Source organism: Nicotiana tabacum, chromosome 24 (genome assembly GCF_000715075.1).
Source record: "Nicotiana tabacum cultivar K326 chromosome 24, ASM71507v2, whole genome shotgun sequence".
Taxonomy (NCBI): domain Eukaryota; kingdom Viridiplantae; phylum Streptophyta; class Magnoliopsida; order Solanales; family Solanaceae; genus Nicotiana; species Nicotiana tabacum.
The window spans coordinates 105,948,271-106,020,359 of NC_134103.1; the positions used below are offsets into that span (position 1 = coordinate 105,948,271).

Genomic DNA, 72,089 nt, shown 5'->3' on the forward strand with positions numbered 1-72,089 from the left:
TCGAAATAGCTCCACAATATCTACATAATTCGGAATCACTTCTACAAGGCATAAAACACACAATAAGTGCAAAAACACTACCAATTAAAGCTCAACACAAGTAAAGTGCATTGAATTAGAGTGTAATAAGTGACTAAAACACATGATTATAGCCTACCATCAACCTTGTATTTTCCATGTGACCCCTTTGTTCATGTACGAGTTGTGCACCTTACTGCCATTGGCAACCGAGACAAAGAATGTGGGAATTGTCTTTGATTTACGTCTCAACTTCCTAGTCATATTGATGTCCATGAAGTTATTTTTTAACCGGAATCAATCAAAACATGTATCATTTTCCCTTGACCCCTCCTCTGACTCTCATGGTTCTATAGTCAACTGTACCATCTAATGTATGAACTGACATTTGAGGACTCTATGCAGATTCATCAACATTCTCCTCTACCTCTAATTCATCATCCACCTCCCATTCCTCCACTTCTGCCTCTACTTCTAAAATGTACCATCTAATGCATGAACTAACATTTGAGGACTCTATGCAGATTCATCAACATTCTCCTCTACCTCCAATTCATCATCCACCTCCCATTCCTCCACTTCTGCCTCTACTTCTAAAATGAATATTTGTTTCTTCTTTTTACAATTGTGGCCAGGGTTGTAGTTTTCATCACACCAATAGCACAATTCCTGGGCTCTTTTTTCATCGATTTCAGCAGGTGTGAGTCTTTTTGAAGAACTCACTAAAGGTCTATTTTCTGTCCCCTTGCTATTCTCAAGAGTTTGAGCCTAAGAATAGTTCCTTGCATATGAATTCCAGGAAGTTTTTGGACTGGGAAGTAGTGGTTTGGAACTCCTCACAACAGCTAATTTTGACATCTTTGTAACTTCAATGAGTGTTCAGCTAGTTTAGCCAAACTATAAGCCTTCATCAGAGTTCTTGGGGCCAGCATCCTTACTTGCACTTCATTTCCTGGTTTCGACCCTTTCAAGAAACAACTAATGGAGTATTCTTCAGACAATTCCCCCTGGTTTAACAGTCCATCAAACTGATCCAGAAACTCTTGAACACCCCATGTTTGTTTCAAGCTAATTAACTCGGCCATGGGGTCTTCATGTAATGTGTTCCCAAATCGATGGTATAAACTTCTAAGGTAGTCACCCTACATGGGTAATCCTCTTCCCACTCGAGCTTTCACCATCGCCCGATGCCATTGCAAAGCCCTACCCTCCAAATTGATTGCAGTAATTTTAACCTTCTTTTCCTCTATTGTCCCCTCAAAATAAAAATACTGCTCGCACCAGTAGACCCACCCTTATAGATCGTCCCCATTAAACCTTGAAAATTCTAATCTAGAGTATTTGTGATGAGGGTTACCTCGCTTGTTCAATTACCCATCATCCGTGTGTGTCGCAACTGGTGGAATTGGGGCTTGATTTTGAGCGGTCACAAGTGTCATGAGTTGTCAAATCTCCGAAATCGCGTTATCATGCCGCTCACCTAAGATTCAAACTTGTTCCCTGATTTCTTCCACCTCCCGACGGAGTTCCCCATATCTTGTCGTGTCCGGCATGGTTTCCGGCCAAGGTACAGTGGCTTTGATACCAAATTGGTATGTTCTAAATCAATTGAGCACAATATTATAGCCCTAAGGAATTAAAATGAGAAGAATAATTCCTAAACGATGCTACAAATATGGAAAATAGAGTATAATATTTGAAGAGAGAAGAGAGAGAAGAGTTTATTAATCAAAAAAGTATATTCCCCTTTACAATTGATTTCCCTTTTAATCTTCAACTAATCCTCAGCTACTAACCGACTAACAGCTTCTCTAACGACTCCTAACAGTATAACTAACTTTACTCTGTAATGATTGAACTGCCTTTACTATCCCTATACAATTGACTATTGTATCCCCCTTATCATATTGGTACATAACATGCTTCCTTCCGAATGGGGCCCTACGCGGCGCGAATTTGGATATAGCCGGACTTTAATGCGGGTACCGGATACCGAACATCGGTTGGGAAACAAAAAATATGTATGTGAAGACATATGTCATAACACTGTGTACGAGGTAAGTTTTACCGGATAAAATAACATCGGCATCCAACAAGAACAACTTGCTTCTCAGTAATGACAATTCAATCCCTTCGCCGGAAATTACACTATCTAGATAGGTAATATTTTATGTATATATATACTATATATTGATATCCTTTGGCTTCTTTGTGAGTTTATTTTTTATATTCTGATCCAATTAGTGAAAATTCTGGCTCGTCACTGACAATATCCTTCTATAAAGTCAAACTATTAGTTTTATTTAAAATAAATGCTTATTCAATCCTTTCACATATAAAAATTATCAACTCGGAACCATAAAAATTAAAGTGCAATCAGCAAGATATGAATTCTCCCTTCGATGCTTGCAATTCCTTGCTTGATGGTCAGTATAAAAGCATTGTTTTCCTCCAACAACACTGAGAACTTTTCTTTCTTTTCCCCCTCTCTCTGTCTTCAAATTTGCAGAGTTTTCTCTTTCTGCCTTCTGTTAGAATTTATTGATTCAATATTCAAGAGAAATGGTCTCAGGCTCAAAGCCACTTTTATCATGGAGTTAACTGTATTTTAGAATGTGTATTTTGTTCTTGGATTTTCCATCTATGTTTCTCTTCTTAAAGCTATCAAATACAAGTCTATTAAAACTTTTATACATGCATATGATATTTATGTACGCATAGAAAATAGCGTTGGTTCATGCTCTTTGTTATAACAGGCTAGGCTCTCATGGTGGCCTTCAATTCGTGGTGAATTTCGACCTTTTCTTAATTTCTTTAGTATTTTTGGGCTTATTATGTCAATATTGTTTTGCCAGATTTGAATTTCTCTTCAAGATGTGGAATGGGGGACTCGATATCTCATTATGCTACTTATCTCATTCCAAATATGAGGAAGATATCAATGGAATTGAAGGCAACAACTCAATAAAAAATTTAGCACTTCATAGCTAATTACTTTGAGTATTGCAAGATTTCTTTCCATTTGGTTTATATGTATATTCTTCTATATCATCAAGCTAACATTTATGACAAGCAAGAATATGTTATTTGTACTCAGTCCAGCACTAAATCATATACTTCTTCATCTCTACTTAATTTTTGGTTGATTTCTCGAGCGTTATGAAAGTTTGCTATTAACTGATCATGAAAGTAGATATTAGTTAATATCTCAAATTTATGGTCAAGTAGATATTAATTAGTTAACATCTCAAATTGATATCATGGTTGATGTCAAGTTTGCTATTGTCATCTCAAGTTTATTGGTGAAAAGAAATGATACATTAAATAGGAAGAAACAAGTACAAAAGAAAACGGTAAAAATGTTTAAGGAAAAATAATACTATGAAACTTTGTTTTCTAAAATACCAAATTTCAAAACTTTGTTTTCGAACCGATGGAGTGGTTTTAAAATTATAAAAGGAGGATCAAAATACCTAATGCAAACATTTTTTGATTCGACGTACATACCAAAAAGTGTATTGGGATTCAAGTACTACAGTTAACACATTAAATTTCATTTGAGTTTTTTTCTTTCTTGGAATATGTTAGTATATTTAGAAGATATATGAAATATAAAAAAATCCACGTTCTTTATTAACTTTAATAACTAAACAAAGCAATCACTTTCTAAATTTATTAAACCTTTTATTGATCGCGCGAAGCACGACTAATTCACTAGTTAAATATGAATCGGGTTGGATAGTTTATCCGTTTTTGCATTATCCATTTTCGACCCACCCATATTCGACCCGACCGTTTGCCCTTTTTTATTTAATAATTGAGTTTAAGTAACAATAAAGAATTTTATATTACCAGTCTGATAATAGAAAAATAAATTATATATAACTTAAACTGATTGTTAATATTACATCAATGAAGTAGTGCACAGTTTTTCCGTTTTTGGTAAAGGGAGATATTAAGAGTCCGTTTGGCCACGAAATCTTTTTCACTTTTTTTTTTTTTAGAAATATTCACTTTTTTAGAAATCAGTGTTTGGTCATAAATTTTTAATTTTCACTTAAAAATAAATTTTAAAATTTTTCAATATGAGGCAATGGATACATGTTCTTCACTGTGACTTTGTTCAACTGGTGGTAATCAATACACATTCGCATAGAACCATCCTACTTCTTCACAAATAAGACAGGAGCACCCTAAGGTGACACACTGGGCCGAATGAAACCCTTATCAAGCAATTCCTGTAACTGCTCCTTCAACTCCTTCAATTTAGGAAGAGCCATACGATATGGAGGAATAGAGATGGGCTGAGTGCCCGACAACAAATCAATGCCAAAATCAATATCTCTGTCGGGCGGCATGCCCGGAAGATCAGCAGGAAACACATCTGGAAAGTCCCTCACTACTGGAACTGACTCAACTGTAGGGGTATCAATACTGACATCTCTTACATAAGCTAGATATGCGTCACACCCCTTCTCAACCATTCGTTGAGCTTTAAGAAATGAAATAACTATGCTGGGAGTATACTCTAAGGTACCTCTCCACTCTAACCGCCGTAATCCTGGCATAGCCAGCGTCACAGTTTTGGCGTGACAATCAAGAATAGCATAATGGGGCGACAATCAGTCCATGCCCAAAATAATATCAAAGTCCACCATGCTGAGCAACAATAAATCAGCTCTGGTCTTAAAACCACTAAGAGCAATCAAACACGACCGATACACGCGGTCCACAACAAGAGAATCTCCCACAGGAGTAGACACAAAAACAGGGGAACTCAAAGAATCCCGAGACACGCCCAAATATGAGGCAAAATAAGAGGATACATAAGAATATGTAGAGCCTGGGTCAAATAATACCGATGCATCTCTATGACAGACCGGGACAATACCTGTAATGATAGAATCAGAAGCGACTGCCTCTGTACGAGCAAGAAGGGCATAATATCTGTCCTGGCCTCTCCCTCTAGGGCGACCTCTACCTCCCCGACCTCCACCTCGAGCTGGCCGAGCAGGTGGGGCACGTTGTGGCTGAGAAGTCTGTGGAGGTGCATGTAACGACCCGACTTGTCATTTTAAGAATTTACACCCCGTTCATTGACTTAAGGTCTCGAGCAGCTTCGTAATATGTATTATGACCCGCGAGTGTGGTCGAGTTTGATTTTCGGAAGATTCAAAATTTAATTAAAAGAACAATTCTCATTTTTGAAGCTTAAATGAAAAACAAATTGACTGGAGATATGACTTATGTGTAAACGACCTCAAATTCGAATTTTGATGATGTCAATAGCTCCGTATAGTGATTTTGGACTTAGGAGCGTGTCCGGAAAATTATTTGGAGGTCCGTAGTGAAATTAAGCTTGAAATGTCGAAAGTTGAATTTTTGGGAAGTTTGACCGGGGGGTGACTTTTTGATATCGAGGTCGGAATTCGATTCTGAAAATTAGAATAGCTTCGTTATGTCATTTATGACTTGTGTGCAAAATTTGAAGTCATTCCGGATTGATTTGATGTGTTTCGGCACAAGATATAGAATTTGAAAGTTTAAAGTTCATAGATTTTGATTTGAGGTATGATTCATAGTTTTGATATTGTTTGATGTGATTTGAGGCCTCGAGCGGGTTCGTGTTATGTATTGGGACTGGTTGGTATGCTCAGACGGGGTACCGAGTGGCTCGGGTGAGTTTCGAGGTGATTTCGGACCATTTCTAGGCCATTTTTAGTTGCTAATTTTTGGCCACAGAGGTATGCATCGCGATCGTGGACAAACGGTTGCGATCGCGAAGCGTAATTTTTCTGTTTGGAGACTGTGAATCGCGATCGCAGAAGCCTTTTCGCGATCGCGTAGAAGAAACTCCTGCCGCACTGACCCGACTTTGAAAGCTCATATCTCGCAATCTATAAGGAATTTGGAGATTATCCAGAAATGAAAGTTGTAGCTCTTTGTGTCTAGTTTTCCGAAAGGTAAACCATTTTTTATTTGGAGTTGTATAAAAAAGGTTATGGTAGATATACTACAGGCTGTTCGAGAAGAGTTTGAAAATCTTTGTTGCATAGGGCTGACTTTGGAAGCTTATATCTCAAAATATATAAGGAATTGGGAGATGATTGACAAATAAAAATTATAGCTCTTGGAATATAGTTTTTAAAAAGTTAAATCATTCATCATTTAGAGTTTTGTACAAAAGGTTATGACCATTATACTAGAGGTTGTCTGAAAGAGTTGGGGAGTTTGTTCTTCGCGATTGCGATTGGTTTTCCGCGATCGTGAAGAGAAATTTTGGGGCTGAAAATTTTTGTGCTTCGCGATCGCGAAGAGTAAATACCTGGGCAGTAGCTATATTTCGAGGTTTCAGCTATTTTTGACATATTTGGAGCTATGGAGCTCGGATTGAAGTGATTTTTGAGGCGATTTTTACCATATGGATTAGGGTAAGTGTTCTGTATCCTAAAGTGTTTATATTTCATGAATTTATGATTATATTCATCGTTTAATTTGGATTTTTAATGGAAGAAATCAAGATATTTATGGGATTGGGCTGCACGCCGCATCATGTTTGATATAGGCCGAGGGCTTGAGTGCTTTATGCCATGATTTGGCTTGATATAGCGCTTGGGCTGAAGGAGCCCCTTCGGAGTCTGTACACACCCCCAGTGAGCGCAAGTACCTATTGAGTGTGAGTTCCGAGTGCTAAGTGATGAGTGACTAGGAGGCATGAGTGATTGTGAGGTATGCCCGAGTGGCATAAGTGATTGTGAGGTATGCCCGAGAGGTATGAGTGATTGTGAGGTTTGCCCGAGAAGCTGTATGTGAGTGATGTTTTGCCCGTGGGGTTGTTTATGATTTCATCATTTTTGCTCACCTTTGCATTGCGCCTCTGTTTGAAACTATTGAAAAATATCTTTAAATGATGTTTACTGGAATTGGGTTTTAAAAGAGATTATTTGATTCAAATGCTGATTTGTTTTTAAGCATGTTGTATTTTTACCGAGATTTCATTATATGAACATTATATGCCCTATTGCTCGTCACTACTGCTCAATCTTTATTTACTGTTGTTACTTACTGAGTTGGCGTACTCACGTTACTCCCTGCACCTTGTGTGTAGATCTAGGTGTAGTTGGACACGGTAGCTGTTGTTGACTATCCCGGTTGCATATTTTATCGGGGATAGTAAGGTAGTTGCTTGGCAATCGCAGCCCTGCTCTTCTCCTTCTTATTTTCCTTTAGTTGTATTTAGCTATTTTCTAGACTATGTTATTCTCGATATTGTCAGACAAATTGTATTAGATGCTCATGACTAATGACACCCCGATGTCGGGCTTTTCTTTTCCACAGTTTTGTTTTGATTTGAACTCCTTTACAAAGGTTTTTATGTTAAATAGCCTTGAGATTATCTTTGAAATAAAAATATCGGTTTGTTTTGGAAAATGAGTCGGCTTGCCTAGTTCCACGATAGGCGCCATGATGACAGAGTTAGTTTGGGTCGTGACACTTACCGGGTTAGTTGGTTCGGGTCCGGAAGAATTTCAGAATGAATTGAAACACTTAGTCTCATAATTGAAAGCTTGAGTTGAAACGTTGACCGGATATTGACTTATGTGAAAAGGACCCCGGAATTGAATTTTGGTTGGTGTCGTTAGGTCCGTTGGGTGATTTTGGACTTAAGAGCGTGTCCGGATTATGATTTGAAGGTCCGTAGTGGAATTAGGCTTGAAATGGCAAAAGTTGAGTTTTTGAGAAGTTTGACCAGGAGTGGAATTTCTGATATCGGGGTCGGATTGAGATTTTGGATGTTGGAGTAGGTTCGTGGGGTCATTTGTAACTTGTGTGCAAAATTTGAGGTCAATCAGACGTGATTTGATAGGTTTCGGCGCGGTTTGTAGAATTTGGAAAATTTAAAGTTCATTAGGCTTGAATATAGGTGTGTTCATGTTTTTGAGGTTGTTTGAGGTGATTTAAGGGTTCAGCTAAGTTCGTATGCTGTTTTAGGAGTTGTTGGTATGTTTGGTTGAGGTTCCGGGGGCCTCGGATTGATTTCGGGTATTTAACGGATCAAGGTTTGAAGTTGGAGAGCTGCTGAAGTTTGAGGACTGCTGGTGTAATCGCACCTGCAGAGTGGGCACCACAGGTGTGAGCCCGCAGAAACGGGAAGGTAGCCGCAGAAGCGGTCCAGGAAGGCAATGGCAGAGTTCGCAGGTGCGAGGTTCTTTCCGCACCTACGAGGCCGCAGATGCGGACGTGTTGCGCAGAAGTGAATATGTATGTGCAGGTGCAGTAGATGGGGAATTAACGGACTTCCGCAGAAGCCTTGTTTTCACCGCAAAAGAGGGACCACAGAAGCGAATTGTTGGACCGCAGATGCGGTTTGACTAGCCAAAACATATAAATGCTAGGGTTCGCGATTTTGGCTTCATTTTAACATTTTGAACTCAGAATTGGGCGATTTGTGAGAGCGAATTCGAAGGGATTCTTGAGGTAGTCACTTGTGGTTAAATTTCTTCAATAACTATATTTTCACATTGATTTCCCCATCTAGTTGGTGTGTTTTTGAGGTGTAAATTGGGGATTTGAGGCTAGGGATTTGGAGAGTTGATTTTGGGGATTTAAGTGTCGAATTGGTGTCGAATGTTGATGAGTTTTATATGGTTAGACTAGTAGTTGAATGGGCTTTTGGGTTTTGTGACTTTTGTTGGATTTCGAGACTTGGGCCCGGGGGCCGACTTGAAGCAGATTTTGGATTTTGATTCATAATTTCGTATTTTTGTGTGGAATTGATTCCTTTAGCTCGTATTGATTGTATTTTGTTGCTTGAGTCTAGATTCGGGACATTTGGAGGCTGATTTGCGAGGCAAAGGCATATTGGAGTAGAGTTTTTGCTCGGATTGAGGTAAATAACACTTCTAAATCTGGGAAACCCCGAATTATGTGTAATGTGATTGGTTTGGAGGTGACGCACATGCTAGGTGATGGGCGTGTGGGCGTGCACCGAAGAAATTGTGACTTGGTGCATTGCGTGAAACTGTAAAGTTGAATGATTTGTTGTTAGCTATATGCTCTCCATGTTTTATAGCAATTTGACTGTAAATCATATTAGAAATCATGTTTAAGCTATGCGCCGATATTGTTGGGACCCACAGAGGTCGTGTTACATGTTAAATTACCTGCTAAATGCTATTTGTACTCAGTCTCAATTTTTAATCGCATATAATATCTCTGTCTCTATTATATCCTTGTTGATACATCATATCATTGCAGTTTGGGATGATTTTCATGATTTATGAGAGCTCGAGAGATCGGAGAGATTGATGACTGAGTGAGGCCGAAGGCCTGATTGTGAGGATATTTATGGGATCGGGCTGCACGCCGCAACATGTTTTATCAATTTATGCTATGATTGGCTTAATATAGCGCTTGGGCTGAAGGAGCCCCTCTGGAGTCTGTACACACCCCCAGTGAGTGCAGGTACCTACTAAGTACGAGTGTCGAGTGCCAAGCGATTGAGAGAAATGAGTGACTGTGAGGATTGATTGAGTGACTGTGAGGAATGAGCGATTGTGAGGTTGGAGTAAATGGGAGGACTGAGTGACTGTTGCTCTGAGAGGCTGAATTTGATATCATTGTTGTTACACATAGCTGCCATATATCACTGTTGTGAAACTTCTGAGAGATATTATATCTGATTTTTACTTGAACTTGGCATGTATAAAATGATTTAACCTAAATTGTCGGATGTGAAAGCATGCCTACTTTTCCTTGTTGAGACTACTGAAAATGAATTATAACTGTGTAGCTCGCCACATTCTTCAATTCTTTATTTAGTCTTGTTATTTACAGAGTTGATTGTATTCACTCTACACCATGTACTTCATGTGCAGATCCAAGTATTTCTGGACACGGTGGGTGTTGATATATCGCACAATTGATCGTTGGAGACTTCGAGGTAGTTGTCCGGCGTTCACAGTCCTTGTTTCTCCTTCTTTATCTGTTCTTTTATTGTATTTAGTTCTAGACTTTCATATACATTTCTTTTCTAGACTGGTGATGTATAGATGCTCATGGGCTCAGTAACACAATGATTTGGGAGTTTTTTTTTGCATTTGTGTTTTGGGTTTTACCCCGTTATGAAAACTTTTTGTTATTCAAAACTTCTTTGAATCATTTTTTATTAAGTTTTTGGAATATTATGAAAATGTCGGCTTGTCTAGTACCACGATAGGCGCCATCACGACAGGTTAGGATTTGGGTCGTGACACATATTGACATATAGGTATAGAGATGTATTTTCCTCATGCCATTTGAAAATGAAACATTTTCCTCTTGAAAGCTTTTGGGAAAAATTACAGTTTTCAAACTTACTCACATTTTTGGCGATTTCGGTAAAAGATTTGGTTTTCACATATATACTTGAAAAGCAGGACTATTTTCTGGAATTGTGAACGATCTGAACATTTTATCTTAGAGTTACTTCTTTTATTACTTTCATTATGTTGTTATAAATTGTTGTTGGCCATTGGTGTTGAACTCCGACCTATGTTCCAGCTCGTCACTACTTTCAACCTAAGGTTAGGTTTGTTACTTATTGAGTACATGGGGTTGGTTGTACTCATACTACACTTCTGCACCTTACGTGCAGATGTTGGCTGCTGACAATGATATGATCGACGGGAGCTGAATTTGAAGATGTACCTGCGTTCCGGTTATAGTTGCCTCTTGTTCATGATAGCCTTAATATTATAGAAATTTGTTTATGTACATTTCGAACAGATGATGTAATTATTTCATACTAGCTTTGTAAATTCTAATTTTAGAAGTTCATGATTTGTACTACCAGTCCTTGGGAAGTGTATGAGATTCAGATATTTGATTTTACTTATTTGTCTTTATAAACTTCATTGGAATTGGATAATTGTTAATTGGCTTACCTAGCGGGTTAAGTTAGGTGTCATCACGACTAGTTGGATTTTGGGTCATGACATGTACATTGACATGTAGATATATAGATATCATATTCCTCATATTATTGAGACTTGGTCTATTTTTCCTGTTTGAGCATTAATTGTTGAACTTGAAAGCATGTCTACATTTCTATACTGTTATTTCTATATTTGGACTGTACTTGTTGAGCTACTCACTACTTTTAGCCCAAAGATTAGACTTGTTACTTATTGAGTTGGTTGTACTCATACTACACTCTGCATTTCGGGTGCAGATCCAGGTACTTCCGGACACATCAGTTACTTATTTTGGAGCTTTATCAGTTCGGAGATTCTCGAGGTAGCTGCTTTGGGTTCCGCAGACCTTGACTCTCCTCCTTTATCTTATAGTTTTTATTATATTGTTCTATCTTCCTAGACAGTGTGTCAGACCATATTATTATATAGATGCTCATGTACTCAGTGACACCCGGATTTTGGGAAATGTTGTACCGAGATTTCACTATTTTGTGTGTCAGTATTTATGATATTTTTCTCTTAAACTTATTTGTTATGTTTTCAAGCTTAAAGATTGGCGTGGTTTATTGTGGTTGTCGGCTTTCCTAATATTGCGATAGGCGCCATCACGATAGGTGAGATTTGGGTCGTGACAGATTTCTCCTCACATTTTGCTTTATTACACTAACCTCCCCTGTATTTTACGATATTTCGATTACCTCTCTCACTTTGATTTTTCTATATTTTTAACCCATTTATCATTAATATAAATAATTATAGCTTGACTAACTTTCCCTTACTAATATTCTCTTTTGTTTAATTAAATTTATAAACATCTTTTACTACTCTTTTTCTTTTTTACTTATTCTAATAATTAGTAATGCTTAAATAAAGAAACAGTGCGTGGGTGAGTTCCAGAAGTCTACACGCATATAAAATTTTAGTTTTTTATTTTCTTAACTTTTCACTTAGATTAAGTTATATCGAAGTCAAAAACTAAAAGAAAAGAAAAACAGTTGAAATAATAAGTAACAAAAAATAAAAAAAAAAAACAAAAAGAAACAAAAAAATGCAATTCCGAAATTAAAAAAAATTAATTTACTAAAAATAAGTAGTGATTAGAGAAAATAGAAAGTTTGTAGTGCCTCAAGAAGAGTAACACGGAGGACAAACAGAGCCTGCTGGACCAGAGCTATCGTTACCCAAAAGTAATAAGGATGAATTTATTTTTGGGTTATATTACTTACTTTTAAAGGATAGCATAAAGTGAAGGACACCATATATGACTTCATTTATTTTTATTTTTTTGAGTGTGTGAGAGAGCGACCTCATTTATAGAAGTTTGATCAAGAAGTGGAATTTGATGATCCATTTGGGTAATCTCAATATGATGTGCCATTCTTCTTGAAATTGCAATTCCTACAACAGAGAGAGACATGGAGATGGGTTAAGACTTTATTGTATCAACCCAAAGTGATTAAATCTGCAGTTGTATTAACTTCAACTCTTTTGCCAGAAAATAAAAAAAGAAAATACAATACATTTTAAGAAATGGAAACACAAAGGATTGACATATCATAATAGATAGTGACGATTTATATAGCTGATTCTAGTTATCTTGGGATTTTAATATACGTAATTGCAGTTGAACTAACATCATGTATTCTTCTTTGTACTAGAAGTCATATGAAATCGCAACCCCTTTCCCAATTTTGTCTGAGTCGATAAGATATTCCATGAAAATGAAAAAATCACTGGAATATCTAGGATATACATCAAATGATTGTTGCTCATATGCTATAAGATTTAATTTCTCGGGATGGTCTTCGTACAGTCAAAGGCTTCAAAACACGGAATTGTCATCACCCCATTCTCAAATTTAATGTCAAATAAACTTGTTTTATCTCCAAGGTTGTGATCTTCCTCCAATCTTCTATAACTTTTTCCAACTTTTGAAAATGTAACTCCAGCTTCGCGATGCATTTGGCATGTTAGCATCCCATGTTTGGTGGTCCTTATCATTTGGCATATTTTTCAACCTAACCATTTTTAAAGGATTCCAATATAAGTTTTTCCTAAAATGTTCCATTTCCAAACTAGGATTCTCATGAGTAAGGCTAGTTTTCTTCTCCAAAGGGTGACATGACATGTGTACTAGTTGAAGTAAATGTTTGATGTTTTTGGCATCACTTACAGTATCAAGAAAGGATGCAGGACTTAGTTGTAGTAGATGAGTGACACCTCGATGTCGGGCTTTTCTTTTCCGCACTTTTGTTTTGATTTGAACTCCTTTACGAAGGTTTTTATGTTAAATAGCCTTGAATATTTTTTTGAAATAAAAATATTGGTTTGTTATGGAAATGAGTCAGCTTTCCTAGTTCCACGATAGGCGCCATCACGACAGGGTTAGTTTGGGTCGTGACAAAGTATCCCGCCTAATCTCGAAGAAGTAGTGACGAGGGGTCGATTCCGACACTTACTAAGGGCTAACAATAAAATACTGGTATTATAATTAAGCGTGGATTGTATAGAACATATGTAAACTCAATAACATGAAGTAAGTAAACAATTCTTTTGTTAATAGGAACTTTCCTAATTTATTTTCGTCATTTAACATTTTTGTATCTCGGGCCAATTAAAGCAATATCAATTATTATCAATTCCAAAGATATATCATGCGCAAATCATGCCGAGGTCATACGGACCGATCCAACATAAATATTTAAACTGTGCACTGCCAAGTGTCGAACGACAACCATACTACCGAGGCGTTCAACCCACTCCACAAAAGAGAAAATACATTAAACAACCAATTCAAGATTTATTAAGGGGAAAATATTCCAAGAAATTTCAAATTCTTATTTAACGGTCAAGTAAATGAAGTTTAACCTTTTTACAATTCCTTTATCGGGTTTCTAAATATTTTAAATAATTAAATTAACAAGTAGGGCACAAACATCGCAAGTACAATATGATATGGGACCTAGACTACTCGAACATAAGCATAATAGTAGCTATGCACGGACTCTCGTCACCTCGTGCGTACGTAGCCCCCACAAGTAGAAACACATAATGATTTGATTCACCTATGGAGTTAATTCCCTCTTGCAAGGTTAGAAAGAAGACTTACCTTGCTCCGAAATTCCACAACCGACTTCAAAGCCTTTCCAACAACTCAAATCAATGTCCATCGCTCCAAAACTAGTCAATAAAGGTGCAAATCCATAAATATATACTCTAATACTCATAATAATTCAATTTACGACAATTTCCAACTCTACTCAAAAAGTCGATAAAAACCACCCTCGGGCCCACGTGCCCGGATTCCAAAACTTTTTTATTATAAACTTTACCCATAATACCACGAACTCAAATATATAATTTACTCCAAATTCCATTTCCAATTTCGTGGTCAAAATCCAAAAATACCAATTTTTAGGTTTTTCTTCCAAATCCCAAATTTCTACTAATTTTTATTTTTAAATCCATATATAAACCATGTATTTAACTCACAATATGTGGAAATTACTTGCCTCATGAAGGATGATAAAATAGCACTTCAGAATAGCACCCAAGGCCAACTCCAATGAGAGAAAAGAGGTGAAATGAGCCAAAACTCAATTTGGCAAACTTATACATTCTGCCCAGGCGACTTTTGCACCTGCGAAGCCAAGGGACGCTTATGCGGAACCAAGACCGCTTCTACGGAAAATACTGGAGGCCGTCCCTTCACACCTGCAGACAATGTCCCGCTCCTGCGACATCGCAGGTGCGCAGGTGCGCCTCGCTCCTGCTCTCCACTCCGCTCCTGCGCTCCAAGAGGCCGCATCTGCGCCATCGCAAATGTGGAAGATGTCTCGCACCTACGGGCACTGCCTAGATCACCCAAAACCACTTTTGCGACCCTCCTGGCTGCTTTTACGGCTCCGCACCTGCGGCCAAAACCTCGCAGGCGCAGTTAAACCAGATACCAGCTGCCTTAGCATTTTTCTTAGTCCAAAAATCGACCTGTTAAGCATCTGAAACTCACCCGAGGCTCCCGGGACCCTATCCAATCACACCAACCAGTCCAATAACATAACACGGACCTGTTCGGGGCCTCAAATCACATCAAACAACATCAAAATTATGAATCGCGCCCCAATTCAAGCTTAATAAACTTTAGAACTTCAAACTTCTATATTTGATGCCGAAACCTATCAAATCACGTCCGATTAACCTCAAATTTTGCACACAAGTCACATTTGACATTACGGACCTACTCCAACTTCCAGAATCGGAATCCGGTTTCGATATCAAAAATTCCACTCCCGGTCAAACTTCTTAAAATTATTCAAATTTCCAACTTTCGCCCAAATGACCCCAAAATGACCTACGGACCTCCAAATCCACTTCTGGATGCGCTCCTAAGACCGGAATCATCATACGGAGCTATTTCCATAATATGAATCCCAATCGGACATCGATAACATTGAAATGCATTTCAACCCAAATTTATGAAATCCTTCCAAAATGCTAACTTTCCATAATAGGCGTTGAAACGCTCATGGATCATCCAAAACCCGATCTGGACATGCGCCCAAGTCCAAAATCATCATACGAACCTGTAGGAACCTTCAAATCCTGATTTTGAGGTCGTTTACTCAAAATAACACCTTAGTAAATTCTTCCAACTTAAAGCTTCCGAAATGAGAATTTTGTTTCTAAATCAACTCTGGATTTCCCGAAATTCTACACGTACAAGTCATAATACCTGAAGTGAAACTACTCAAGGCCTCAAACCGCAAAACAATGCACTAGAGTTCAAAACGACCGGTTGGGTCATTACATGTGGACTCGTGGTTGAATGGGTGTTCGTATTTTGTGACGTTTACCCGATTCTGGGACGTGGGCCCGTATCGACCTTTTGGGGCAAATTTCTTTTTTTTTTGGTTAAAGTCTTGGTTTCATTAATTATATTAGTTTCTTATAGTTATATTTATGGTATGTAATTGCTTTTGGCTAGATTTGGTCCATTCGGAGTCGGAAAGTCGAGGAAAAGGCATTCTTATTGACTGAGTGAACTTGGTTCGAGGTAAGTGGCTTGCCTAACCTTGTGGGGGGAAATTTTCCTTAGGATTTGGTACTATTGTGACACTTATTTGATATATGAGTGTCGTGTATGCGAGGTGATGAGTGCGTACACTGGCTAATTGTTGAAAAATCCGATTTTTACTGAATAGTAACCTCTTATATCTTAAATGAGTTATCCCCAGGATGTGTAGTTATCCTATTTAGCCTAATCTCGTATGTCTATTTGTCTTAAATGCTTATCTGTACAACATGCTTAGTTGGATTCCTATTTTTCCTTAATTTGTACTTAGTCTTAAATTGCAGGATTTCTTGTTGTTAGTTGTTATTTCCATCGATTTCGAGCTGTGTGTTTACTTTTGGGACTACGAGAAGGTACCTCGAGAGATCCCCGCTGCATATTTACTTTTGTTACTACGAGGCGGTACATCGGGAGATCCCCGCTACATATTTACTTTTGGGACTACGAGGAGGTACCTCGGGATATTCTCACTGCATATTTACTTTTAGAACTATGAGACGGTACCTCGGGAGATTCCCGTTGCATATTTACTTTTGGGACTACAAGATGGTATCTCGGGAGCGCCCCATTTTGTTTATCCCTATGTGCTGTGTTGTTACCTTTCTGTGATTTCTTCTTTTTATATTTTCAGTCTTTCATTATAACTGCTATACCTTCTGCCTTAAATTATTATATTCCAGTAGGGCCTTGACCTGATCTCGTCACTACTCTACCCATGTTAGGTTTAGCACTTACTGGGTACCGTTGTGGTGTACTCATGCTACTCTTCTGCACATATTTTGTGTGTAGACCTAGGCACCTCCTACCAGCCCCGCTATTAGTTAAGAGTGCTTGTTGCTGCTACAGAGACTTCAAGGTATATCTTCCAGCGTCCGCAGACCTCGGAGTCCTCCTTTATCCTTTTATGTCGTTTCTCCTTTATTTTTCCTAGTTATTGAAGTATAGAGACAGTTAGAACAATTTCTTAGAGCTTGTGACTTGTAACTACCGGATCTTTGGGAGTTGTTTCTACTCGTAGATATTGGTTTTACTTGTACATGTCGAGTAACAGTTTTCCATCTTATATATATATATATATATATATATATATATATATATATATATATATATATATATATATATATATATATATATATATATATATATATATATATATATATGTTGTTAAAGTTTAGCCGTTATTTCTCTTATTATTTCAGTTATTCTGTAACTATTAGGCTTACCTAGTCTTAGAGGTTAGGTGCTGTCACGATATTTTACGGAGGGAGATTTGGGCCGTGATAACTTCAAGCCTCTTTGGCCTTAAGTGCATGAAAACGTTTGTTGCACTTCAGACCTATTTGGCCTTAAGTGCATCTGAAGTGCAATTTTTTCACTTCACACTTATTGATCTTTAAGTGTATGAAACTATTGGTTGCACTTCTGACCTATTTGGCCTTAAGTTTGAAGTGCAAGTTTTTCACTTTACACTTTTTCACTACTAGAAATCCGAAAAAAAACGACCAAACGATACCGACCAATGTTAGTCGGTCAATAAAAACGACCATAAAACCGTCCAAAACGCATAGAAACGGGTCGGTATATTGGTCAAACATTTGACCGCAGTGGTCAGACTTGCTTAGTCAAATCACCTTTTTGATTATTGGATCCAATTTTTAAAATTTTAATAATTATATTATTATTTAAAATATTTTATAAAATTTATAGTTAAATTTACCGACCAAAGTTGGTCGGTTATTGCAGGGGAAGATTTTACCGGCCAACTTTGGTCGGTTGATGTAATTTCTGGAAAATAACCGACCAACTTCGGTCAGTTCATAGGTCAAACATGGTCAAACTTTTGTGTAACAATTCGGTCGGTCGTTTTGAGTGTATTAGCCCCAATCCCCTATTTACTTCTTTCCCCGTATCTGTTTCTACTTATGTGACTTGCCGGGAGGTCTTGTTTTTGGTTTCAGAGTATTTTGGGATACTTAGTCCCTAAAATAGAAGCTTAAGTCTTAGGATTTTTAATCGTAGTCAGAATTATGTGAAGACAACTCCAGAATGGAGTTTTCTCATTTCCATTAGCTCCGTTGGGTAATTTTGAACTTACGAGCGTGTCCAGACTATGAATTTGAGGTTTGTAGCTAATTTAGGCTTGAAATAGCGAAAGTCAAAATTTTAAAAATTTTGACTGGGGAGTTGACCTTTTGATATCGGGGTCGAATTCTGATTCCGGAAGTTTTAGTAGCTCCGTAATGTTGAAGGTGACTTGTGTGCAAAATTTGAGATCAATCGGACGTGGTTTGGTATGGTTTGACATCGTTTGTAGAATTTGGACGTTTAGAAGTTCTTTAGGCTTGAATCCAGGTGTAATATGTATTTTGATGTTGTTTTAGGAATTTAAAGTTTCGACTAAGTTCGCATTAGGTTATATGACTAGTTGGTATGTTTGGTTGATGTCCCGGGGGCCTCGGGTTAATTTCGGGTGGTTAACAGACTTGATTTTGAGTTGATAAAGCAGCTGAAGTGTTGCTGCTACTGGTGTGACTGCACTTGTGGGGTGGGCACCGCAGGTGCGAGCCCGCAAAAGCGGCCAAAGATGAGTAGAGCAGAGGTCACAGGTGCCAAGATTTTCCGCACATGCGATGGCTGCAGAAGCGGGCAGGTGGGCGCAGGAGCGAGATCGAGCCGCAGGTGCGATGGGTTACCCTCACCTGCGATAGGCGCATATGCGGTCCTTTGATCGCAGAAGTGGAGGTAGCGGATAAATGACTTCCGTAGGAGTGGGAATGTTTCCTCAAAAGTGGCCCCGCAAGTGCGGATATATGGCCGCAGGTACGAAAAGTTTGGGCAGGAGGTTTAAAAGCAAGGGTTCATGATTTGAGTCTTATTTCAACATTTTGGACACGGGCTTAGGCGATTTTGGAGAATCCTTTTGAGGTGATTATTGAGGTAAGCTTCTTGTACTCGTTTTGGATCATAAAACTTATTTCCTCACTGATTTCCCCACCTAATTAGTGAGATTTTGAAGTGAAATGTGGGGGTTTAGGGCTTGAGAATTAGATAGTGGATTTTGGGGATTTGGATGACCAAATGGTGTCGGATTTTGATAAATTTGGTATGGTTAGACTCGTGAGTAAATGAAATTTTAGGTTTTCTGACTTTTGTCGGATTTCAATGCGTGGGCCCGGGGACCGGGTTGAGTCGATTTCGGATTTTGGGCTATAATTTAGCAGTTTTCTTGTGGAATTGATCCCTTTAGCCTATATTAATTATCTCGTACTGCTTGTGGCTAGATTTGGGCCATTTGAAGACTGATTCGAGCGGCAAAGGCATTTCAGAGTAGGATTTTGCACAGTTGAGGTAAGTAACGCTTTCAAACTTGGTTCTGAGGGTTCGAAACCCCTAACTATGTGCTTTACGATTGGTATTGAGGTGACGCGCATGCCAAGTGATGGGCGTGTGAGCGTGCACCATGAGAATTGTGGCCTGGTTGATTCCATGGCATTGTATAGTGACTCTATTTTATTGATATCTTTGTTTTCATCTTGTGATAAAGAAATTTAGCTGTCAATCATGTTAGATATCATGTTTAGGCTTTATGTCGTTATTGTTGGGACCCCTAGTGGTCGTTTCTTGCTGTCATCTCACTGATTTCTTTGATATTATGTACTCAGTCATGTTCATGCATTTCATATCATATCTCAGTCTCAGCTGTTATTTATTGATACATCATATCATTATTTCGGGGTCAGTTTTCATGATATTGTGAGCCCGTGAGTGAGACTGGGGAGATTGATGACTGAATGAGGCTAAGAGCCTGATTATGAGTGACAGTTATGGGATCGGGCTGCACGCCGCATCTGTTATACTAATTTTTATGATAGCGCTTGGGTTGTAGGAGCCCCTCCGGAGTCTGTAACACACCCCTAGTGAGCGCGGTTGATATTATTGAGGGATGGATCTTCCCTGGATATGGATCTTGCTCGAAGTACTTGATGCCTGGAGATGGATATTCTCCACAGGGTTGGGTTGGCCTTTCCTCGGTACTGGGTGACCTATGGTTAGTGTTGTATATGTTCTGGGATAGATCTTCCCAGGGCCGTGTGGGCCATATACAGTACTGAGATATTGAGAGTGTGAGCACTTGAGGATGTCAGCATGGTGCATCACTTACAGTATGAGCATTGGCATGTACAGATAATAGAGTTATATTCATTACACTGTTCGTATCTATTTTACTTTATTGTTCGAGTTGCCTATGTGATTTGAGAGCATGCCTAGGTTTTTGCACAGTTATTTCCATTTTATATGTACCAGCTGAGTTTGTCACTACTTTTCAGTCCAAAGTTTGGACTTATTACTTACTGAGTTGGATGTACTCACGGTAGTGCATTCACCTTGTGTGCAGATCCAGGCGTTCCTGGTCACGACGGCGACTGCTGATTGTGGCATCAGAGTTCGGGGACTATTGAGGTAGCTGCATGGCGTTTGCGGGCCTTGATTTCCCTTCCTTATTCTATCTGCACTTTCCGTTTTATTCTCTAGATATTGTTGTGGACTGTATTCAGGTTTTAGACTCTCATGTACTTAGTGACACCCCTGTTTTGGGATGGATTGTACCGTATTTTGGTTAAATTCTATTTTAAAATGACTTTTCTTTAATATAAATTATTCCGCTGTTATTTCTAAAAGAGTGTTTTACTGTGTTAAAGTTGTTGAGTTGTAGCTTGCCTTGTTCCACGATAGGAGCCATCACGACGGTCGTTTTTGGGTCGTGACATTTTGAATCACATTAATATTTACTATCTATATAATATAAATGTAATCCGTTAACACTTTATTTTATAATACAAATAATGAATACACTAACATATACTATAACAAGCTATATATAGTTAAAGTAGTACAACGAAGTGTGTGTATGTATATATACAAACTGAAACATTGAATTTACACAGGATCGGATTCTTTTGGGGATAGACTCGTGAAGAAGCAATAATTTAATTAGTATATATAATTAATCATCATCAAATATATCTATTTTTAAATTGATTCATCGACTTATAACTTACTTAGATGCATCGATGAATATTAAAAACAAAACGTTTCGACCTATATCGATGAATATTAAAAATGAAACGTCTCTACCTATATCGATGAATCTATGTCATGCATTATTAGTGATGAATGAATGAAATATAGAAGAATTAATACTAAACATCTTTGACATGTATATATGGATCACAAATTAAAGATTATGCTTATAGTTTATTAAAAGTAATTAGTTAATATAATTGTTTATAAAGATTATGCTTATAGTTTATAATTATTTATAGTAAATATATATGTGAATAAAATAAATGCTTATAGTTATTTTTTATAGTTTATAATATTTTAAGAAATAAAAACACAAAAAAAATATTTTTGTTTTTTTAAAATAACAAACCAAAGTTGGTCGGTTAATGGTCAAACACAGTCAACGCCCGGTCACTTAGTGTACCGACCAACTTTACCGACCAACGTTGGTCGGTGATTCTAATTCCAGACCCCAAATACGGGATTTCCCCCTTATTTCTTTTACTCTCTTCTCAAAAATTTCTAACTCACCACTCTCTTCTCCCTCACACACACAACACCCTTTCCCCTCTCCTTCTCTATTTCCCTCACACAATTCCCATTCCCCACCCCATGTCACCATAGCCTGTCGTCGCTGCCAGTTGCTATGACCTCCACTGCCGCCACTGCCGCTTCCCCTCCACCTCCTAAAAATTTCAGATTTCGATTTGAACTTACATTGTTTGTATAATTTTAATATTTTGTTATTTTATTATGAATTAGTTAATTATTGTTTAGAGTTTTATTGAAATCTAGGGTTTAGGTCATGTTAAAATTGAATTGAATTAAATTGATTATCGAGGGTGTAAATTCAATATTTCAGTTTGTATTGACCTGAGTAGTTTTGTTAGGAATTGAGTGTTTAACTTTGAATTGAATTGTATTTTTAGAATTTGTTCTTGTCAATTGAACTTTTAGGGTATAAATTGAATTTTCAGGGGTAAGTGTTGATCTTTTCGGATAGAGCTTATGTTGTGTGAGGTTAATTAAATTGTTTAGGGTATTAATTGAATTGTTTAGGGTATGAGTTGAACTTTTAGGATATGAATTGAACTTTTACAACTAGAATATACAGGTTGGACAAATAAGAAATTGATACTCTTTAGATGCAAGTGGTTTGACCCAAATCCAACAAGAGGTACAAGAGTGCACAACCAATACAACATAATTGAGGTTAATCATAAGATGAAGTATAATCGCTATGATCCTTTCATAATTGCACATAACGTTAGGCAACTGTATTATGCTCCTTATCCATTGTGACGGAATAAGTCCGTTTGGTGGTTTGTAATCAAAACTAAGTCTGTAGGTAGGGTGAAAGTCGAGAATGTGTTAGATGTTGCATATCAAAACGATATTTTCAGTGTTCACCAAAATAGTGGACGATAAGTTAGAAAATGATTTGGAACATCCTAAACGCATATTGGAAGAAGTTGATATAAATGATGTAACAATTATAGAAAATGAGGACGAAGAGTCAACTGATAAAATTCAAACAAGTGAGGACGAGGAATTCTCGAACGAGGAACAATACGTCGACGAGGATTAAAAAGTTAGTTTTTTAAAAGCACTCTCATTTTATAACTAGTTTTTTATATGTTTCAATCTAAATATATATTATATTCTGCAGATGGCAGGCAAGGGTCAAGGTAACAATTACCCTACTAGTTCTCTTGGTTGAGAAAAGGCTAGGAATGGAAAGAGGAGGGTAGAATCTGGGGATAATAATACTCCCTCTTTTTCACCCTCTTCAGAGATGCCTATGTCTTATCTTCCACCACTAGCTATGATGAGCTGCCACAGCATCACGAGGCCTATACCTTCATCCAGACACCAGGTCTTCCATCACAGACATACAACCCAGCTGCCTCACAGCCACGTGGATCGCAACCATCTGCATCACAGCCACGTGGATCGCAATCATCTGCATCACAACCATATGGATCGCATCCCTACATATCACAGCCACATGGATCGCATCTATCCATATCACAGTCACTCGGGTCACAGCCATCAGTATCACAGCCACGTGGATCGCATCCAGCTATGTCACAGTCACAGGGATCGCAGTTATCTTCATCATTGACTCTATCCATTTCAGGACTTCTCCTGTGAGACCGTAGGTCTGAACCCCCTAAACCGCCTACACATGCCTCTGATACACATGTTGATAATGATGATCCAGAGGTAGTGCATTATGATCGCTATGGCAGGATCATCATAGTCCTTGAGGGTGACGGGTAAAGAGTTATTCGTTATTTTTGCGTTTATTGTTTTATAATATTTTTACTAATATATTCATGTATTTTTATTGTTAAATTGCCAGTTCATGTCGGGTAAGCATACTATGAAGATAATCACCAATGCAATCAAAAATATTTATGATGGCACTTATGCAACTTGGACTGATTTTCCATACACGCTGAAGGAGAAAATTTTTAATCAGTTCATGGTATAAATGTTCTTATAAGCAGTTTAATAATTTATATTTATGATGTTTCCATATAATATTTAACTTTTGAAATTCAGAGCAAGTGTGTATGGAAAGACCGCTATAGCGAGGAAGTGGCTGCAAATTTTCATCATAAAGCCCACAAGAGATTGTCAGATCATTTCTTGGATGGTAGAAAGAAGAACAAGAGGCCTGACTGGTGTCTGCAACATTTATGAGATGATTTGTTAAGGCAATGGCAGACCGAGGATTTCTTACAGAGGAGCAAAAAGGGAAAGAAAGCTCGCTCATCCGAGAAGGGAGGTTCCTTGCACACTTGGGGTGCTATCAGCATTGGGACAATAAGAAGAAGATTGGTAATTGCTTAAATTATTTTACTTTTCTAAGTATATCAATTCTATTTAGTAATTAATTAATTTGTTTTCAAGAAAAGAAGTATGGGCGTCGAATGAGCCATGATGAGCAATTCAAGGAGACACATATTTTAAAGAAGAAGAAAGAGGGGGATGGAGATAGGTGGGTCGAGGACCGGTCAGAGACTGCATATGTAAGCTTTTAATTTTCTTTAAGTGTTATAATTTACTTTTATAAGAATTTTTAAATACTAATTTAATTTAAAATAATATAGGATCGCTACCAAAGTGACGTGGAGGAATTCATTCGTAGTCAGCCAACTGGTGAATCGGGCGAACCAACCCAACCTTCGGGCGAGGATACTTAAAGAATATTGTTGGAGGTTGTTGGGGGTCCAAAAAGAGGGAAGGTATATAGGCTTCCTGCGAAAAACTTCCATCGCTATAAGTGTGGAATGCAAGGAATAAGGACTTCCTCACAGGGCGAGGAACTTAATAGGGAGAGCTTCTCGGCTATGCGGGAGACAGTGACAAAGCTTACATCCGAGCTAGAAGCGGCCAAGAAAAGAGAAAGGTTTAGAGATGCTCAATTCCTTGGTAGGCAGGCTCAGATCAGAACTCTCCTTTCTACTGGAGCTTTTTTGTTGCCCCGGTCTCGTGAGTCATTGCCTGAAGCTCGACCTCCACATGATCGTTCCTCCCGTTCTCTCCGTGATGGTTCTTCCCATCCTCCACAAGACCATTCTCTATACTGTCATGTAAATGAAAGTTCATCAGATGGTGATAATGTTGTAGAAAATACCCCTTGACCAATACTTTGATATACTTTGAACTAGACTAATAGAACTAGTTTTGAATTAGATTGAACAATTTTGAACTTGTTGTAATTACTTATTTTTTCTTTGTTTTGGATTGTGATGTTTAATTGAACTTTAATTTTTTAGTTTTAAAGTATTAATTGGATGTTTGATTGGATTTGTGGTGAATTAAGAGTTGTATGTGGTGAATTGGTGGTTATTAGATGTGAATTGGGGGTATTGATATGCTGTTTTTATTTGGCAGGTGGTGTAGCTACCAAAACAGGCATTTTCTACCAAACATAATCCCAGAAAACCGACCAATCTTGGTTGGTAACTAATAAAAATAAATTAAATTATAAATTACCGACTAATGTTGGTCAGTTAATGTACATTGGATTTTCAGAAATTCAACATTACCGCCCAAAGTTGGTCGATAAGTTGTCTGCCATGTCCAGTTTACCGACCAACGTTGGTCAGTATTTTTAAATTTTAATTATTTATAAAAAAAATATTTTTCATTTTGGTCGGTAAGCAAAATTAATAAATTTTAAACACCGACTAAGTTTGGTCAATAAAATTAAATTATTAAAATAACATTCCGACCAATATTGGTCGGCAAGTTAATTAAATTGTCAGATGGTCGTGTAAAGCATACCCACCAATGTTGGTCGGTAATTTCCGACAAACTTTGGTCGGTATACTCTTCCGACCTTCAAAATACCGATCACACGTTAATGGTCGCATTTTGGACGGTTATTGGCCATTACCGACCTACTTTGGTCAGTTTTTGTGGACGGTTTTTCCCGGATTTCTAATAGTGTTTGGCCTTAAGTACATAAAACCATTGGTTGCACCTCAGACCTATTTGGCCTTAAGTATATTTGAAGTGCAATTTTTTCACTTCAGACCTCTCTTACCTTGAGTGCATGAAAATATTTATTGCACTTCAGACTTATTTGGCAAGTGTATCTTAAGTGTAATTTTTATACTTTAAACTTAATTGGCCTTAAGTGCATTACACTTCACACTAATTTTTTTTGTAACTTCAGACCCGATAAATCTGAAGTTAATCGTAAAGTGGGTAGGTTTATAATTTTTTTGCAAAGTACGTTTAGGTTCAATAGTGACCCAAAAACTGTGTATAGATGCAAAAGCTCCAATTCCTACATATGACAAATCGGGTTAAAATGGTCTGGTATCAAATTCTTTTAATATCTAGTCATAGATGGCTATTATTGTTAAATCCAATTCATTGCAGAATTCGATTTGGAAAGCCCAAAAGAAAAAGGAAAAAAAAACCATCAACTCTCGTCCTACATGTCTTGCCATAGGGATACAGGTTGTCAACTAGTTAAGGAAGCACATCATAATGTCATTTGGAACAAGAATGGAGCTGTGGGTCATACAATTACAACTTAAAGGGCGAGCAATTCATGGAAATATGGGAAACAAGGACAAGGACATAAAACAACAAGTGTGACTAAATTTGCAAAAATATGTCAACCAATTGTGCAAAGATCGGACAATTTTATATCTTATTTTCTCTTCATTAGATTACATTTTGTACTATCACTTCCGGATATTACTCTCAACTGTGATAATAGGGATTATGTGTTTTTTGCAAAAATTTATTTCGTACACTTTAAGACTTTTTGACATTGTGTCTTTTATTTTAGTTATATACAAAAACTAGCCTTAGGCACATTGCCTAGTGAATTTGCTAAAAAAAACATGTCTAGCCATAACATGTTAGAAATTTTAATTTTTGGATTGAAAGAACTACGTGGGCATTTGGACATAAGAATTGTAAAATTTCGGAAAAAAGTAAAATTATTTTTCAAAATAGTATTTGAAAATTAGAATTGTGTTTGGACATGAATACAATTTGGAGTTATTTTTGAAATTTTATGAGTGATTTGAAGTGAAAATTTTGAAAAATAATTTTGGAATTTTTTAAATTTTCGAAAAATTCCGAAATTCAACTTCAAATGAAATGTGAAATTTTTATGGCCAAACACTAACTAATTCTGAGAAAAGTAAAAAAAAAATCGAAAAAATAAAAATTTTCTTATGGACAAGCGGCCCTTAATTGTTCTAAGAAATAAAAAACATCATGAAGTCTCAAATCGAACGATGAATAAGAGTCTCGAATCCAAAATAAAATGATCAGACGAAATATATCCATCAGTGGCTTGTTTGGCTAAGCCAATCGACTTATTTTGAAAAATATTTTTATTCAAAATTGCTTGTCAAAAAAGTGATTTGAGAGTAGTAGCTTGTATTTGAATAAATTATTTTAGAAATACTTTTATTAGTAGTATGTGTTTGGCCAATATTTTCAAAAAATAATTTTAATCGTCAAATTATGAAAAGGAAAAGGGCATGCAGCCCGAAATTATGAAAAAGGAAGTTACTACTACTAATTAATTTAGTAATGTTAAATTTTTCATATGGGTAATCTTGTTCACAAAATAAACCAAAAACACTTATTTTGGAGAAGCTATTTTCGCTTCTGCTTCAAAACTAAAAACAATTTGTTGCTACTTAAAAATACTTATTTATTCGCCATAAACTTGGCCAAACGCTTTCAATCTCTAAAGTAAATGCTTTTTTTAAATTAATAAACAATTGCTTTTGGCCTTTAGAAAATTTGACCAAACAATATATCTATCTATGTTTAGCATATAATGAGAAAATTGCAAAAAAAAAAAAGAAAAAAAAAAAACCTTTTTGGTTTAGCTGATTATTCTTTCGTTGGTTCTCTTGCTTCTCCTGAATGATGAGAGCTGGCCTGCAAATTTATAAGAGGAATCAAATCAAATATTCATATTATATAATACAGATAATTGAAAATATCAGATATATATGTGACCTTGTTTTGGCCTTTCAACACAAAATATTGTTGGCCAATGAGAGAAGATAATGAGAAATATCTCAATTATTTTCGATTTGTGTTGTCCAATGAAAGAAGCTGATAGAGAGTGAGCACTTATTAGGTAGGAGTATTTAATAATTGAGAAATTTTCTTTGTCGTTTTCTTTGTTTTGCTTTTTATTAGGTAGGAGTATTTAATATCCGCATTGGAACTGACAAAATTTGAATTCGCAAAAGTGTCGCATTGAAAGTATAGCGCTCTCTAATCTTTTCCTAGTACCATATTACTTATAACATAATTACATATTATTATGGGGTGTTATCATTTTTAACTCACGTTAAAAATTATTTATATTTGGTAATCGAAAAAGTGTATAAAATTTGTATAATTTTTATATATAACATACAGAATGTATGTTTTATATATATATATATATATATATATATATATATACACACACACACACACACACACACATACACACATTACATACACAGCGTGATCCCACAAATCGACTCTAGGAAGGATATGATATACGCAGCCTTATTCCTACCTTGTGTGAGGTAGAGATGTTTCTGATAGAACCTCTGCTCAAGAAAAACGTTTTTATAACAAATTTTAAAAAATATAAAAGAAAAAAAAAACCTAAGATGAAAATACTAAAGAAAAGAAAAATATTAATAGCAGAAATAGAACAAGAAGTTACACTCATAGTATACAAAAAAAAGTGGGGAAAAATTTATTTTGTTATCATCCGAGTAAAGGTTTATCACATGTTGAGTCCCACATCGACAATGAAGGGGTTGGGTGGTCTCCTTATATGGACTTGCAATCCTCACCTCTTGAGCTAGTTTTTGAGGTTGAGTTAGGCTCAAGATCCATTTATCATGGTATCAGAGCAGGACACATCCCGATTTTCCGATGTTGGGCCCCCATAATTGTCGACGCTCCAGATGTCTAGTCCTTTGTGTGAGAGAGGGTGTTGAGTCCCACGTCGACAATGAAGGGGATGAGTGGTCTCCTTATATGGAATTGAGCAATTTTTACCTCTTGGGCTAACTTTTGGGGTTGAGTTAGGTCCAAGATCCATTTATCATCACACAAAAATTACTATTCTAATTTTATCACTTAAAAATCATCCAACTAAAAATCCCTATTAGCTCAAAAATAAATAAAAGAAAAAATGGCTAAAAATCGCTGTAAGTTATTGAAAATGACTCAAACATACCCTCTCTTAATTTTTGGGACCGAAAATATCACAAAGTTGTTTTAAGGCTCAAGTATGGCCATGAGATTTAACAGACCAGCCATGGTCAAATTTACACTTTAAATTTTCAGTAGCACGTTATAAATGTGCAATGTGTATTAAACAGTAAACAAAATTAAAACCTTGTCCTTCTAATGCATTTTTTTTACTTTATTTATGTTGGTTGAAGCTTTTAATGGCGTTATTTACTCATTTTTGTTCACTTGTTGTCCCTTGTCGATTGTCTTGTCAGAAATTTAGGGTTATTTAACTATTGGATTGGGGTATCTACAACCTTGTCCTTCTAAACTATAGGCTTTTAATGACCTTTTTGGTATGACTGTTTCTGCAAATTTATAAGAGGAATCAGATCAAATATTATACTACTATAGTAATACAGATAATAAAAAATATGTGATATGTGTTGGCCAATGAGAGAAGATAGTGAGAAATCCGTTGGCTCCAAGTCAATGGTTACTTTCCTTGTTTGCGTCAATGGTCTCCGATGATAGAGAATGAGAAAAGGCAATTATATTTTCCTCAATTATTTTCGAGGCTTTGTCGTTTTCTTTGTTTTGCTTTTTTATTAGGTAGGAGTATTTAGTCCCTGCGTTTCAATTTATATAAACATATTTCATTTTTAGTCAATATAAAAAAGAATGATATTTTTTTTTATTTGGAAATAGTTTACCTTTATACAATGATTTACAGCCACACAAAATTTATGTGACTTATTTTAAATCACAAGTTCAAAAATCTTTTGTTTTTTTAAACTCTGTATCCAATCAAATGAATTCACATGAATTAAAAGGAAGGAGTATATGTGGTCCATGCTTACTTTCTTTTTGGGCTTGCATGTGCTCTGAAGAATGCAAGAAAACGTGGACTTGATTTTTTATTATCGGGGTATTTGGGTCCGAGAACTTCAATTGGTCTATATTAAAAAACTAATACAAATGTGGAAAAAGTGTTATGCAGACTTACTGTCATATATTAATATCTGTCAAGAAGAGGGTGAAAATTATTTTAGTCTTCCGACTGCCCTTGAAAATCATACACATCCTCCACTATTGGTCAATTATCATTTTCATTGGCCTATTTATCTTCCGACGATTGACCGGCAACTTTAGAATTATTGACATATCATTAAAAGGGTTAATATATAATTTTAGTTATATTCTCAATTAATAAATACCCTAATTAATCTTATACATCAATTTATCCTATTTTTGCGATTTAGAGCTCGGGGAGAGGCAATTTTCGGAAGATTTTCAAGAAAAATACTGGGATAAGAATTCCTAACTCAATTTTTGTTAAATTACCCGAATCTATTATTATTTTTATACTTAAATAAGTGAATTGAGTTGAAAGTGGTAGAAAATTTCTAGACCTTGAATTGAGAATTTGGAGGTGAGGTTGATGTCGAAATTTGGTAAAATTGGTATGGTTGGACTTCTCATTGAATGAGGGTTCAGATTTCGTAACTTTTGTAAATTTTGAGATGCGGACCCCACGTTGACTTTTTGGATTTTTATTGTGACATCAACTCGACCTCCAAATCATCAATTAATTCCTATAACTTGTATTGAGTATATTGAAATTTGTTTTGGCTAGATTCGAGCTCTAATTCACAAAAATAGGGTAAATTGATGTATAAGATTAATTAGGGTATTTATTAATTGAGAATATAACTGAAATTACATATTAACCTTTTTAATGATCGGTCAACAATTTAAAAGTTGTCAGTCAATCGCCGAAGGATGAGGTAGAAGGATGAAAATGATAATTGCTCAATAGTGGAGGATATGTTTAAGTTGGAGGATGATTTTCACCCGTCAAGAATATAAGGAAGAGCTAGGGTTTAGTGAGGTGAAACAATTATTAGTTACAGGGCCAAACTGACAGCTAAAATGGCTATGCTTTAGGACAATTAGAAGTTCAATTATTTTGCATGATGTTATGTAATATCAATAGACATATAAACTGATTATCTTTTGTTATTTTTGTGATAAATCAATTATGCCAATGGTTTAACTGATTTTAAACAAAAATATATTTATAGTTTGAGATAGTTGAGATTAGCTGCACAACTATTTTGTAGTTTTACATTGCACAAAAATGTCTATTCCATACCAAAACAACTTGGTAAAAAACAAATGGATATAGTTCTCTTGTATTTTAAGATACATCCATTAACATACTAACTACTCCTTCCGTTTCAATTTACGTGAACTCATTTGACTGGGCACACGGAATTTAAGAAAAGAAAGAAGACTTTTGAACTTGTGGTGTAAAATTAGTCACATATATTTTGTGTGGCTATAAATCATTGCATAAAGGTAAATTATTTACAAATAAGAAAATTGATCATCCCTTTTGGTGCGCACTAAAAAAGAAATATGTTCACATAAATTAAAACGCATGGAGTACTTAGCTTCAAATCTACAGTATTATATAAAAATTATTACTTTAAATCTGCAGTTTTACATAGCTTTAAATCTGGATATTACATAGCTATTAATCACCATTACATCACGTTAGCAGCTACAAAACCAACAAATATATACCACGGAAATAGCAGAAAATATTCATTCTCTGCACTTTCTTCCCCAATATATACATTTTCACCACATTTCAGTCACCGTTTTCTTCAAATTATTTCTTTCATGGCGAACAACATCCAATGAAATTCTCAAATTATTGATCCCCAATGCCACATGGGGTGAAAATTCTTCGTCGCACTATTCCCAATAGCCACAAGACGCAGCCTTATCAAAAAAAAATTTCAACTAAATCATCTGAAACATTAAAATACAAACTTAGAAGTTTCTCGGCAAAAATATTACTTAATGCATAAATTAATAGAATTTTTTACCGTAAATTGGTTCGTAACCTATCCGCAATTACATCTACTCGATTGCGTTGAGCTTTGAGAGGAAACAAAATTCTTGGACATTCTATCCGAAAAAAATAAATTTTTATACAAAGATAACGAAAGATTGTAATAAACAAAATTGGAAGAAAGAAGAGGAAGAAGAAAATTTACACTATTAAAGAAGCATAAATAAGGAAGAAGTAATTTGGTTTGGGGGGGGGGGGGGTATGTTTAATAGTATGAATTATAGCTCGTTTTAAGGTTGGTTATATGTATTATGGGTAGCGGGTTGGTTCGGTATCTTTTTAAAGATGGATTTTAATTTTATTTACTGTTTAATACACGTGGCACACTTATAACGTGCCACGTGAAAATTTAAAGAGTAAATTTGACCATGACTGGTCTGTTGAATCTCATGGACAGACTTGAGCCTAAAAACACGTAGAGGGTATTTCTGATCCTAAAGATTCACGGAGGACGATTTTGAGCCATTTTCAATAGGTTAGGGACATTTTTGGCCCTTTCCGAAAACAAAATAAGCCAGAATTTATACATTATGCACAGAAAGCTAAGCTTAACCCCCCTCCCCTCCCTCCCCCCCCCCCAAAAGAAAAGGACCTCCAAAGTGCATTATGTTCTCGTAACACTATAATATATCCGAGTGGCATATTGTTAGGCTTCTCAATGTTACTTATCAACAACATGTCCAATTGTAGGCAGGGACAGAGCTAGAATACAAGTTATGAGTTTGTCCAAACCTAGTAGCTTTAATTCAAATCCTATATTAGTCTTAAGAAATCAATTGAATATGTACAAATTATTAATTTACAACCCAGTAACCTAAACGTACTAACTTCCCAAAACCATAAATTTTAAATTTTGACTTTGCCTCTTATTGCATGTCTTCGCTCTTTGTTTCTTATGTGAAAATTGCCTTCTCTAGTGACAAAGCAAGTAAGTGAGAATGTGAAGAAACCATCACAGAAGTACTTGCAATTAGTTGTAGAAGATAAGTTTGAGTTTTGCCTCTCGACATCCTTGAATAGGAGTATAGTGAAACCTTTCTATAATAACTTTAATTTGTTTGTTCCGAAATATTTTGACTGCTATAGCGAAGTGTTGTTATAAAGGACATATATTATAATATAATATAATAATAGGTTCCAAGAAAAACTCAGTTTTTATAGTTGTGTACGATCGAAACTGATTAAGTCAGTCGTATGGACTGGTCAAGATGATAATACTCCGAAGTAAGGGCGTCAAGCTTCGAGCTCTAAGGCCAATCAATGACAAGCTCGGTATCATTATCGAGCTCATATCCAAATCGAACTACGAGGCAAAGCGAAGACTATCGAAGATGCATAGACCGACCAATACTCACCCTAAATATCGAGACTCCAAGTCAGAATCGAGCTCGAACCGAGGCCGAGGGCTCGATCTAATACCAAGCTCGAGCCAATATCGAGCTCACAGACAAGAGCCGCCGCAACCGCACTAAGGGAGAGAATCTTAGCAGAAATCGAGAAAAAGACAATTCATCATGGGTTCTTCACTATATATTTTTTTATTATAGAAAAAGTTGGATCCCTCTACTATAAAGAGGGGAATCCTTGTAAGCATATTGGGCAGACACACATTGTAACAAAGACAACTTTAGAGAGATTAATACCTTGGAGCTCAATTACTTTGCCTTGTTCATCAATACTTCTTTTTTCTCTGCCTTATAGATCATTCCATTTGTCAAGAATATATATATATATATATATATATATATATATATATATTTCTATACAAGTTTCACTCTACGATTTGTATCAACTCATATCACGTATCCTTAGAACCATACACAAATTTAACTCTATCCAATTTTTCGGGTAAACAGTTTTGCGCCCACCGTAGGGCTAAGGATAACAATGTTTGTTTGATACAAATCTGCAACACACACCAATTTACGCTCGTCTTTTGAGAGTGTCTCTAACTCGAACTAGCAATGGCAAACCCTCAATTAATGGCTTTACCCACCGACAACGAAGCCGGCCTTCAAAATGAAACCAATAACTTGATGCCCAGGGCTAGAAGGCCGCTTATCGATGTCATTGAAGCTCGAGTCGAAGTACCTAAAGCTCAAGACGAAGTACTGCTAGATGTCAACTCACATGTGGCCTTTGAGGCAAACCAACGTTCCGAGCATGAAAATAGAATTCATGGCTTTACTCGATCTGCCGCCCGAGACTCCCATAACATGGAGGAAAACAGAGTCAGCTTGCGTATGTTTTTTGAAATGTTGCAAGCCCAGCAGGTAGCGATAGCTCAGTTGGAGATCCAAACCCAGCTACCAAGCAGACCGGAGCCCAGTCCACCTCAAGAAATTGCCCACCGAATGGAGCCAGCCGTAGTGAGGTTAAACGAGCAAGAGTCAGGGACTACCCCCGAAATTACTAAAATACACGAGGAGCTCACAAAGCGAATCGAAGCCAACGATAAGAAAGTAGAAACATATAATTCCAGGGTAGATCAAATCCCAGGAGCTCCGCCCATGATAAAAGAGTTGGATTCCAAGAAATTCGTACAAAAGCCTTTTCCTTCGAGTGCAGCCCCAAAACCAATCCCAAAAACTTTCGTATGCCCGAAACCCCCAAATATAACAGTACAACCGATCCTAACGAACACATTACCTCTTATACGTGTGCCATCAAGGGTAACAATTTGGAAGACGATGAAATCGAGTCCGTGTTGTTGAAATAATTCGGAGAGACCCTCTCGAATGGGGCGATGATTTGGTATCATAACCTGCCACCAAATTCCATTGATTCATTTGCTATGTTAGTGGATTCATTTGTAAGGGCACACGCCGGTGCCATAAAGGTTACAATGAGGAAATCAGACCTTTTCAAAGTAAAACAAAGGGATAATGAAATGCTGAGGGAGTTCGTGTCCCGATTTTAAATGGAATGTATGGAATTGCCACCGGTCACAAACGACTGGGCCGTCCAAGCTTTCACTCAAGTGTTGAACAGGCAAAGTTCAATAGCGTCACGTTGGCTGAAGAAATATTTGATCGAGTATCCGGCAATAACTTGGGCAGAAATCGATACCAGTCAAAAATCAGGGTCGAAGACGACCAATTAGGAGCTCCTTTTGGATCCATGCATCAGAACAGATCCGCTATTAAAAACCAGAGGGACATCGACAGAGAACAGAGGTCGAACAGAGACTGATATCAACCATGCGTTGCAGATCGAACGAACAATGGTGCGACACGCAATATCGTCCGGAACAATCGAAGGAGTGATCGAGGACAAAATTTTTGAGGGCTTATGAGCAAGAGTGGCTTTGACAAATATGCCGATCCTGTAGAGGCACCTTGGCTATCAGAGTACAATTTCAGCGTCGATGCATCGGGCATTGTATCGGCGATCGGAAGAATCAAAGATACTAGGTGACCCAGGCCCATGCAAACCGACCCTTCCCAAAGGAACCCGAATTCGATGTGCAAGTATCATGGTATGCATGGCCATATCACCGAAGATTGCATACAATTAAGAGAAGAGGTGGCCCGTCTATTCAATGAGGGACACCTTTGAGAATTCCTCAGTAACGATAAACAAGAGGAACCTCAGCATATCATTCATATGATCATCGGTGGGGTCGACACTCTACATGGACCAGTACTCAAACACGGCAAGGTATCAGCCACAGGGGAAAAATGAACTAGAGGTTATGTACCCGAGGGCACTTTATTATTTGAAATTGAAGAAGCAGAAGGCATTTCTCAGCCTCACAATGACGCTCTAGTAATTTCTATCCTATTAAATAAGGTTCAAGTTAAGTGTGTTTTAGTGGATCCAGGTAGCTCTGCGAATATCATCCGATCTTGGGTGGTGGAGAAGCTCGGTTTGCAGAATCAAGTTGTGCCCGCAGCTCGGGTCTTAAATGACTTCAATATGGCCAGTGAAATGACTAAAGGGGAAATTATTCTACATGTGAATGTGGTCGGAACCATCCAAAATATCAAGTTCCACATAATCGAAGGCGACATGAGGTACAACGCCCTACTCGGAAGGCCATGGATCCACAATATAAGGGCAGTGCCTTCGACTCTCCACCAAGTAATGAAATTCCCTACGTCGGACGGCGTGAAAATAGTATACGGGGAGCAGTATGCTGCGAAGTAAATGTTTGCGGTCGATGAGGTAACACCGATACTAATGTTATCGGCCTCGGAAAGGTCGAGCATAAAAGATAGACGAGAGGCCAAATAGCAATTACAGCCACCGACCTCGGCCGAATCGGTGAAGCGAGAAATAAAAGATGACGAGGAAGATTTTCTGACGCCTCGAACTTTTATCGTCCCCGACAACTCTGACGCCACCAAATCGACGATCGAAGAACTCGAGCAAGTTATATTAATCAAATATCTGCCTAAGAGTAAGGTATACCTGGGAATGGGATTGACCCCCGAACTCAGGAAAAAACTTATTTAATTCCTTATTGATAACATAGATTGTTTTTCTTGATCCCATTTAGACATTGCAGGGATCCCACCGTCAATAACAACGCACCAGCTGAGCTTGGACCCTAGGTTCAAACCGGTGAAGCAAAAAAGAAGACCTCAGTCCGAGGTAAAGCACGCATTTGTAAAGGATGAGGTAACTAAACATCTCAAAATAGGGTCAATTCGGGAAGTGAAATATCCCGAATGGTTAGCCAATGTAGCTGTAGTCCCTAAAAATGGGAACGAACTTAGAATGTATGGAGATTATAAAGATCTAAACAAAGCATGCCCCAAAGATTATTTTCCACTGCCTAGCATCGATCGCATGATCGATGCCACAGCCGGCCATGAGATCCTTACTTTTCTCGACACCTATTCCGGGTACAATCAAATTCAAATGAACTCGGAGGACCAATAAAAAATTTCATTTATCACTAAGTATGGAACCTATTGTTATAATGTAATGCAATTCGGGCTAAAAAATGCAGGAGCTACTTACCAACGCCTAGTGAATAAAATGTTCGATGAACAGATAGGTAAGTCGATGGAAGTTTACATTGATCACATGCTAGTTAAGTCCCTGTGCAGAGAGGACCATTTGACACATTTGCAGGAAACGTTCAAAATTTTAAGGAAATACAACATGAAGCTGAAACCCGAGAAATGTGCTTTCGGGGTTGGGTCGGGAAAGTTCCTTGGCTTCATGGTATCGAATCGGGGGATCGATATCAACCCCGACAAAATCAAGGTCATCGAAGACATCACTGTCGGGACAGTGTGAAAGCAGTGCAAACGCTGACCGGACAGATAGTTGCCTTAGGCCGATTCATTTCAAGATCATCAGATCGAAGCCACAAATTCTTCTCTCTACTAATGAAGAAGAACGATTTCGTTTGGACCCTAGAATGCCAACAGACACTAGAATAATTGAAGCGGTACCTATCGAGCCCACCACTGCTTCACACTCCAAAGACAGATGAGAAGCTTTACATATACTTGGCGGTGTCTGAAATCGCGGTAAGTGGCATCCTAGTTTGAGAAGAGCAATGTACGCAATTTCCTGTTTATTATGTAAGTCGGACCTTAGGAGAAGCAGAGACTAGATACCCACACTTAGAGAAATTGGCACTCGTACTAATAAGCGCCTCTAGAAAGTTAAGACCATGCTTTCAAAGTCACCCCATATGTGTTTTAACCACTTACCCACTTCGTAATATTTTGCACAAACCCGAACTATCGGGCCGATTGGCCAAATGGGCCGTCAAACTCAGCAGGTACGATATCTAATATCAACCCCGTAAGGCCATCAAGTCCCATATCTTAGTGGACTTCGTGGTCGATTTTATGCCAACTCTCGTACCCGAAGTTGAAAAAGAACTCTTGTTAAAATTGGGTACGTCGTCGGGGGTTTGGACCCTCTACACAGATTGTGCTTCAAATGTGAAGGGGTCCGGGCTTGGCATCGTATTGAAACCTTCTACAGGTGGAATTATTAGGCAATCCATCAAAACTACTAGATTAGCTAACAATGAGGCCGAGTACGAGGCCATGATTGCAGGTCTCGAGCTAGCTAAAAGCTTGGGAGTAGAAGTCATTGAAGCCAAATGTGACTCTTTACTAATGGTGAACCAAGTAAACAAAACTTTCGAGGTTCGCGAAAATAGGATGCAAAGGTATTTGGACAAATTACAGGTAACTCTGCATCGTTTCAAAGAATGGACCCTACAACATGTGCCTCGAGAGCAAAACAGTGAGGCCGACACACTCGTAAATCTGGGATCATCGGTCGAGGAAGATAAGATTGAGTTAGGGACTATCGTTCAACTCTCAAGATCTATAATCGAGGAGGGACATGCCGAGATGAATTCCACGAGCTTAACCTGGGATTGGAGGAATAAGTATATTGAATACTTAACGAACAAAAAACTCACATCGAACCCTAAAGAATCGAGGGTTCTACGAACCAAGAATGCTCGATTCATGTTGGTTGAAGATGGAACATTATACAGAAGGACGTTCGATGGACCACTAGCAGTATGCTTGGGGCCAGGTGGCACCGATTATTTTTTACGAGAGGTCCACGAGGGCACTTGTGGAAACCACTACCGACGTCAAACCACTAATTCGCAAAATCATCAGAGCAGGATACTACTGGGATAGCATGGAGAAGTACACTAAGGAGTTTGTTCGAAAATGTGATAAATGTCAAAGGTTTGCACCACTGATCCATCAACCCGGAGAGAAGCTTCATTAAGTCATTTCCCCATGACCATTCATAAAATGGGGAATGGATATCGTCGACCCTCTACCATCGGCCCCAGGTAAAGCTAAATTAATTTTATATATGACTGACTATTTCTCTAAATGGGTTGAAGCACAGGCGTTCGAGAATGTGAGAGAGAAAGAGGTTATAGATTTCATCTGGGATCATATCGTGTGTCAATTTGGGATACCAGCAGAAATAACATGCGGCAATGGTAAGCAATTTATCGGTGGTAAAGTGAAAAAATTCCTCGAAGACCATAAAATAAAAAGGATACTGTCAACACCATATCATCCTAGTGGGAACGGACAGGCCGAATCAACAAACAAGACTATCATCCAAAACATGAAGAAAAGATTGAAGGAAGCTAAAGGAAAGTGGAGAGAAATTTTGCCCGAAGTCTTTTGGGCATATCGGACAACATCTAAATCCAGTATGGGAATGACTCCTTTTTCCTTAGTGTATGGCTCCGAAGCTTTAATTCCAGTCGAAGTCGGAGAATCCAGATCAAGGTTCTAACATACATCGGAAGAGTCGAACTACGAGGCTATGAATACTAGCCTCGAATTATTAGATGAAAAATGAGAAGCGGCACTAGTTCGAATTGCTGCACAAAATCAACGAATCAAAAGATACTATAATAGAAGAACCAACCTTCGCCATTTCAAGGTCGGGACCTAGTCCTAAAGAAGGTCACCATCAACACTCGAAATCCTAATGAAGGGAAGCTCGGCCCAAATTAGGAAGGACCCTATCAAGTCCTCGATATAGTCGGGAAAAGGGTCTTATAAACTTGGAACAATGGCTGGGAAAACCATTACCAAACAATTGGAACATATCGCTTCTCAAATGATATTATTGTTAAGGTATGATTTTCTCCTCTCTAGCGTCTATATATATATATATATATATATATATATATATATATATATATATATATATATATTCGACACTAACTCATTGCAGGAATTCGACAAAAGACATCAAGACCTCTGGTTTTAAAGCACGCGTTGTACTTTTTTTTCTCTTAATTCGGCTTTTATCACAAATGGACTTTTTGGCAAAGTTTTTAATGAGGCAACAACTATGTGCTACTTGAGGGCAATTCCATAGTATCTGAGGCTCCTTCATAATGAACCTCGAATACTGGGGGGCTACCATCAAATAAATCAAGTTCGACATAAGAAAACTGTTTCATATCAAATTCATGTCGGACAGGGTCTCGATAGAGAAAAGTGTAAGGGCCAAATGGTCAAAACAAACCATGCCCACGTAGTTTTGCTCGAACCTTGGCACAAGATACAAACACATGTATAATGACTTATAAAGGAAAACTTCTTCTTTTTCAGATATCTTCCTACTTCATGATTCAAACAATCTTAAAGGCCAACCACCATTAAAAGAATTTTTATACGAGCGATCAAAAACGCCTACGGGCTACAAATACTTTGAGTTTGAGTTCGAAGAAATTGCTCACTCAATTATTAAGCCTAAGGGATATCTTACTTCGAGTTCGAGAAAATCACTTGGTCACAAAAGGACTACGTGCTACGATTGAGTTCGAGTTCAAAGCAATCACTCACTTAATTATTAAGCCTAAGGGCTATCTTACTTCGAGTTCGAGCAATCACTCACTCGATCATAAAAAGCCTACGGGCTACGATACTTTGAGTTCAAGTTCGAAGCAATCACTCACTCAATTATTAAGCCTAAGGTCTATCTTACTTCGAGTTCGAACAAATCACTCGACTATAAAAAGCCCATGGGCTACGATACTTTGAGTTCGAATTCAAAGTAATCACTCACTCAATTATTTAGCCTAAGGGCCATCTTACTTCGAGTTCGAGTAAATGACTCGGTCACAAAAGTCCTACGGGCTACGATACTTTGAGTTCGATTTCGAAGCAACCACTCACTCAATTATTAAGCCTAAGGGCTATCTTACTTCGAATTCGAGCAATCACTCATTCGATCATAAAAAGCCTACGGGCAACGATACTTTGTGTTCGAGTTCGAAGAAATCACTCACTCAATTATTAAGCCTAAGGGATATCTTATTTCGAGTTCGAACATATCACTCGACCATAAAAAGCCTACGGGCTACAAATACTTTGAGTTCGAGCAATCACTCACTCGACTATTAAGCCTAAGGGTTATGCTACTTCGAGTTCAAGCAAATTGCCTGAAGCCTAAGGGCTAAACATTTTCATAAAACACAAGTAAGCAAAATCCTCACTAAGCAGAAGAATGGGAACAAAGACAAGCTGGGAAAAAGAAAGAGACTTTATATACACAATGATTTTTACAAAATGACCGATCAGGGCCTTACGAAGGAACCTAATCATCTATGGGAGCAGTTTTTTCTACATCGGGCTCCTCCCCACTCCGAGGCCCGCTTTTGCTCCCGTCATCGTCATCATCATCATCATTATTATCGTCATCATCATCGGAGGCCAAGGCCCCAGCTTTATCTTCAAGCTCTCTTGCCTTTGTTATCACTTCAGAAAGATCGAAGCCCCGAGCATGGATCTCCTCGAGGGTTTCCCTCCGAGTTTGGCATTTGGAAAATTCGACGATCCAATATGCTCAAGTTCGAGTGGTATCGGTAACCTCTCTCGCATGGAACTGAGCGGCTTCAGCATCAGCCCGGTAAACAACCACCATTGCGTCTGCATCGGCCTTTATTTTTTTAGCCTTGGCAAGTTCAGAGGCCAACCGAGCCTCGAGCTCCTCCTTTTCCCTTGTTTGAACCAAGCTTTTCTCCTTCAGGCTCTGAAGTTAACTTTCGGTCGATGACAACTGGGCCCGAGCAGTCTCTCTCTCTACAGCAAGGCGGTCCATGCTTTCTTTCAATTTTAAGGACTCCACCTTTATCTCAACAACCTCCTCGCGGAGTTTCCCGATCAACTCAAGCTTTTGCTGCAGCTGTGAGACTGAAAGATTAGCCATCATTCCAGTATTGAGCCCATAGTATTTTAGTAGTATCATTACCTGCTCGGACAGATCGGTCTGATCTTGGTGAGCTTTAGTCGACTCAGCTCGGAGATCCTTGGTTTCCTCCCCTTTTTGCCCTAAGAGGACTTTAAGGACATTCCCCTCCTCTGTAACTCGTTGGAGATCGACCTCATATCGATGCAGCTCGGCTCGGGATCGAGACATGCTTTTCGATAAGTTGCCGCAACCGATGAGGGGAGAAGAAACGAAGTGAAAAAAGAAAATAAACATGAGAGATAATACTAACAAAATAAATTAAGGTTTACCTGATTCAAAATTTGCTGCACTCCATGGAAAAAATCTGATGCCTCACTGCTACCGGCAACATCCTCAACACCGGTAAAACACCATAGAAGGTATCATCCCCCTCATGAGGCCTATGTAGTTCAAGCCCCCCAAAGCTTGGGCTTCCCGAATCGCCCCTTCAGAAAAAGTAGGAAATGTGGGCGAGTCTTCAATTACTGCTGCCCCGAGTGAGTCACTTGGGGCGTTCCCTTCGGTTCGAAGAGATTTGGGAACAACCCCTTCAAATATATTCCCAATCCATTGGCTTCGATTGGAAACATCCTTGATCTGCAACGAATCAGGAACTCTGCCCGAATCCTTCTCCGATATACCCTCAGTTTGAGCCGGAGCTGTATAAACCACCATCGATCCACCTGCCTGTGGAGCATCGGTGGTTTTCTTCGTTCGGGCCATCAACACGAACTCCTCATCTTCATCTCTTAGGCACTGAACTGACATTGAAGTCAAAGGGATGGTATTCTTCTTCGACTTACGAGTAGACCTTGCCTTCGGTTTTGGATTCTCGGAAGTAGATGCCCTTTTCCTCTTATTTCCCTTCGGCGGTTTGGAAACTAGGACCGAGGTCTCTTCCTCGCCGGGCAGGGGCTTTAAAACTGCATCTCTGCGCAGTCCTACACACGAGAAAATTGGTTAAGTATAAGGAGAATGTTTCGTTCGAACTCCTAAAACATGAGAGATAGGCTTACCATGATTTTTCGCCTCCCATCGACCCTTTGGCAGATCACGCCACGAACGTTCGGCGTAAGGGGAGTTCGAAGCTAGAGCCAGTACCCAACTCTTAAGGTCGGGAATGGCGCCAGGCATCCAAGGAACCGTTGCATCACAAAAACGTTATCAGCAAGAAAACAAACAAAGAAACAAGGCAATATGGAATAAAACAGTAAAGTACACTCACGATTCATATTCCATTCTTCGGGGAACGACATCTTTTCGGAAGGGATCAGGTCCGAAGTCTTCACTCGAACAAACCTGCCCATCCAACCTCAATCCTTATCCTCGTCTATGCTCGAGAACAATACCTTGGTAGCCCGGCGTTGTAGTTTTATCAATCCGCATCGAAAGAGGCGGGGGTTATACAGTCTAATAAGATGATCGAGGGTGAAAGGAATCCCCTCGATCATGTTTGTAAAGAAACGGATCAGAATAATGATCCGCCAAATGGAAGGATGAATCTGGCCAGGAGTTATTTGGTATTGCCGACAAAAGTTGATGATAACATGGTCGAAAGGTCCTAACGTAAACGGGTAGGTATACACACTTAAGAACCCTTCCACATGGGTGGTAATATCTTCGTCGAAGGTCGCGATCACCACTTCCTTATTGCCCCAGTTACAATCTTCCTTCAACTGTTCAAGTTGCTTTTTGGTTATCTAGCATAAATATCTCAATACCGGTTCGCATCGATCGGGAACCAGCGTGCCTTTGTCGAGCTTGAAATCAGAGGTGAGAAGGCATGTTTTGGGAACACACTCCTCTGTCCGTGGTTCCGCCGGTGTTTTATCGGCGATAGGCTACGAAGAAGAGGCCTCTCCTTTTTGAGGAACGGTCTTTGATATTTTCACCATTTTCCTTGAACTTAGAAGAAAGGAATAAAGAGGGTATGCTATTTCAAAGGAAGATTTTTTTTTTTAGTGAAAAACACAGAAGGAAAATTTCACACAAACAAATTCAGAAAATATGGGAAGTTGCTTAGAAAACTTTTGATCAGAGAATGTAAAGGTGGTTATTGGTAGAAAAAAAGGATACTTATAGGTTAGGCGGTGGAGGTTCAGTCTCGGTAATGGCTGACCGTCGCCTGACAGGCATTAAATACCTCGGTAAATGGAACCGATGGGACCGCTATCACATACGTCACGATCGAACTCGATACAGACGTCAGTGTATGTCTAACCGTACCGGTGGAAAATTATATCGTTTCTCGTTACATCCAATTCGAGAAATGAGGGGACTATCTATGTACAATCGAAACCGATTAAGTCAGTCGTACGGACTGGTTGAGATGATTATACTTCGATCAAAGGGTATCTGCGTAACAACAGGTCGAGGTCTGAAGTAAGGGCGTCAAGCTTCGAGCTCTAAGACCGTTAAATGACAAGCTCAGTATCATTATCGAGCTCATGTCTAAATTGAACTACGAGGCAAAGCGAAGATTATCGAAGATGCATAGACCAACCAACACTCACCCCGAATATCGAGACTCCTATTCAGAATCGAGCTCGAACCGAGGCCGAGGGCTCGATCCAATACCAAGCTCGAGCCAGTATCGAGCTCACAGATAAGAGCTATTGCAACCGCACTAAGGGAGAGAATCTTAGCGGGAATCGAGGAAAAGATAATTCATCATGGGTTCTCTACTATATATTTTTTACTATAGATAAAGTACGATCCCTCTACTATAAAGAGGGAAATCCTTGTAAGCATATGGGGTAGACACACATTGTAACAAAGACAACTTTAGAGAGATTAATACCTTTGAGCTCAATTACGTTGCCTTGTTCATCAATACTTCTTTTTTCTCTGCCTTATATCTCATTCAATTTGTCAAGAATATATATATTTCTATTTCACTATATGATTTGTACCAAGTTATATAACGTATCCTTAGAACCATACACAAATTTAACTCTATCCAATGTTTTGGGTAAACAGTTTGGCGCCCACCGTGGATCTAAGGATAACAATGTTTGTTTGATACAAATTTGCAACACACACCAATTTATGCTCGTCTTTTGGGAGTGTCTCTAACTCGAACTAGCAATGGCAAACCCTCAATTAATGGGTTTACCTACCGACAATGAATCCGGTCTTCAAGACGAAACCAATAACTTGATGCCAGGACCGGAAGGCAGCTTATCGATGTCATTGAAGCTCGAGTTGAAGTACCTGAAGCTCAAGACGAAGTACCGCTAGATGTCAACTCACATGTGTCCTTTGAGGCAAACCAACGTTCTGAGCATGAAAATAGCATTCATGGCAGTACTCGATCTGCAACTCGAGACTCCCATAACATGGAGGAAAATGGAGTCAGCTTGCGTATGATTTTTAAAATGTTGCAAGCCCAGCAGGTAGCGATAGCTCAGTTGCAGAGCCAAACCCAGCTACCAAGCAGACCAGGGCCCAGTCCACCTCGAGAAATTGCCCACCGAACAGAGCCAGCCGTAGTGAGGTCAAACGAGAAAGAGTCAGGGACTACCCCAGAAATTACTAAAATACATGAGGAGCTCACAAAGAGAATCGAAGCCAACGATAATAAAGTAGAAACATATAATTCTAGGGTCGATCAAATCCCAGGAGCTCCGCTCATGATAAAAGGGTTGGATTCCAAGAAATTCGTACAAAAGCCTTTTCCTTCGAGTACAGCCCCAAAACCAATCCCCAGAAAATTCTGTATGCCCAAAATCCCCAAATATAACGGTACGACCGATCTTAATGAACACGTTACCTCTTATATGTGTGCCATCAAGGGTAACGATTTGGAAGACGATGAAATCGAGTCTGTGTTGTTGAAACAATTCAGAGAGACCCTCTCGAATGGGGCGATGATTTGGTATCATAACCTGCCACCAAATTCCATCGATTCATTTGCCATGTTAGCGGATTCGTTTTTAAGGGCACACGCCGGTGCCATAAAGATGGCAACGAGGAAATCAAACCTTTTCAAAGTAAAACAAAGGGATAGTGAAATGGTGAGGGAGTTCCTGTCCTACGCACATATTGAAATCTCTAAGGAAATTCTGACTTTATGTTGGTGTGTTCAACATAAAGTCAGCATAAATTTGTTGGCCCTACGTCCATATTGAAATCTTTGAAAAGTTACTTTGAGTGTCTATCCAAAAGAGTCTCTCTACCTCCACAAGATAGGGATAAAATCAGCGTACACAATATTCTCCTCACACCCTACTTAGAACTACACTAGATTTGTTGTTGTTGCTGATAATGTGCATTAATCAACTACGGTTTAATGATAACAAAGCACGTGAAGACATATGGAAAAATCCTTGGTAGGGAGAGATTTGGTATGTGCGTTATCATGCCGCTCGCCTAAGATTCGAACTTGTTCCCCAATTTCTTCCACTTCTCGAGGGAGTTCCCCATTTCTTGTCGTGTCCGACATGGTTTCCGGCCAAGGTAAGGTGGCTCTGATATCAAATTGGTATGTGCTAAATCAATTGAGCAAAATACTATAGCCCTAAGTGTCACACCTCTTTTTTCGGAGGGATATGAGATTATTTCCAATTAAAGTGACATTATTCGAAATGAAATTATTTATTTAATTAGAGTCGCCACTTAGAATAATTATTATGGTGTCCCAAGTCACCGATTTATTTTAAAATCCCAAATCGAGAAAATTGGCTCTATTTATGGTCCGCGAACACAGAAGACCGGGTAAGAAATTCTGTTAACCTGAGAGAATGTGTGATGCACTCTAGAGTTTTGTGGTTTAAGCACGGTCGCTTAACAATTAGTGCTTGGCCTAATTATCTGATTTATTACATGTTTTAAGACTTATGTGCATTTTTACCTTCTAACCGCTTTTAATTAAATAATTAATCAAGTTACGATGTCGTACGCTTGTCGTTTCGGTACACATTGCAAATCATGCCACGTGAAACGCATCCGTGATTCACAACATATTTATTTTAATTATTATTTGAAGTTATGGTTGAGTCACGCGAATGTGCACTCGAGTTTGGTGTTACGTATCATGACTATGACATGAGAACTATACCCATAGTCACAATAATTTATTAATCACTCCTAAAGCGAACAACGATGTCCATGAGTTGTTTATCTTCCTAAAATTCGGGATTATTGTGAGTGCCATGAATTTATGAATAGGGAATTTTATGGGAGAAATGATGTAATTAAACTTTTGGCAATATCTACTAATTAATGGTGGTCAAAGAAAAATGGGTCAACTTGTGGATTTCATCATGTTGGGCTAGTCAAAGTTCAATCGTATTATCCATATCTAATTCTCAAACAACAATAACAACCCATTAATAATTAAACTTGCACTTTACTAAAGCTCAACGCCAAACTCATCAAATTAGACATTAATTTAACAAAATATATTGAAATCATCTACACTAACATATTTATTCGGTCAACTTTTCAAATTTCATGAGCCAAAATGGACTGATTAATTAATCATCGACCGATACTCACTCAAATCAAATAAACAAAAACCCAGAACAATGAATCACTGAAGGTAGACAACCAAAATATGATATACAAATCGAAAGGAAACATGATCAAAGAAAAATAATGGCAACAGTGGTTAAGAAAAGAATGAACCATTTATAGATGAAGATCTTCTTCAATACATATGGAGCAAAAAACCTTCAGATTCAATGTGCAAACGAACCACACCCAGAGGCGACAAACGGAAACCCTGTCGAACCGAACTCGACTTCGACCTCTTCGGGCTAGTATTTGGGCTATCTTTAAATTGAGTTTGAAGCTTTTGGATTTGGTTTTTGGGGTGATTTTGCTCCTATTTTGAGGTATTTTTAGGTCTTAAACGGAGTGAGAATTGCTGGAGTTTTTGAAAGAAAGAGGAAGAAAGAATGACACGAGTAGAAATTCCCTTAGCGTAGAAGAAAAATAATTTCTGTCAATTCCCTCATCCCTTTTCTCTCCTTTCTTCTCCTTCTCTTCTCACATTTTTCTCTTCTATTTATAGAAAAAAATTCAGTTTTCTTTTCAGATTTTGTTTATTATTTAATTATTATTTAATTAAATAATTTCCACTTATCATTTTCCTTCTTTTTAAAAAACAATAAATTCTCCACTTTCATTTACTTTTATTTTTTAATTTTCCACCTTTTTTACTTTTGTTATAATTAGATTGCCACCTTTTTTACTTTTATTGTTTTTTATTTTCTACTTATTTTATATTGTTTTTAAATTTTCACTTTCTTTTAATTTTTTTTAAAACAAATTTCACCTACCTTTACTTTTATTTTTTAATTTCAACTTTATTTTACTTTTCATTTTTTAAAATTTTCACATTCCTTTACTTTTATTTTTTTTAATTTTCCACTTTCTTTTACTTTTTTTAAATAATTTCCACCTTCTTTTACTTTTATTTTTTTATTCCATACTTCCCATTTTTCCTATTTTTTATCCCCATCCGAAAATTGTAAAAAAAAATATTTTTTGGTTTTTATTTTATTTTAAAATAAAGATAAAAATAATAGTAATAATTGACCTTTTTAAAAAAAACAAATTTAAATTTATTACCATACAAAAAAGGTGAAAAAGCTAAAAATTATAGATTAGACACTTAAAACTACTTACATAGTAGAAAGTGATAAAAATTTAAAAATGGCAAAAATTAGGTGCTCACACTAAGAACTAAAATGAGAAGGATAGTTCCTGAACGATGCTATAGCTATGAAAAATAGAGTATAAAATTTGAAGAGAGAAGAGTTTATTATCAATCAAAAGTTATATTCTCCTTTACAATTGATTCCCCTTTTAATCTTTCATTAATCCTCAGTTACTAACCGACTAATAACTTCTCTAACGGATCCCAACAGTATAATTAACTTTAGGGTGTAATGGCTGAACTGCCCTTACTATCCCTATACAATTGACTATTGTATCCCCCTATCATATTGGTACATAACAAGATCGCTCAAAAGTCCTTGTCCTCAAGGACAAAAGAAGGAAACTGATGTGTAAAAGAATGAGCATCTAACCAAGTGCTATCCTCATTGGGACAATTAAACTACTTAACTAACAACTAGGTGATCTGCATGTTGTGTTTCATGATCTTCTTGGTTTCTAAAATCTCCTCTGGTTCCAAGATAACATGTCCATGAGAAGACAAAGTAACTGACAAGTCTGACACTACTGGAGCATCACCAATGTATTTCTTGAGTTGAGAAACATGAAATGTAGAGTAAATTTTGGTAGAGGTAGGTAGCTGCAATTGATAAGCAACATGACCAACTCTCTTGAGAATTGGGAATGGGCCAAAGTACTTGGGGCTGATATTGTAGTAGGAATGGCCCTTCAGTGACATTTGAAAGTTCAAGAGAGGGGGTGAATTGTAGCCTTTTTAAATTTCAGTCGACGATTCCTCAGACTTAGTCGACTAATACAGAGACAACCTGCACAATACTGTTAGTACTTCGATTCAATCAAATACTAATCTCATTAAACAACAATTGCTTATAATAAAATATGAAAATAATAAGGTAAGTGACACTAGGAATTTTATACTAGTTCGAAACCAATGTGGTATCATACTCCAGTTTTCTTGGGTTGCAAGGAGATTATCTCTTTGTAATATGAGTTGAGTACAACTTGTGTGATTTTCAACGTTCAACACCAAGGTTTATAAGGTTGGTTTTCACTCGCTCACCAATAACGAACAAGGGCTGGTTTTAACACGCTCACCAACAACGCAAAAGGTTATTTTTCACTCGTTCACCAATAACGACTCTTTGGTTTTCACTCTCTCACCATAGAAATAAATAATGACACAACCTCTAAGGACACACTTTCTCTCCAATATTTTTTGTCTCTCTTTAATCTCTTGTGTACATAGTAAATCTACTAAAAATGAATTATAATGTTTGTTAAGAGTAGAATAAAGAACTTGTAGTTTGGTAGACAATTGTATAGAAGGCTGCGTACGTTCTTCTTTCTTAACGCTGCTATTTATATTCTTTCTTGTGATTAGGCTTTTTCATAACCGAAGAGATTTTCAAAGATTGTTCCTCAATCTTCCTTGTAGCCATTGCTTCATTTATGCCTTCTTTGAATAAGGCAGAATCATTGGATTCTTCCATGATTGATCATTCCATATTTGATGTCACGAACCGCAATTCTCACATTCGGGACCGTGATGGGGCCTAACATTTTACTTGCTAGATAAGACAACGTTAGAATAATCTTAACTATTTTTACACAATTCAAATTAAACGGATGTCAATTATTGATATAAAGTGCGGAAAATCATAACAACCGAATAATCTAAATACATCCCCGAATTTAGTGTCACGAGTGCACGAGCTACTAGAATAATACAAATAAAGGTCTGAATGAAAGTAAAGCTGTCTCAAAGAGATTAAACAACTAAGATAATATAGAAGAGGACTTTAAAACTACGGACGCTGTGTAGTTGTACCTTAAGTCTCCTCTGGGAAGCTGTATCTGAGCAAGTCTATGGTACGCCGCTAGGACCAACTCCAAAATCTGCACAAGAAGTGCAGAGTGTAGTATGAGTACAACCGATCCCATATACTTTGTAAGTGTTGAGACTAACATCGACGAGGTAGTGACAAGGCTATGACAAGACACATACGTGAACAACCTGTACAAGTATATACATATACGAAGAAATAATGAACACAGTAATTAACAATTTACAAATTTGGGAGGGAACATGCGAAGGGAAAATATATAATAATTCCAACAGGAGAAGTGTCATGTAAAAACCAAATAATTCATCAACAACAAAAATAGGTAGCTGAAATATAAAAATGGCACGACACCACCCTTCGTGCTTTTTGTCACGATCGAATTCTCCATCCGTAATATGTTATGACGGTACCTAGTCTCTATAACTAGGTAAGCCTAACATTTGCTGAATAAAGAAAATAAAAGCAAAACTTTAACAGCTACCTGCAATAGATAATTAAATAACTGATAAAAAAGTCGTTCGACATGTACAATAACCAACACTCGAGTATACACTGTATTCCCAAAACCCGAATCATCATAAGTCACAAGCTACAGAAGGAGACTAGTATCTCTATACACCAGAGTCTAAGAAAAGAAGTACGGAAGGTAAACGACATATGAGAGAATTGAGGGGGACTCCGAGGTCTGTGGACGTGACAGATATACCTTGAAATCTCCAAAACATCTCGCTGCTCACTGATAACGAGGCTGATGAGAAGTACCTGGATTTGCACATAAAACATGTGCAGAAGAGTAGCATGAGTACACCATAACAGTACCTAGTAAGTGCCAAACTTAACCTTGGTCGAGTAGTGACGACGTCAGGTCAGGTCCCTACTGGTATATATAAAATAATTAAGGCATAGAAATATTGCAATGTAACAAAAGAATGGAATTTAACAAAGAGGAAACCACAAAAACTTAACAGTACAACACACATGGATTAAACAGCAGGGGATCTCCCGAGATATCGTCTCGTTGTCCCAAAAGTAAATATGCAAGGAGATCTCCCGAGATACCACCTCGTAGTCTCAAAAGTAAATGTGTAGGGGGGGAGATCTTCCGAGGTACCGCCTCGTAGTCCCAAAAGTAAACACACAACTCCAACAGATAAATACAATAATTTACAGCAAGAATTCTACAGTTAAGACTGACACAGATAAAGGGAAAAAAATAGGAAATCAACTAAGCATGCTGCACAGAACTCAAATAAGCATTTAAGACACGTAGACATACGATATTAGGCTAACATGTTAACTACACATGCTAGTATAACTCAATTGAGATGAAACATGTTATTACTCAGTGAAAACCGGATTTTCCAACAATTAGCCCGTGTACGAACTCGTCACCTCGCATATACGATGCTCACATATCACAGAAATATCACAACAATACCAAATCCTAAGGGGATTTCCCCTACACAAGGTTAGGCAAGCCAATTACTTCGAACCAATTTCAATCAATCAGTAAAAATGCCTTTTTCACGATTTTCTAACTCCGAATGCCCCAAATCTAGCCAATAACAATTACATGCCTTAAATATAGCTATAAGAAACTACTCTAATTAATGAAATCAAGGCTTAAGAAAGAAATTAGAAAATCGTCAAAAAAAGTTGAACCAGACCCACGTCTTGAAATAAGGTCAAAGTCATAAATTATGAACACCCATTCACCCACGAGTTCACTTGTATCAAAATTATCCACATTCGATATCAAAATCCGAATCAAAACTCAAAAACTTAGTTGAAGAACTTTCCAACTTTTCCTCAAATTTCTCAACCATATTCCTTAATTAAATGATGAAATCAACTATAGATTAGTGGAATATAACCATAAATGAGTTAAGAATCATTACCCAAAAACTTCCTGTGAAAATCCCCCAAATTATCGCCCAAATTCGAGCTGTCAAAGTACGAAAGTGAAAAATGGGATAAAACCCTCGAACTTAGCCTTTTCTGCCCAACGATCTCTCACCTACTGACCTTTAGTCGCACTTGCAATGCCGCACCTGCAGAAATTCCATCGCAGGCGCATAATTGACTTAAGAGGGTTGGATCCTCTTCTGTGATGAAGTGGACGCACCTGCGTGCCCGCTTCTGCGTTCCTTTCACCACTCATGCGAGTCTGCTTCTGCGAGACTCTGGCCGCTTCTGCGGTCCAGCTGGGCAGTCCCATAATCGCTTTTGCGGCTCGATGGCCACATCTGCGATGCCACACCTGCGACTCAAAGTGCGCATGTGCGATTACACCAGGTGCACCAACTTCAGCCAATCCAACACATTTCCAAATGATCCGTTAACCACCCAAAATAAACCCGAGGCCCCCGGGTACCTCAATCAAACATACCAACAAGTTCTAAAACATCATACGGACTTAGTAGATCCCTAAAATCACATCCAACAACAACAAAACACGAGCCACTCTCCAAATCAAACTTAATGAACTTGAAACTTGAAACTTCAAACTTCAAACTTTTACAACTGATGCCAAAACTTATCAAATCACGTCCGATTGACCTCAAAATTTGCACAGAAGTCATAATTGACATTACGAACCTACTCCAACTTCCAAAATTGGAATCGGTCCCGATATCAAAAGGTCCACTTCGGGTCAAACTTCCTAAAAATTCAACTTTAGCCATTTTAAGCCTAATTCTTCTATAAACCTCAAAAACACAATCCAGACATGCTCCTCAGTCAAAAATAACCCAACGGAGCTAACGCAACTGACGAAACTCCATTATGGTGTCGGCTTCACACAGTTCCAATTGCGGTCAAAATCCTAAAACGTAAGCTTCCGTTTTAGGGACTAAGTGTCCCAAATTACTCCATAACCACAAACAAAACCTCCCGATAAGTCACATAAGCAGAAAAAAGATACGGGGAAAGCAGTAAATAGAGGATCGTGTCTATTACTCCCAAAATGACCAGCCAGGTCGTTACATCCTTCCCCTCTTAAAATAATCGTTCGTCCTCGAACGAGCATAGAGACATACCTGAAGTATTGAAAAGATGAGGATAACGACTGTGCATATCTTGCTCGGTCTCCCAAGTTGCCTCATCGACCGGCTGACCCCTCTACTGATCCTTCATTAAAGCAATGTTCTTTGACCTCAACTTTCAAACATGTCTGTCCAAAATAGCCACAGGCTCCTTAACATAAGAGAGATCCTTGTCCAACTGGACTGAGGTGAAATCCAACACCTGAGACAGATCGTCGTGATACTTCCGGAGAATAGAAACGTGAAATACCGGATGGACTCCTACTAGGCTGGGAGGAAAAGCAAGCTCATAAGGAACCTCCCTGACACGTCGCAACACCTCAAATGGGCCAATAAACCTTGGGCTCAACTTGCCCTTCTTTCCGAACCTCATAACACCCTTAATGGCTGACACTCGGAGCATGACCCTCTCTCCAACCATGAATGCAACATCGCAAACCTTCCGATCTGCATAACTCTTATGTCTGGACTGGATTGTGCGAAGTCGATCCCGAATCACCTCTACCTTCTCCAAAGCATCCTGAACCAAGTCTGTACCCAATAACCTAGCCTCGCCCAGAACGAACCAACCCACTAGAGACCGACACCACCTACCATACAGAGCCTCATACGGTGCTATCTGAATGCTAAACTGATAACTGTTGTTGTAGGCAAAATCTTCAAGTGGCAAGAACTGATCCCAAGAACCTCCAAACTCCATCACACATGCACAGAGCATATCCTCTAGTATCTGAATAGTACGCTCGGACTGTCCATTCATTTGATGGTGAAATATTGTACTTAACTAAACCCGAGTACCTAACTCATGCTGTACGGCTCTCCAGAACCGTGATGTAAACTGCGTACCCCGATCAGTGATAATAGATACCGGCACACCATGAAGCCTAACAATCTCGTTAATATAAATTCGAGCCAGCTGCTCGGAAGAATAATCGCAGGAATAATATGAGCTGACTTGGTCAACCTATCCACAATAACCCAAACTACATCAAACTTTCGCTGAGTTCGGGGAAGGCCAACAAAAAAATTCATAGTGAACCGCTCCCATTTCCACTCTGGAATCTCTAACTTCTGAAGCGACCCACCTGGTCGCTGATGCTTATATTTCACCTACTGACAATTTAGACACCGAGCTACATATTCCACTATGTCCTTCTTCATCCATCTCCACTAATAGTGTTTTCTCAAGTCTTGATATATCTTCGCGGCACCCAGATAAATGGAGTACCGCGGACTGTGTGCCTCCTGGAGAATCAAGTCATGCAAACCATCTACATTGGGCACGCATAGCCTGCCCTGCATTCTCAATGTACCATCATCTCCAATAGTGACCTCCTTAGCATCACCGTGCTGAACCGTATCCCTAAGGACAAGCAGATATGGGCCATCATACTGACGCTCCCTGATACGATCATAAAGAGAAGACTGGGAGTCCACACAAGCTGAAACTCGACTCAGCTCAGAAATATCCAATATAACAAAGTGGTTGTCCAAGGCCTGAACATCCAATGCTAATGGACTCTCTGTAGCTGGTAAATATGCTAAGCTCCCCAAACTCTCCGCCCTGTGACTCAAGGCATCAGCCACCACATTGGCCTTCCCACCTCCGCTGATGCAAGTTAAGATCCTTCTGCTTGAATAGATGCTGCAAACTCCGGTGACCGCTATAGATCTCACAAGGGACACTGTACAAATAGTGCCGCCAAATCTTCAAGGCATGAAAAATAGCTGCTAACTCAAGGTCGTGGACAAGATAATTCTTTTCATGCACCTTCAACTGTCTGGATACGTAGGAAATCACCTTATGGTCCTGCATCAACACCGTACCGAGACCAACCTGTGACGCATCACAATATACAGTATAAAACCTCGGACATATAGGCAATACCAATACTGGGCTGTAGTGAAAGCTGTCTTGAGCTTTGAAAGCTCTCCTCACACTCCTCTGTCCATCTGAACAGAGCACCCTTCTGGGTCAACCTGGTCATAGGTGCTACAATAGATGAGAAACCTTCTACAAATCGACGGTAATACCCCACCAAATCAAGGAAACTCCGGATCTCCGTAGCTGAGGACGGTCTGGGATAACTCTGCACTGCTTTCACCTTCTTCGTATCCACCTTGATCCCCTCACTCGACACTACATCACCCAAAAATGCCACTGAATCTAACCAGAACTCACACTTTGAGAATTTTGCAAATAACTTCTTTTCTCTCAAGGTCGGAAGCACAGTCCTCGGGTGCTGCTCATGCTCCTCTCGACTCTGGGAGTACACCAAAATGTCGTCAATAAAAACAATGACGGATGAGTCAAGATAGGGCCAGAATACATTGTGCATCTAATGCATAAATGCCACTGGGGCGTTGGTCAGCCCAAAAGACATCACAAGGAACTCATAGTGACCATTCCGAGTCCTGAAACCAGTCTTCGGTATATCTGGCTCCTGAATCTTCAACTGATGATAGCCTGAACGTAAGTCAATCTTGGAAAACACTCTGGCACCCTGTAACTGATCAAATAGGTCATCAATACGAGGCAAATGATACCTATTCTTCATTATAACTTTGTTCAACTAGCGATAATCAATGCACATACGCATAGAACCATCCTTCTTCTTCACAAACAAGACTGGAGCGCCCCAAGGTAACACACTGGACAGAATGAATCCCTTATCAAGCAATTCATAAAACTATTCCTTCAACTCCTTCAACTCAGGAGGAGCCATATGATATGGAGGATAGATATGGGCTGAGTGCCCGACAACAAATCAATACCAAAGTCGATATCTCTGTCGGGCGGTATGCCCGGAAGATCCGCTGGAAATACATCGGAAAACTTCCTCACTACTAGAACTGACTCAACTGTAGGGGTGTCAATACTGACATTTTTCTCACATAAGCTAGATACACGTCACACCCATTATCAACCATTCGATGACCTTTAAAAATTGAAATAACTTTGCTGGAAGTATAATTTAAGGTACCTCTCCACTCTAACCATGGTAATCCTATCACAACCAGCGTCACGGTCTTAGCGTGACAATCAAGAATAGAATAATGGGGTGACAACCAATCCATGTCCAAAATAATATCAAAGTCTACCATACTGAGCAATAATAAATCAACTCTAGTCTCAAAACCACTAAGAACAACCAAACACGACCGATACACATGGTCAACAATAATAGAATCTCCCACAGGTGTAGACACATAAACAAGAGAACTAATAGAATCACGGGATATGCCCAAATATGGAAAAAAATAAGATGACACATAGGAATAAGTGGCGCCTGGATTAAATAAATCTAATGCATATCTATGACAGACTGGAACAATACTTGTAATGACAGAGTATGAAGAAATTGCCTTTGTACGAGTAGGAAGAGCATAATATCTGGCCTGACCAACCACTCTAGGGCGACCTCTACCTCCCCGACCTCCACCTCGAGCTGACTGAGTAGGTGGAGTGGCAGCTGCTGCTGTAATCATAGCCTGAGGACTCAGTGGAGCACGCGGTGCCTGAAAAGTCTGTGGAGGTGCACCCCTCCTAAGTCTGGGGCAATTCCTTACTATATGGCGAGTGTCACAACACTCGAAACAAACTCTCTGAGGGTGTGGCTGTTGTAGCTGGATCGGGCCAAGTCTGCTGGACTGACTGCTGAAAGCATTCCATGCAGGAGGTGCACTAGATATGGCGGCACATAATAAGGCTCTTGGGGCCTAGAAAGGGCCAAAATACCACTGAGGGCTGGAAGTGCTGAATGAACAGGGAGACTCACATAGACCCTACCATAATGAGCTGTCACTGGGGCACGAGTACCACTATTAGTGCCAAACTCTCGAGATATCTTGGCCCCTCTCCTCTCTCTCCCAAGAAAGCATACCCTCTAATCTCTTAGCAATACTCACTACCTGCTGGTATGAAATATCCATCTCTAACTCCCATGCCAAGCTAAGCCTGATACTGGGGTGGAGCCCCTCGATAAACCGAGAGACCCTCTCCCGAACTGTAGCAATCAAGGCTGGAGCATGCCTAGACAAATTACTAAAGTGAACCGCATACTCTGACACAGTCATGGCACTCTGGCGCAATTGCTCAAACTCGGCGCGCCATGCATCTTTGAGACTCTTGGGAACATACTCCCTCAAGAACATATTCGAGAATTGAGTCCATGTAAGTGAAGCTGTATCAGCCGGACTACCCAATTCATAAGCACTCCACCACTTATAGGCTGCTCCTCTAAGCTGCAATGTAGTAAAAGAAACCTCACTCGACTCCGCTACCCCCATAGTATGGAGGATACGATGAAAATCCTCAAGAAAACCTTGGACATCCTGTAATGCCAATCCACTAAAGGTAGGAGAGTGGTACTGCTTGTACCTTTCAAGACTGAGATGCTCCGCCTCAGAAACTGCTGCCCTAACCTCGGGTTGAACTGGAGCTACCGGCTGTGTCTGTATGATCTCTAGATCCTGGTCTATATGAACTTGCTACTTTGGGGTATTGGTGATGGCAGTCTGTGCTCCTCCCCCGTCCTGAGATGTGGTAGGAGTAAAAAGTATCAATCCTGCACAAGACAAGGTGTTGAACATGCTCAGAAACTAGGCTAGAGTCCCCTGGAGAGCTGGTGTAGTAACAGGCATCTCAGGTGTCTGTGCTCTGACTGGAGCTACTGGTGGCTCCTCTATAGCAGCTCTTGCGGCTGCTCTGGCTGCACCACTACTCTACCAAGGTTAGGCTTGGCACTTACTGGGTACCGTTGTAATGTACTCATGCTACTCTTATGCACATATTTTGTGTGCAGATCAAGGTACTTCTTATCAGTGCCTCACTACTAGCTGAGAGTGTTTGCTGCTGTACGGAGACATCAAGGTATATCTTCCGCGTTCGAAGGCCTTAGAGTCCCCCTCCATTCCCTCCTATGTCATTTACCTTCCTTATTATTTTTATTAGACTCTAGTGTATAGAGATATTAGTTTCCTCCTGTAGCTTGTGACTTATGTTATTCTTGGTTTTAGGAATACTGTATATTATTAGAGTGTTGGTTGTTGTAAATGCCAAACGACATTGTTATCAGTTATTTAGTTATCTGTTACAATTAGTTGTTAAGTTTTGTTTCCATTTTTGTTATTTTCGAATATTTGTTAGGCTTACCTAGTCGTAGAGACTAGGTGCCGTCACGACATCTTACAGAGGGATAATTGGGTCGTGACAAGTTGGTATCAGAGCACTAGGTTCATAGGTATTGTGAGTCACAAGCAAGTTTAGTAGAGTCTTGTGGAACGGTACAGAGACGTCTGTATTTATCTTAGGAAGGCTATGGAACTGTTAGGAAAGATTATACTTATTTGATTCCTTACCGTGCGAAATTGTTGACTTTGAAATTCAAAAACTTCTGTATCCTATTCTCTCACAGATGGTGAGGACACGTACATGTAGATCTGATGACCAGGCACCCATGCTCCCTACTAGAGCTGCGAGAGGTTGGGATAGGGATAGAGGCAGAGGATGTCCACGCGGTGCAGCCAGAGCACTCACACGAGCTGCTATAGAGGAGCCCCCAGTAGCTCAAATTGGAGGGCAGACACCTGAGGCACCTATTGCTTCACCAACTCTCGAGGAGACCTTAGCCCAGTTTCCGAGCATGTTCAGCACCTTAGCTCAGGCTGGATTGATCCCACTTTCTCCTGCCATATCTCAGGCCGGGGAGGAGTACAAACTCCCGTCACCGATACTCTAGAGCAGCGAGTTCAGGACGAACAGGTTCCAGAGATTGTACTGATGTAGCCGGTAGCTCCGGTTCAGCACGAGACTAGGATAACAGCTTCTGAGGTGGAGCAGATCAGACTTAAAAGGTACAAGAAGTACCACCCACCTACCTTCAGTGGATTGGCTATAGATAATGCTCAGGGTTTTCTGGAGGAGTGTTATCGTATTCTCTGTACTATGGGCGTAGCGAAGACGAGTGGGGTTTCTTTTACCACCTTCCAGCTTAGAGGAGCAGCCTATCAGTAGTGGCATGCTTATGAGTTGGATAGTCCGGCTGTGGAAGCTTCACTTACATGGACTCAATTCTCGGACATGTTTTTGAGAGAGTATGTCCCTCAGAGCCTCTGGGACTCATGGCACATAGAGTTTGAGCAGTAATGCTAGGGTTCTATGACTGTGTCAGAGTATGCAATTCATTTTGGTGATTTGGCCTGACATGCACCGGCCTTGGTTGCCACAGTTCGAGAGAGGGTTCATCGGTTTATTGAGGGACTCCACCCAGGTATCCAGATCAGTATAGTGAAGGAGTTGGAGATGAATATTTCTTATCGGTAGGTTGTGAGTATCGCTAGGATATTGGAGGGCATGCTTGCTCGAGATAGAGAGGAGAGAGAGGCCAAGAGGTCTCGAGAGACTGGTTCTTATTCTGGTGCTCGTGCTCCAATAACTTACCATGATAGGGGTTATGTGAGTCGGCCCATTCATCCCGCACTTCCAGCTGCAAGTGGTATTCCGGTCCCTTCTAGGCCCTTGGAGCCTTATTATGCACTACCAATATCTTGTGCACCTCCTCCACATGGTGCTTTTAGCGGTCAGTACAGTAGAGTTGGCCCGAGCCAGTCACATCATCTACGCTCTCTGGGGGATTGTTTTGAGTGTGGAGACACCCACCATATGGTGAGGGATTGCCCCTGATTTAGGAGGGATGCACCTCCATAGACTTCTCAGGAACAACGTGCTCCACCGAGTATTCAGGCTATGATTCCAGCACCAGCTACCGCCCCACATGCTCGGCTAACTCGAGGTGGAGGTCGGGGAGGGGGAGGCCAAGCAAGATATTATGCTATTCCTACTCGTACAGAAGCAGTTACTTCCGACTCTATCATTACAGTTATTGTCCCGCTCTGTCATAGAGACGTGTCGGTATTATTTGACCCAAGCTCTACATATTCCTATGTGTCCTTTTATTTTCCCCCATATTTGTGCGTATCTCGGGATTCTTTGAGTTCCCCTATTTATGTGTCTACTCCAGTGGGAGATTCTCTTATTGTGGACCACGTGTATCGGTCGTGTTTGATTGCTCTTAGTGGTTTTGAAACCAGATCCGATTTGTTATTTCTCAGCATGGTAGACTTTGATATTATTTTAGGCATGCACAGGTTGTCGCCCCATTAAGCTATTCTAGATTGTCACGCTAAGATCGTAATGCTGCCTATGCTAGGATTACCGTGATTAGAGTGGAGAGGTACCTTAGAGTATACTCCCAGCAGAGTTATTTCATTTATTAAAGCTCAACGAATGGTTGAGAAGGGGTATGATGTGTATCTAGATTATGTGAGAGATGTTAGTATTGATACCACTATAGTTGAGTTAGTGCCAGTAGTGAGAGACATTCCAGATGTGTTTCCAGGTGATCTTCCGGACATGCCGCCCGATAGAGATATTGATTTTAGTATTGATTTATTGCCGGGCACTCAACCCATTTCTATTCCTCCATATGGTATGGCTCCTCCTGAGTTGAAGGAGTTGAAGGAATATTTACAAGAATTGCTTGATAAGGGCTTCATTCGGACCAGTGTGTCACCTTGGGGTGCTCCTGTCTTATTTGTGAAGAATAAAGATGGCTCTATGCGGATGTGAATTGATTACCGCCAGTTGAACAAGGTCATAGTGAAGAACATATATCCTTTTCCTCATATTGATGACCTATTTGATCAGTTACTGGGTGCCAGAGTGTTTTCCAAGATTGAATTACATTCAGGCTATCATCAGTTGAAGATTCAGGAGCCAGATATCCCAAAGACTGCTTTAAGGACTCGGTATGGTCACTACGAGTTCCTTGTGATGTCTTTTGGACTGACCAATGCCCCAACAACTTTTATGCACTTTATGCACAGTGTGTTCCGTCTCTATCTTGACTCATTCATCATTGTGTTTATTGACGACATTTGGGTGTACTCCCGGACTTATGACCAGGCTGACCCAGAAGGGTGCTCCATTCATATGGACAAAAGAGTGTGAGGAGCGCTTTCAAAAGCTCAAGACAGCTTTGACTACATCCCCAGTATTGGTATTTCCTATAGGTTCAGGGTCTTATACTGTATATTGTGAAGCATCGCGAATTGGTCTTGGTGCGGTGTTGATGTAGGACGGTAGGGTGATTACCTACGCGTCCAGACAACTAAAGGTACATGAAAAGAACTATCCTGTCCACGACCTTAAGTTAGCAGCTATTGGTCATGCCTTAAAGATTTGGCGGCAATATTTATACTGTGTTCCTTGTGATATCTACACCGATCACCGGAGTTTGCAACATCAGTTCAAGCAGAAGGATCTTAATTTGCGTCAGAGGAGGTGCTTAAGGATTATGATATCACCATTTTGTACAACCCTGGGAAGGCCAATGTAGTAGCCGATGCTTTGGGTAGCCGGGCAGAGAGTTTAGAGAGTTTAGCATATCTACCAACAACAGAGAGGCCCATGGCGTTGGATGTTTAGAACTTAGCCAGCCAGTTTGTGAGATTGGATATTTCTGAGTCAAGTCGAGTAGTGCCTTGTGTGGTCTCTCGGTCTTCTCTTTATTATTTTATCAGGGAGCATCAGTATGATGACCCCTATCTACTCGTCCTTAAGGATGCGGTCCCGTACGGTGATGCTAAGGAGGTCATTATTGGGGATGATGGTGCATTGAGGATGCAGGGCAGACTATGTGTACCTAATATGGATGGTTTGCATGAATTGATTCTCTAGGAGGCTCACAGTTCATGGTACGCCTTTCATCCGGGTGCTGCGAAGATGTATTAGGACTTGAGGCAGCATTACCGATATAGGGGGATTAAGAAGGACATAGTGGAGTTTGTGGCTCGGTGTCTAAATTGCAGCAGGTTAAGTATGAGCATCAACGGCCAGGTGGATTGCTTCAGAAGATAGAGATTCCGGAGTGGAAATGGGAGCGGATCACTATGGATTTCTTTGTTGGGCTCCCACAGATTCAGCGGAAGTTTGACATAGTTTGGGTGATTATGGATAGGCTGACCAAGTCAGCTCATTTCATTCCTGTGATGACTACCTATTTTTCTGAGCAGTTGGCTCGAATTTATATCCGCGAGATTGTCAAGCTTCATGACGTACCGGTATCCATCATCTCTAACTGAGGTACGCAGTTTACATCACGGTTCTGGAGGGCTCTGCAGCAGGAGTTGGGTACTCGGGTTGAGCTGAGCACAATATTTCACCCTCAGACGGACGGACAGTCCGAGCGCACTATTCAGATACTGGAGGATATGTTCCGTATTTGTGTGATAGAGTTTGGGGGTTCTTGGGATCAGTTCTTGCCACTTGCGGAGTTTTCCTACAACATCAGTTATCAATTGAGCATTCAGATGGCACTGTATGAGGCTCTGTATAGTAGGAGTTGTCGGTCTCCAGTGTGTTGGTTCGAGCAGGGCGAGGCTAGATTATTGGGTACAAACTTGGTTCAGGATGCCCTGGATAAGGTGAAGGTAATTCAGAATTCATTTCGCACAGCCCAGTCCAGACAGAAGAGTTATGCGGACTGAAAGGTTTGCGATGTTGCATTCATGGTTGAAGAGAGGGTTTTGCTCTGGTAGTGGACGAGGACGAGGATAAGCGATTGTTTTAAGGGGGGGGATGTAACGACCCAGCCGGTCATTTTGAGAGTTATAGCCCCGATCCCCTATTTACTGCTTCCCCGTATATCTTTCAGCTTATGTGACATGTTGCAACTGTGTGAAGACGACTCTGGAATGGAGTTCCATTGGAATTGATTTAGGGGCATGTCCGGATTGTGTATTGGAGATCTGTAGCTCATTTAGGCTTGAAATGACGAAAGTCGAATTTTTGGAGATTTTGACCAGTAGTGGATTTTTTGCTATTGGGGTCGTAATCCGATCTTGGAAGTTGGAATATGTCCGTAATGTTGAATATGACTTGTGTGCAAAATTTGAGACCCATCGGAAGTCGTTTGATAGGTTTCAGCATCGGTTGTAGAAATTAGATGTTTCAAGTTCATTAAGTTTGAATCGTAGGGTGATTCATATTTTTAGCATTGTTTGATGTGATTTAAGGGCTCGACTAAGTTCGTATGGTGTTATAAGACTGGTTGGTATGTTTGGTTGAGGTCCTGGGGGCCTCGGGTGTGTTTCGTATGCTTAACAGATTGAATTTGGTCTTATACAAATTGCTGAAGTTTCTGGTTCCTGGTGTTTTCGCACCTGTGGTGGGGTGACTGCAGGTGCAGACACGCACGTGCAGATTCGCACATGCAGAAGGAGGAGCACAGGTGTGGTTTTTTCAAGCTTGGTCTGTGGACGCAGGCGCGTGATTGGCTTGCAGAAGTGGACCCGCATCTATGAAAGATGAGCGCAGAAGCGGACAAGGCCTGGAGCGTGAGGATCGCAAAAGTGGAAGATATCTACAGGAGCAGACGCGCAGGTGCGACCCCTTGCTCGCAGATACGGACCCAACCTCCTTAAGTCATTTCTGCAGGTGCGGCGACGCAGGTGCGACTAGAGGTCCGCATATGCGGAAATGCTGGACAGAACACTTAAATGCAAGGGTTCGCGATGTTTGCTCATTTTAAACATTTTGAGCTCGGGTTTGGCGATTTCTTGAGAGCATTTTCGAGGAATTTCGTGAGGTAAGTCCCTTGTGCTTATCTTTGATCAATAATCTTGCTTCCCCATTTATTTTCCACCTAGCTAGTGTGTATTTAAGGTGGAATCTGGGAGTTTGAGGCTAGGGATTTGAAGAGTTTAATTTTGGGTTTTGAGTGGTCATTTGAGGTCGGATTTTGATAAATTTGGTATGGGTGGACCCGTGAGTGAATGTGCTTTCGTATTTTGTGATTTTTGCCCGATTTCGAGACATGGGCCCGAGTCGACCTTTTAGGACGAATTTTAAAATTTTTGTTAAAGTCTTGATTTCATTAATTAGATTAATTTCTTAAAGTTGTATTTATGGTATGTAATTGATTTTGGCTATATTTGGGCCATTCAGAGTCGAATATTCGTGGAAAAAGCATTGTTACAGATTGATTTGAGCTTGGCTCGAGGTAAGTGGCTTGCCTAACCTTGTGGGGGAGGGGGGGGGGGGGAAATCCCCTTAGGATTTGGTGTTGTTATGGTATGTGAGCATCGTGTACGCGAGGTGACAAGTGCGTACATGAGTTATTTGTGGAAAAAAATTGATTTTAATTGAGTAATAGCCTGTTTTCATCTTATGTGAGTATACTAGCATGTGTAGTTATCCTGTTAGACTAGAATAGCATGTCTACGTGTCCTAATTGCCTATTTGAACTCTTTGCAGCATGTTTAGTAAGTCATGTTTCTTTCTTGACTTGTACTTAGCCTAAATTATAGATTTTGCTTGCTATAACTGTTATATTCATTTGTTTGAGTTGCGTATTGTTTTTGGGACTACGGGACGGTATCCCGGGAGATCCCCCTGTACTGCATATTTAATTTGGGACTACAAAGCGTTTACTCGGGAGATCCCCCTGTACTGCATATTTACTTTGAGACTGTGAGGCGGTTCCTCGGGAGTTCTCCCTGCACATTTACTTTTGAGACTACGAGGCGGTTCCTCGGGAGTTCTCCCTGCGCATTTACTTTTGAGACTACTAGGCGGTTCCTCGGGAGTTCTCCCTGCATATTTACTTTTGGGACTACGAGACGGTATCTCGGGAGCGCCCCTGTTGTTATATCATTCTGCGGTGTTGCTATTGCTTTGTGAATATTTGTTGTTGTCTTCTCCATTTTTACTTCATGTTTATTATAGCATATGTCTTATTATTATATACCAGTAGGGCCCGAACCTGACCTCGTCACTACTCTACCGAGGTTAGGCTTGGCACTTACTGGGTACTGTTGTTGTGTACTTATGCTACGCTTCTGCACATGTTTTATGTGCAGATCCAGGAACTTCTTATCAGCCCCGCTACTAGCTGAGAGTGCTTGCTATTGTACGGAAACTTCAAGTTATATCTGCCGAGTCCGCAGACCTCGGAGTCCCCCTCTATTCCCTCCTATGTCATTTACCATCCTTATTTTTTTTATTAGACTCTGGTATATAGAGATACTAATTTTCCTCATGTAGCTTGTGACTTATGATGTTCCGGGTTTTGGGAATACTGTATATTATTAGAGTGTTGGTTTTTGTAAATGCCAAGCAGCATTGTTATATGTTATTTAGTTATCTGTTACAGTTAGTTGTTAAGTTTTATTTCCATTTTTGTTATTTCGGCATCTTTGTTAGGCTTACCTAGTCGTACAGACTAGGCACCATCACGATATCTTATGGAGGGAGAATTGGGTCGTGACACAGACCTACTTCAACTTGCGGAATCGGAATCTGACCCCGATATCAAAAAGTCCATTTCCGGTCAAACTTCCCAAAAATTCAACTTTTGCCATTTCAAGCCTAATTCGGCTATAGATCTCCAAAATATAATCCGGACACACTCCTTAGTCCAAAATCACCCAACGGAGCTAACACAACCGACGAAACTCCATTCCGGAGTCGTCTTCACACATTTTCAACTACGGTCAAAATCCTAAAACTTAAGCTTTCGTTTTAGGGACTAAGTGTCCCAAATCACTCCGAAACCAAAAACAAAACCTCCCGGCAAGTCACATAAGCAGAAAAAGATACGGGAAAGTAGTAAATAGGGAATCGGGGTTATTACTCTCAAAATGACTGGCCGGGTCATTAAACTTTTACTCTCATCCTTCCCATGAATTGATAAATAAATAATATGAATACCACGACATCACCCTTCGTGCTTTAACACTCTTTATTGCCATAGTATGATGAATAAATAATTTAAATGGCAGGACATCACCCTTCATGCTTTTACACTCTTCCTCACCATGACAATGATACTATAAATAATATAAATGGCACGGCATCACCCTTCTTACTTTTACACTCTTTCTTACTATGAAAATGATAATATAATTTCAGAATAGTATTTTAAATCTGAAAATTTATACTCATCAATCAATTTAATATCAGAATACCGACATTACATTCCAAAATATTCAATAATAATTAAATTAACAATAAATTCATGAATAATGATCAAATAAATAATAATAAACTTAAGCATGAATATCTTAATTAAATCGGCAATTATTCAGAAAGAACAAATTCCACCCGCATGCTTTGACTCAGCCGCAACACATACGTACTCGTCACTTCACATATACATTGTACCCGCACATTTAAATCATGTAGAAAATATGCAAACAAGTCCTATTCCCTCAAGTCAAAGTTAACCACGATACTAACCTCACTTTGCAACCAACTTATGATTCCAATAAACCTTTGCCTCACAAATCGGTGTCTGAATGCCTCGAATTTAGTCACAAACAATTCAATATACTCAACACGAATTATAAGAATAAATTCCATATACAACAACAACAACAACAACAATAACAACAACAACAACAACAACAACCCAGTATAATCCCACTAGTAGGGTCTGGGGAGGGTAGTGTGTACGCAGACCTTACCCATACCATGAGTTAGAGAGGCTGTTTCCAATAGACCCATGACATCCTTCTCTCCAAGAACTCCCCACTTTTCTCTTGGAGTGAATCGAACTCGCAACCTCTTAGTTGGAAGTGGAGATTGCTTACCATCAGAGCAACCTCTTGTCCTATGAATAAATTCCATATGAAATTGCTAATTTTCCGATTTAAAATCCGAAAAGTCAACTAAAGGTCAATAGCAGGGCCCACGTCTCGAAACCCGAAAAAACTCATGAAATCCAAATACTCGTTCTGATACGAGTCCAACCATATAAAATTTATCGAATTCCGACATCAAATGACTCTTCAAATTCTAAATTTGCGTTTTTGAAAAGTTTTACAAAAAACTCAATTTGTTCCATTTAAATTCGAAATAATTGATGAATATAACCATGGATTTATGAAATATAATCACTTTCGCATATAGAACACTTACCCACATCGAATTAGTGCAAAGCTCCTTTGGAATCGCCCAAATCAGAACACTTACCCAAATGAGCAAAAATGGCAAACTTCCGATTTTAAGCATTCTGTCCAGCATTTTCGCATCTGCGAGCTCGATTTTGTGAGACAAAGCTCGCATTTACGGAACATGGTAGCCAAGAAGAGGAACGCATCTGCGGACCTTCACGTCACAGAAGCGACTGCGCAGCAACGCGATGGAAGCTGCAAAAACGTGAAAGATCGCATTTGCGATCTTGGCACCACAGAAGCGAGCATCGCACCTGCGTCCCAAGTTCGTAGAAGTGAAGCGTCTCCCCTTGTCTCAAAGTCGCAAAAGCGACACTGCCTCCACAGAAGCGATCATGCACCTGCGACCAAAATTGTGCAGGTTCGACGCACCAGGACTAGACCTGTGTTTTTGAACAGAAATGGTCCGAAACCCGTCCGAAACTCACCCGAGCCTTTCGATTCGGACTTATGAGTTTCAAACTTTCTAATTTACAAAATTCGTGCCGAACCGTATTAAACGAATCTGGAACGACTTCAAATTTTACAGCCAAGTCCCAATTGACATAACTGAGCTATTCCAACTCTCAGAATCGAAATCCGAGCTAGATATCAATAATAGTCAATTTGTGGTCAAACTTTGAAATCTTTAAGCTTTCAAACTTCTAATTTTCAACAAATGGCAATAACTCAAGCTAGGGACCTCCAAATTAAATTCCAGGCATACACCCAAGTCCCAAATCAAGATACGGACCTACCAGAACTATCAAAATGTTGATCTGAGTCCGTTTGCTCAAAACGTTGATCGAAGTCAACTCAGTTGAGGTTTAAAGCTCTATTTCATATTTTAATCAATTTTTCACATAAAAATTTATGAAAAAATTTACCGACCACGCACGCAAGTCGAGGAATGCTGAATGGTGCTATTCGAGGTCTCAAAACACAAAAATGAATATTTTAAATTAAAGATGACATATTAGGTCATCACATTTTCCACCTCTAAAACAAACGTTCGTCCTTGAACGAAATTAGAAAAATACCCGAGCTGGTGAAAAGGTGTGGACGAATAGCTACCGACTCCTCCTCATAAGTCAAATATTTGTCCAATTGGACTGAGTTGAAGTCTAATACATGTGACGGATCGCCATGATATTTTCGGAGTATGGATACATGGAACACCTGTTGAACTACTGATAAACTAGGTGGTAGTGCAATCCTGTAGCCTACATTACCCACCCTTTCAAGCATTTCAGAGGGTCCGATATACCTAGGTCTCAACTTGCCCTTCTTTCTGAATCTCATTACACCTTTCATAGGTGAAACCCGGAGCAATACTCTTTCTCATGCCATGAATGAAATATCACGAACTTTACGGTCATCATAAATCTTTTAACTAGAATGAGCTGTGCGAAGACGATCTTGAATAATCTTGGCCTTATCCAAGGCATCCTGTACTAAATCAGTACCCAACAACCGAGCCTCTCCCGATTCAAACCAGCCAACTGGCGAACGATATCGCCTCCCATATAAGGATTCATATGGAGCCATCTGAATGCTCGACTGGTAGCTTTTATTATAGGCAAACGCCGCAAGTGGCTAGAACTGATCCCAAGAACCACCGAAATTTATAACACAAGCGCGTAGCATATCCTTCAATATCTGAAAAGTGCGCTCGGACTGTCCGTCTGTCTGTGGATGAAATGGTGTACTCAACTAAACCCATGTGCCTAACTCACATTGTACAACCCTCCAAAAGTGCGAGGTGAACTGCTTACCTTGATCTAAAATGATAGACAAGGGTACACCATGAAGGCGGACAATCTTGTAGATGTAAATCTCACCTTCCCGCTTTGAATAATAAGTAACTGCCACTGGAATGAAATGTGTTGATTTGGCCAACCTGCCCACAATGACCTATACTACGTCAAACCTTCTATGAGTCTGTGGAAGTCCAACAACAAAATCTATAGTGATACGCTCCCACTTCCACTCAGGAATTTCTAACTTCTGAAGCAAACCACCAGGTCTCTGATGCTCTTACCTAACTTATTGACAATTCAGACATCGATCTAAATGTGCAATTATATCCTTTTTCATTCGCCTCCCCCAATAATGTTCCCTCAAATCTTGATACATTTTGGCGGTACCCGGATGAATAGAATACGAGGAACTGTAGACCTCTTCAAGAATTAATTCACGAAGCCCATCCACATTAGGAACACAAATACGACTCTGCATCCGCAGAACTCCATCATTTCCCACAACAACTTGCTTGGCACCACCGTGCCTCACTGTGTCCTTAAGGACAAGCAAATGAGGGTCATCATACTATCGCTCTATGATGCGCTCATATAAAGAAGATCGAGGGACTATTCAAGCTAGAACCTGACTGGGATCTGAAATAACTAACCTCACAAACTGATTGGCCAAAATCTGAATGTCTGCAACTAGTGGCCTCTCGCTACCCATACTCACAGCCTTTCTACTCAAAGCATCGGCCATCACTTTTCGGGGTGATACAAAATGGTGATATCATAGTCTTTCAACAGCTCCAACCATCTTCTCTACCTCAAATTGAGATCATTTTGTTTGAATAGATACTGTAGACTACGATGATCTGTGAATACTTCACATGACATACCGTAAAGGTAGTGTCTCCAAATCTTCATCGCACGAACAACGGCTTCCAATTCTAAGTCATGAATAGGATAATTCTTCTCATAGATTTTCAACTGCCGCAACGCATATGCAATCACCTTGACATCTTGCATCAATACTGCACCAAGCCCAATACGATATGCATCACAATACACCATCTAAGATCTTGAACTTGTGGGAAATACTAACACTGGCTCCGTAGTCAAAGCACTCTTGAGCTACTGAAAGCTCAATTCACACTCGTCTGACCATCTGAATGGCGTACCCTTCTGTGTCAATCCGGTCAATGGGAATGCTATGGATAAAACCCCCTCCACTAACCGACGATAATAACCTGCCAAACCTACGAAACTTCAGATCTCTGTAGCTGATGTAGGTCTAGGCCAACTCGTGAACAACTGGGACTAAGTCCATAAATGGAACATCTGCACTGGGATCACGCATATAAGACAAATAGGATAGACAGCCCTTCTCGACCATACGCCGATCCTTCATATAAGAGATAATTCTACTGGTAGAGTGGCCAGAAGTTCCTTTCCATTTTAATCGAGGAAACCCCGGTATAGCTAAGATCATCATCTTAGCATGACAATCTAACGGAGCATGATAAGGTGACAACCAATCCATACCCAAAATGGCGTCAAAATCTACCATATTGAGAAGTAGAAGATCTACGCTAGTATCAAGACTCCCAATAGTAACCACACACGAACTATAGACATGATCTACCACAACAGAATCTCCCACCGGTGTGGACACACACACACAGAAACACTCAGAGAATCACGAGGCACAACCAAATATGAAGCAAAATAGGAGGACACATAGGAATAAGTAGATCCTGGATCAAATAGAACTGAAGCATCTCTATGGCAAACTGGAACAATACATGTGATCACGACATCAGATGATTCGGCCTTAGGCCTAGCTGGAAAAGCATAAAAAAGGGGCTGGACCACACCACTCTAAGCTATATCTCTGGGACGGCCTCTAACTGGCTGGCCTCCACCTCTAGCTGTCTGACCCCTAGCCCTACCTGGCTAGACAGGTGGTGGAACAGCTAGTGCCAAAAGCATAACACGAGAACTCTGCTACTGCATGCTGCCCTGAGACCTAGGGAAATATCTAGCAATGTGCCTAAGATCCCCACAAGTATAACAAGCCCTCAGCTGTTGTGACTGATGACCCTGGAACAAGCCCTGTCGACCTGGATATCCACCCCGATGACTCTAGATCGAAGGTGCACTAATAGGAGCTGGTGGTGCACTGTAAGCTAACTGGTTAGGATGGGAATCAATAGGACCACGACTCCCTGAAACACCATGAGATTCCTGGAGTGATGGTTAAAATGTCCTCTACCAAAATTACCCCTACCTCCAGATGAGGCACCACTGAACCCACCGAATTGACGAGGTCTCTTATCAAACACCTATCCTCTTTCCTGAGCAAGAATCATCTCAATCCGTCTAGCAACATTTGTAGCTCCCTGAAAGGAAATGTCACTTCCGATCTCTTTGGCCATCTGAAGTCTGATAAGGTAAGTAAGTCCTTCAATATATCTCCTCACTCTCTCCCTCTCATTAGGGAGCAAGATAGTAACATGGCGTGCTAGATCCACAAAACGGGTCTCGTACTGAGTAACAGTCATACTGCCCTACTGGACACGCTCAAACTGCCTGCGGTAATCCTCTCTCAGTGTGACATGGACGTACTTCTCTAAATATAGCTGGGAGAACTGATCCCGGGTAAGTGCAGGCAACCCAGCTGATCTGGTCAACATATAATCTCTCCACCACCTCTTGGTGGAACCCATCATCTGAAACATAGCAAAATTCACCCCATTAGTCTCGACTATACCCATGTTCCGCAGCACCTCATGGCTGTGGTTAAGATAATTTTGTGGGTCCTCAGAAGGTACACCACTGAAGTGAACTAGAAAGATCTTTGTAAACTTGTCCAATCTCAATAAAGCCTCAGAAGACATGGCGGGCCTATCACCGACCTGTGCTGCAACAACCGACTGAATTACCCAAATTGGCGGGGCTGTTGGAGCTTGATACTGGGGAGCCTTCTGCTCCAGAGCGGGAGTAATTAGAGCTTGTTCTCCTCCCCCAGCCTATGAGATGGCTGGTACTACTAGAAATGTACCATTCAGGTCCACACTCTCCATAGGGCTTCCCAAATGGACTAGAAGGCCCTGCAACACTAGAGTAGCTATGAATCCTTCTTGGACCTGAACTGGTCCAATAGGTACATTCTGAGTTGGAACCACCGCTTCCAAATCCACCTGAGGTTCTACCACAGGTGCTGCTGCTCGAGCTCCAGACTGAGCTTTGCCTCTGTCTCTGCCTCTACCTCGGCCTCTTGCATGAACTCATCCTCGGCTTCTGCCTCTGGTCATAGTTTCCACCGGGGGCTCTGGCTCCT

The 72,089-nt window shown here is 39.5% G+C and overlaps 2 long non-coding RNA genes across 2 annotated transcripts; one reads left to right on the forward strand and one right to left on the reverse strand.

Annotated features, from left to right (window-relative positions):
• The first annotated feature begins 2,355 nt into the window (after positions 1–2,355).
• On the forward strand, positions 2,356–3,108 carry LOC142178489 (uncharacterized). Its single transcript, XR_012706654.1, has 2 exons — positions 2,356–2,444; positions 2,874–3,108. It is a non-coding gene; the product is annotated as an uncharacterized LOC142178489 (long non-coding RNA).
• A 9,130-nt stretch (positions 3,109–12,238) lies between these two features.
• On the reverse strand, positions 12,239–27,726 carry LOC142178588 (uncharacterized). Its single transcript, XR_012706857.1, has 3 exons — positions 27,625–27,726; positions 27,479–27,543; positions 12,239–12,371 (listed from the first exon to the last, which is right to left on the reverse strand). It is a non-coding gene; the product is annotated as an uncharacterized LOC142178588 (long non-coding RNA).
• Positions 27,727–72,089: the final 44,363 nt, after the last annotated feature.